General features: G+C 34.1%; 1 protein-coding gene across 4 annotated transcripts; it reads left to right on the top strand.

Moving 5' to 3' along the window:
- The first annotated feature begins 33675 nt into the window (after positions 1-33675).
- LOC142345356 (tripartite motif-containing protein 2-like) lies at positions 33676-71503 on the top strand. Of its 4 annotated transcripts, none has more exons than XM_075397384.1 (2): positions 33676-33905; positions 70138-71503. In XM_075397384.1, exon 2 carries the CDS (start codon positions 70148-70150, stop codon positions 71306-71308), a length of 1161 nt encoding a protein of 386 aa, XP_075253499.1. In that variant the 5' UTR covers positions 33676-33905; positions 70138-70147; the 3' UTR covers positions 71309-71503. The 4 variants fall into 4 exon arrangements, with proteins under 4 accessions (XP_075253499.1, XP_075253498.1, XP_075253497.1 ...); XM_075397383.1 differs by lacking the exon at positions 33676-33905 and adding an exon at positions 46193-46537; XM_075397382.1 differs by lacking the exon at positions 33676-33905 and adding an exon at positions 46193-46571.
- Positions 71504-72089: the final 586 nt, after the last annotated feature.

The raw sequence follows: 72089 nt of genomic DNA, 5'->3' as shown, positions 1-72089 counted from the left end.
GCCAAACTAATAAGTCAGCACGCAAAGGCTTCAACGAAGCACCCTGAGAACCATGGGAACAATTAGAATTTATACCCCTACATACACTTCCTATTGATCATAAAGGTCCACTACGACCACTTAGTAAAGGAAATAGATTTTGTCTTGTAATAGTAGATGCTTTTTCTAGATCTATGCAAGTATATCCTAGCAAGAATGCGGAAGGTCTTGAAACAGTAAATCAACTAGAGAAATTTATAATTACATTCGGTATACCGCAACAAATAGGACATGATAACGGCAACGCTTTTATTAGTAATGATTTCGTTCACTATACGAACGAAATGGGAATTACACTATGCGCCCGAACCGCATATTCACCATGGACTAATAGCAAAGTAGAAGTACAAAATAAACATTTGCCTAATTACCTAAGACATTTTATTAGTCAAAATGGATCTAATTGCTCCGAGTACTCTAGTAAATTTGCTTTTGCTCACAATACTGCAGTAAACTACAGTACAGGATATACCCCTTATGAAATACTATTCGGAACAAAACCGCAAATACCCTTTTCATTAAAGTTAGGACTACTACGAGATAATCAAAAGAAATGCACATCAGAGTATTGTAGTAATCTACCACCACACTCGCATAGTGAAGAAACTTGTAATAACAAAAAGATAGAGAAATTATTACAAAACAGATTCTCTAACGAAATGTTGAAGCGAAAGAATACATTTAAAACTATATATTCGAATACCTACACTAAATGTAGACAAACTACAAATAAAGCGCACAAGTATAGAAATAGATTTAAACTCGGAAAGCCTATACCTGAAGGTAGAAAAGTACTATTAGAAAATCACTCTAAAGGACTATTTAAGTCCAAAAAGTTACAAGAGCTACGCTCAGGACCTTGTACAGTGCAACGAATGTTAACTAATACTACATATGAAATGCAGCATGATAAAACAAATGAAAAGAAAACCGTGCATACAAATCATATAGTACCTTATTTCCCGAAAGAAGAGAAAAGACAAGAGTTAGTTGAGAACTATGTAGTTCCAGACGACACTGATGATTATTATACTCATTATAATAAGCATAATATTGCTAAATCTAGCGCTCATAGCGGCGCAAAACCTTGTTATTTCACAGTGGCCTTTAGTAGAAACTCAACCTACTATTAATCCTAATACTACACTAACGCCAAATTATAATGTTGAGGCTACCCCAACAAAGGATTCAGGCTTAGAATCGCTTCAAACACGAGTAGATAATACTACACGTATACAAGGCACAAGCTCTTCTAATTTTCTACCCCCACGTTTCAACCCCCTACCCTATACAAAATATGTATTCATCTAATAGCCCACAGCAAGAAAATTTTTCTACCCCACCTGATAATGCCAATAAATTTAAAGCTACACGTAAATTATTCCCCAGAGCAACGCATAATAGCCTTACATCATCACCTTTTAATCCTCTACTTACAGCATCACCTAATGTCTAATTTACCCGACGCAAATGAAGTATTAAGCAGACCTCAGCGAAATAGAAGAGCACCTGCATTTTTTGGTGAACCTATTTCTTCTGACTTGCTACATAAACTCAAAAAGAAATAGACAAAAAATCTTTTAAATATCTTATATTAAAAAGCGTCACCGCGCACAAAAACCATAAAAATAATAATTCAACATATACAAAAACAGAAAAAGTGTAAACCAATAGTACATGTGCACAAAAAAGCCAATAGTGGAAGCGCGCAAAATAACAGAAGAATACACTAAGTTGTCAATTTTTTTCGCCTCTTTATTCCTTCAATCCTTTCGGATATCCCGCTACTTTTGAGGCTCTATCAAACTCCTCACAGTTGCATTGACCAGGGTATTCTCAAAAATCAAGCACTCCTGATAGTTGAGGTCCCTCAACAATTTGTAACACCGTTGCAGTGTTGGTCCAGTCTTGGAACACCACCATGCCTGAGAAAGGACCCAATCTCTTTGCTCTCATATATCAAGTTGTTCCTCCTGCTCTTAATTCAAGGAGACCCCCATCTTCGGAAATCGTTTGAAGAACAAATTATTGCTTCCTCAACATTCAATTCACATTTTCTGTAAACCCTATCCCCACCCTTTTTCTCTCCCTTATCATCCCGTGACAACCCTAATAAAACAGTTTTATTTAGTGTAAACTTACATCTTTTCCTAAGAAGAATTCGATCATTTCAATGGTCCATTTCGAAACACATCTTGTTTCCCTCATTGACCATGGATTGAACCTGTTCCTAACTCGACATATTCCCGAGACCTCCTCGTCCCAAAGAGCGAATTGAAAATAGGAGTAAGCGATTGACATAAACAACATAAGTAACGGCATCCAACCCAAATACACCCTTCTTTAAGAAGGCCTGATATATATAACGACGAACTGTCCTGTCTCCCAATGACAGGAGTAAGCTCAATACCATCCACTGATAATTTATATTGAGCAGTATATATTTCCTACTGTAATTCTTTATCAGGAGGCTCGTAATTCAGAGGATAGCAACTCATAATTAGGGAAACAGAGTCAACTAAATGAAGATATAAAGAAGGAACTATAGAAATGAACAGAAATGAAAATTGAAGATAGTAAAGTGAGAAAGTTGAAGGAATCAAATAAAGGCTAAAAGGATTTGAGTTTAAGATAAGAATAAGGAAGGACCAACTGAATTAAAGTAACGTTAAAGTCAAAAAGCAAATAGCCCACTCAACACAAATCTTACACAAAGTACGCAATTAATCACCATTGCAAGCTGTTACACACACATAACTTCTACTCTTGAAATGTTTTCGCATGCTTTTTATTACAAACTAACGCTGAAAACACATGTTACCCAAAGCAACGCTAAATAGAAATAAGTCCTCCATGAGAAAAAACCTTATCTTAAGTTAAATACCTTGAGCACAGAGAAATTGTTACAAAACAGATTATCTAACGAAATGTTAAAGCGAAAGAATACATTTAAAACTATATATTCGGATACCTACACTAAATGTAGACCAACTACAAATAAAGCACACAAGTATAGAAATAGATTTAAACTCAGAAAGCCTATACCTGAAGGTAGAAAAGTAATATTAGAAAATCACTCTAAAGGACTATTAAAGTCCAAAAAGCTACAAGAGCTACGCTCAGGACCTTGTACAGTGCAGCGAATGTTAACTAATACTACATATGAAATGCAGCATGGTAAAACAAATGAAAAGAAAACCGTGCATACAAATCATATAGTACCTTATTTCCCGAAAGAAGAGAAAAGACAAGAGTTAGTTGAGAACTATGTAGTTCCAGACAACACTGATGATTATTATACTCATTATAATAAGCATAATATTGCTAAATCTAACGCTCTTAGCGGCGCAAAACATTGTTTTTTCACAGTGGCGTTTAGAAACACAACCTACTATTAATCCTAATACTACACTAACGCCAAATTATAATGTTGAGGCTACTCCAACAAAAGATTCAGGCTTAGAATCGCTACAAACACGAGTAGATAATACTACACGTATACAAGGCACAAGCTCTTCGAATTTTGTACCCCCGCACATTTCAACCCCCTACCCTATACAAAATATGTATTCATCTAATAGCCCACAGCAAGAAAATTTTTCTACCCCACCTAATATTGCCAGTAAATTTAAAGCTACACGTAAATTATTCCCTAGAGCAATGCATAATAGCCTTACATCATCACCTTTTAATCCTTTACTGACAGCATCACCTAATATATCTAATTTACCCGACGCAAATAAAGTATTAAGCAGAACTCAGCGAAATAGTAGAGTACCTACATTTTTTGGTGAACCTCTGGCTTCTGACTTGCTACATAAACTCAAAAAGAAATAGAGACAAAAAATCTTTTAAATATTTTTTTTTATTAAAAAGCGTAACCACTCACAAAAACCATAAAAATAATAATTTAACATATACAAAAACAGAAAAAGCGCAAACCAATAGTACAAGCGCACAAAATAACAGAAGAATACACTAAGCTTTCAATTTTTTTCGCCTCTTTATTCCTTCAATCCTTTCGGATATCCCTCTACTTGTGAGGCTCTATCAAACTCCTCACAGTTGCATTGACCAGGGTATTCTCAAAAATCAAGCACTCCTGATAGTTGAGGTCCCTCAACAATTTGAAACACCGTTGCAGTGTTGGTCCAGTCTTGGAACACCACCATGCCTGAGAGATGGCCCAATCTCTTTGCTCTAATATATCAAGTTTTTCCTCCTGCTCTTCATTCAAGGAGACCCCATCTTCAGGAATCGTTTGAAGAACTAAAATTATTGCCCTCAACATTAAATTTACATTTTCTTTCTGTAAACCCTATCCCCACCCTTTTTCTCTCCCTTATTATCCCGTGACAACCCTCATAAAACAAGACAGTTTTATTTAGTGTAAACTTACATCTTTTCCTAAGAAGAATTCGATCAGTTCAATGGTCCATTTCGGAACACATCTCGTTTTCCTTATTGACCATGAATTGAACCTGTTCCTAACTCGACATATTCCCGAGACCTCGTCCCAATGAGCCATTTGAAAATAGGAGTAAGCGGTTGACATAAAAAACAGGTAACTAACGGCATCAAACTCAAATACACCCTTCTTTAAGAAGGACTGATATATATATATATATATATATATATATATAAAACGACGAATTGTCCTCTGTCTCCCAGTGACAGGAGTAAGCTCAATAACATCCACTGATAATTTATATTGAGCAGTATCTATTTCTTCCTGTAATTCTTCGTAAGGAGACTCATAATTCAGAGGATAGCAACTCATGATTAGAGAAACAGAGTAAACTAAATGAAGATATGAAGAGGGAACTATAGAAATGAACAGAAATGAAAATTGAAGATAGTAAAGTGAGAAAGTTGAAGGAATTAAATAAAGGCTAAAAGGATTTGAGTTTAAGATAAGAATAAGCAAGGACCAACTGAATTAAAGTAGCGTTAAGGTCGAAAAGCAAATAGCCCACTCAACACAAATCTTACACAAAGTACGCGATTAATCACCATTGCAAGCTGTTACACACACATAACTTTACACTTTCAATATTTTCGCATGCCTTTTATTACAAACTAACGCTGAAAACACATGTTGCCCAAAGCAAAGCTAAATAGAAATAAGTCCTCCATAAGAAAATACCCTATCTAAAGTTAAATACCTTAAGCACAGAGAAAGTTACAAAACAGATTATCTAACGAAATGTTCAAGCGAAAGAATTCATTGAAAACTTTATATTCGAATACCTACACTAAAGACAAACTACACAAGTATAAGGCACACAAGTATAGAAATAAATTTAAACTCAGAAAACCTATACCTGAAGGTAGAAAAGTACTATTAGAAAATCACTCTAAAGGACTATTAAAGTCCAAAAAGCTACAAGAGCTACGCTCAGGACCTTGTACAGTGCAGCGAATGTTAACTAATACTACATATGAAATGCAGCATGGTAAAACAAATGAAAAGAAAACCGTGCATACAAATCATATAGTACCTTATTTCCCGAAAGAAGAGAAAAGACAAGAGTTAGTTGAGAACTATGTAGTTCCAGACAACACTGATGATTATTATACTCATTATAATAAGCATAATATTGCTAAATCTAGCGCTCATAGCGGCGCAAAACATTGTTATTTCACAGTGACCTTTAGTAGAAACTCAACCTACTATTAATCCTAATACTACACTAACGCCAAATTATAATGTTGAGGCTACCCCAACAAAGGATTCAGGCTTAGAATCGCTACAAACACGAGTAGATAATACTACACGTATACAAGGCACAAGCTCTTCTAATTTTCTACCCCCACGTTTCAACCCCCTACCCTATACAAAATATGTATTCATCTAATAGCCCACAGCAAGAAAATTTTTCTACCCCACCTAATATTGCCAGTAAATTTAAAGCTACACGTAAATTATTCCCTAGAGCAATGCATAATAGCCTTTCATCATCACCTTTTAATCCTATATTGACAGCATCACCTAATATAGATAATTTACCCGACGCAAATGAATTATTAAGCAGACCTCAGCGAAATTGAAGAGCACCTATATTTTTTGGTGAACCTATGGCTTCTGACATGCTACATAAACTCAAAAAGAAAGACAAAAAATCTTTCAAATATCTTTTATATAAAAAAGCGTCACCAGGCACAAAAACCATAAAAATAATAATTTAACATAAACAAAAACAGAAAAAGCGCAAACCAATAGTACAAGCGCACAAAATAACAGAAGAATACACTAAGCTTTCAATTTTTTTCCGCCTCTTTATTCCTTCAATCCTTTCGGATATCCCGCTACTTGTGAGGCTCTATCAAACTCCTCACAGTTGCATTGACCAGGGTATTCTCAAAAATCAGGCACTCCTGATAGTTGAGGTCCCTCAACAATTTGTAACACCTTTGTAGTGTTGGCCCGGTCTTGGAACACCACCATGCCTGAGAGAGGGCTCAATCTCTTTGCTCTAATATATCAAGTTGTTCCTCCTGCTCTTCATTCAAGGAGACCCCCATCTTCGGAAATCGTTTGAAGAACTAAGATTATTGCTTCCTCAACATTCAATTCACATTCTTTCTGTACACCCTATCCCCACCCTTTTTCTCTCCCTTATCATCCCGTGACAACCCTAATAAAACAAGACAGTTTTATTTAGTATAAACTTACATCTTTTCCTAAGAAGAATTCGATCAGTTCAATGGTCCATTTCGAAACACATCTTGTTTCCCTCATTGAGCATGGATTGAGCCTGTTCCTAACTCGACATATTCCCGAGACCTCCTCGTCCCAAAGAGCGAGTTGAAAATAGGAGTAAGCGATTGACATAAACAACATAACTAACGGCATCCAACCCTATTACAACATTCTTTAAAGAGGCCTGATATATATATATATATATATATATATATATATATATATATATATATATATATATTGACGAACTGTCCTCTGTCTCCCAGTGACAGGAGTAAGCTCAATACCATCCACTGATAATTTATATTGAGCAGCATCTATTTCCTCCTGTAGTTCTTTGTCAGGAGACGCATAATTCAGAGGATAGCAACTCATGATTAGAGAAACAGAGTCAACTAAATGAAGATATAGAAGGAGATATAGAAATGAACAGAAAAGAAAATTGAAGATAGTAAAGTGAGAAAGTTGGAGGAGTTATATAAAGTCTAATAGGATCTGAGTTTAAGATAAGAATAAGCAAGGACCAACTGAATTAAATTAACGTTAAAGTCGAAAAGCAAATAGCCCACTCAACACAAATCTTACACAAAGTACGCGATTAATCACCATCGCAAGCTGTTACACACACAACGTTACACTTTCAATATTTTCGCATACCTTTTATTACAAGCTAACGCTGAAAACACATGTTACCCAAAGCAAAGCTAAATAGAAATAAGTCCTCCATGAGAAAATACCTTATCTTAAGTTAAATACCTTAAGCACAGCGAAATTGTTACAAAACAGATTATCTAACGAAATGTTAAAGCGAAAGAATTCATTTGAAACCTTATATTCGAATACCTACACTAAAGGCAAACTACAAATAAAGCACACAAGTATAGAAATAGATTTAAACTCAGAAAGCCTATACCTGCAGGTAGAAAAGTACTATTAGAAAATCACTCTAAAGGACTATTAAAATCCAAAAAGCTACAAGAGCTACGCTCAGGACCTTATACAGAGCAACGAATGTTAACAAATACTACATATGAAATACTGCATGATGAAACAAATGAAAAGAAAACCGTGCATAGAAATCGTATAGTATCTTATTACTTGAAAGAAGAGAAAAGACAATAGTTAGTTGAGAACTATGTAGTTCCAGACAACACTGATGATTATAATACTCATTATAATAAGCATAATATTGCTAACTTTAACGCTCATAGCGGCGCAAAACATATTGTTATTTCACAGTGGAATTTAGTAGAAACACAACCTACTATTAATCCTAATACTACACTAACGCCAAATTATAATGTTGAGGCTACCCCAACAAAAGATTCGTGCTTAGAATCGCTATAAACACGAGTAGATAATACTACACGTATACAAGGCACAAGCTCTTCTAATTTTCTACCCCCACGTTTCAACCCCCTACCCTATACAAAATATGTATTCATCTAATAGCCCACAGCAAGAAAATTTTTCTACCCCACCTGATAATGCCAGTAAATTTAAAGCTACACGTAAATTATTCCCTAGAGCAACGCATAATAGCCTTACGTCATCACCTTTTAATCCTATACTTACAGCATCACCTAATATATCTAATTTACCCGACGCAAATGAATTATTAAGCAGACCTCAGCGAAATTGAAGAGCACCTACATTTTTTGGTGAACCTATGGCTTCTGACATGCTACATAAACTCAAAAAGAAAGAGACAAAAAATCTTTCAAATATCTTTTATATAAAAAAGCGTCACCACGCACAAAAACCATAAATAATAATTTAACATAAACAAAAACAGAAAAAGCGCAAACCAATAGTACAAGCGCACAAAATAACAGAAGAATACACTAAGCTTTCAATTTTTTTCCGCCTCTTTATTCCTTCAATCTTTCGGATATCTCGCTACTTGTGAGGCTCTATCAAACTCCTCACAGTTGCATTGACCAGGGTATTCTCAAAAATCAGGCACTCCTGATAGTTGAGGTCCCTCAACAATTTGTAACACCGTTGTAGTGTTGGCCCGGTCTTGGAACACCACCATGTCTGAGAGAGGGCTCAATCTCTTTGCTCTAATATATCAAGTTGTTCCTCCTGCTCTTCATTCAAGGAGACCCCCATCTTCGGAAATTGTTTGAAGAACTAAAATTATTGCTTCCTCAACATTCAATTCACGTTCTTTCTGTACACCCTATCCCCACCCTTTTTCTCTCCCTTATCATCCCGTGGCAACCCTAATAAAACAAGACAGTTTTGTTTAGTATAAACTTACATCTTTTCCTAAGAAGAATTCGATCAGTTCAATGGTCCATTTCGGAACACATCTCGTTTTCCTCATTGACCATGGATTGCACCTGTTCCTAACTCGACATATTCCCTGATATATATAACGCCTGAAATATATAACGACGAACTGTCCTCTGTCTCCCAGTGACAGGAGTAAGCTCAATACCATCCGCTGATAATTTATATTGAGCAGTATCTATTTCCTCCTGTAATTCTTTGTCAGGAGACGCATAATTCAGAGGATAGCAACTCATGATTAGAGAAACAGAGTCAACTAAATGAAGATATGAAGAAAGAAATATAGAAATGAACAGAAAAGAAAATTGAAGATAGTAAAGTGAGAAAGTTGAAGGAATTAAATAAAGTCTAAAAGGATCTGAGTTTAAGATAAGAATTAGCAAGGACCAACTGAATTAAAGTAACGTTAAAGTCAAAAAGCAAATAGCCCACTCAACACAAATCTTACACAAAGTTCGCGATTAATCACCATTGCAAGCTGTTACACACACATAACTTCTACACTTTCAATATTTTCGCATGCCTTTTATTACAAACTAACGCTGAAAACACATGTTACCCAAAGCAAAGCTAAATAGAAATAAGTCCTCCTTGAGAAAATACCTTATCTAAAGTTCAACACCTTAAGCACAGAAATTTTTCCCTTGCAAACTATTTAACCACACTGAATCGCGATTAGTCGGGAAATGCACATTTAAGCAATATATGTAGTCAACAGATAAGAGCTAACCTTACTAATTTAAGGACCCAAGGAATGTTTAAAATAAACATTAGAGCACTTATGAACAAATAACTAACCGCAACATTACAACTTCTAAACACAAGAGTTATTTCAACTAAGAACAAACAAAAATCAACTACTAGAACAAGTAAATCGATTTAGTATTATGGCTAAACCCTTTTCTATCACCAGTCAGTTGAACATGCATTTCAATCCTACACTAACTTCAATTGATGAAATGAGAGAAATCATAGAAATTATACGAAAAATTTAGTTACATTTTGATCTCCCTTTTATAAACGCGTCCAGAGACAAAACTCAAAAATTCAGCCATATATAGACAAGAACAATGTTTAAGATGGTGAAAACAGAATTTATTGGAAATCAATATTCTATTATAATCCCTTCAATACCTCTGAGTTGAGAATGCAAATTAGATAAGATTATGTCTAACAAAAATTATCACTTCTAAGTATGACTTTTTCTCTACAACTTACCACAAGCACACAAAATTTCGACCCATTATAGACAAAACACAATGTTTAAAACGGCGGAAACAGAATTTTGATATTGCCAATCAATAATTTTTTTGTAGTCCTACACATCAGAGAATTGAAAATGCAAATTAGATTCCGTTGGTTCAAGACCGAAATACAAGACCGAAAAAGGCAGCGCTATACACAACATCATCATGTAACCAAGAGCCTCACCAAGAGAATTTTGGTGCGGCTTTTTCGAATCTTTTACTTCGCAGTTTTCATCGAAAAATTTTCGATTTTAAGCTGATAAATAAGATTTTTATGTTTGCTCCCAAACTTTAGTTAACTTTGTTCAGAAAAATTTGGTTATTTTTGTCAAACTAGTTACAAATTGTCTCAATTCCATCAGAAATAATTCTGTTCTCTTTTTGCTACCCATAAATTTGGAGATATACAACGAAAAACACATTATCTCCGCCCATGTTCAAATATATTTTCTGATATTATGATATAAACAGAGAACTTAACGTAATATTTTTGTCATATCACGAGTTTACCACCATGATACTTGGCACCAGTTAAGGCTAGTCATCAGCCAATCTGATTTGAGCACACAAATTCTGGTAACTTAACCCTGAGAACCACTTTAAGAGCCTTACTCAATTTCAAAGTCACTTTTCTCAGTTACCTTCTGAAATCAGTTGCCTCTTTCGCTCTCAATCTCAGCTCTATCCTTATCATCTCTCTCTCCCTCTCTTTTGCTGTCCCAAATTCTATTTTTCACATTTTGCCCCTTTCAACTAATAACTTAGAAAACTTATAAAAGTTCTCCAAATTGTGACTACAGGCAAATACTTGTCACAAACACCACACATTCACAACATATTTACCAGGTATCTCATTCCACTACTAATTCTAAACCTTCACTGCTCAGTCATTAACTATAGAAAGAGTTTATAACTCTTTAGATTGAACATAGTACAAAACTGACTTTTCAGAAATTCTAATTTATTAAATCCCAACAAACACTACTTACACTAAACAACTTCATCACCAGTTAACAAACAAATCCTAATTTATGACTGAAATCTCATTCGACCAAAACGGTTTTTTTCTCTTTCTATCAATCCTGACACACTTGTGAAAGTTTTTTTTAAGGCAAATCAAAAGCTTAGTGAAATTCAATAGTAACCTAAACACCTTAACCAGTTGTCACATTTCTAACGAAGCAGGAACTGTAGTTTTCTTTGCTGATAATTCTAACGAAGACCCTATTGCTGTCTTCTGGGGAAAGTATAACCCTCAACAACTTAACAATTTATTAATTCAATTTCTTTCTTCAAGTTTAGTTGAATTAGATATTTCGAATGTCCCTTGTTTGGTTTTAGAACCACCAACAGATCAATGATTATTCCGCTAAACGATTATTGGATTATGGCTTCAAAAACAACTTTCTCAACTGCTTGCAGTCCTTATAACATCCCGCATAAAATCCTGAATTATAATAACAAGCCACAATTGATTGATCGTATATTTCATAAAAAGAAAACATTGTCATTTTCCTTGTTAAAGACCAGTTTGTAAACTTAGAATTGTTTGTTAGACACCCAATAAACCAGAACAGATTGAACGCTTTTATTTCCATTTGAGCAATAGAAACGAAATAAACCTTGATCTCATTGGAGCTCCCTTTACTGTAGACGCTTAATCTATGTTACCACATTCTCTTGAAAGACAAGTTCTTACTGCTCTTGCATACGACCCGCTATATTCATTCTACAGAAAGTATTGAAATTCGGAAATAAAATTTTAACTAACACTTGACAAGTGCTTTGTTTCTAATCAACAGAAAAAAGTTGCTTTCTTTGTAACAGACAATAACGCAAAGTTTGTCATATTTTGGGTACCCTATAATCCCACTCACTTTAACGAGCTAAAATATCAGATTACTTTTACTGCTAATATTAACTTGAATTTGTTAGACGAACTTTATACTGTCTTCATTTATTAAATGGAAGATGGGGAAATCAAAAGTCACCAGCAATAGGCGTAGTAATAAAAATAAGTTACAAAATGTTTCTTTTCATATTACTTTGTTTAACCATGTTCTCACCTGTTACAACTGATATTGAATCTGAAATTGCTCAACATATTGCAAGATTAGAAATAATCTTTGAATATGACGATTCTCACCCACACTCCATAGAATGTGTCATAAATAGAAATAATTGTTTACCTGAGAAAATTCCGTACCTTAAATTATTAGAGCCTCTTGAAAAGCTATCAATTTTGGAAATATGGTCAAAAATCAACCATCATTAACCGCTATTACTGAATATAGACCAGTTCTTTAAAGAAAAGCTTACTGATAAGAAACCTCTCCCCTCAAAACATGAATTTTTTATAACCTACATAGGAAACCAAATTTGTTGCGCTCAGTTTCTTAAACTTATTGCAATAATACCCCTTGCTTTTTTCTGTGTTATCACTACTTGCTATGCAAAATATTTGATCTTTATTATATTTCTTGCATTATTACTCTTAATGTCCCTCACTGACGCCAGACCAATTGAAAGATGAGTATCTATGAAACTACAGCTCCAAAACTTCATGTTAACTACTTTGACTGCTCAAAAACGATCTCAAACCAGATGTATTCTCTCAACAAAGTAGCACCCTGCGAAATTCGCCCTGATAAAATTAGCACTAATCAAGCACGAGTCACTCTTTACCAGAGAAACTATAAAGTTAAGTTAGAAGCAACTATGTGTAAAGCAACCCAACAACAATTACGTTGGTTTTGCGATTCTTTTGACTCAAGCGGCATAGATGTCAGACGAAATACTATTTCTACTTCAGTTAAGCTCGATGCTCCGAAATGCAAACTTGCAAAGGAAAGAAAAAAGATAAAGCTTTACCCTCCTTCCAGTTCAGTAGAATTCGATTTTGACAAATCCTTGTTCTCAAACTTTAACTCAGGCAATGTAGGAACTGGCAACAATGAATGTAACTCCCGAGGTTGGGTTACAGACTACACTTATGAAACATATATGCAAAATGTTAGCCTGAATGTAAACCATAGAGATGGCACAGTTAATAACTGGCAAAATATACCTCTACATTGTCCTTTATCTGCCGGGGGCTGCGTTTCTACATCGACTGATCCATTTGCATACACTTGGGATGAACCCAATAATTGTCTTTTCACTTTGATTCGCACTTTTGACGCTCAAATGATTATAGCTAATGATAAATACTATATATATAGGATCCTAAACTTAGCTCAGCTCAGTCAAATTTTGATTTACAAAGCTTTGTTCCAAGTCTTTATAATAAACCACAGTTTTTATGTAGTCATCTACAAATAGTATACCCTACGCCATATGATTCTCTATATATTAGTCTTCCTGACGGTTTCGATATGAACACTGGAGAAACCATTCACAAATTTGTCACGCTTAAAAATAAATATTATTCCAGTGACAACAAAACAGTTAATACAAAGCATTTTCAAATTTATGAAAATATTGATTTCGAAGCCCGTCTTGGAGCAAAAATTGACTAATTGAACTTTAATAATCTTCGGCAACTTCAAACTTCTACTCTAGAGCTATTAAGAAATGACTGTGATTTAGAACGCTCAAATATTCTCAACACTTTAATTTTTTCCCATGAAAATCCTTGTTTATCTGGATATAACTTAACAAGAAACAGATCTATGTTTATCAAAACAATCGGCAATGTTGCCTGGCTATATAATTGTCCTGAATTTCATTCACACTTACAAATTTTTAGTAAGTGCTATAACCGAATACCAATTCTTTATGAAGGTGAAATACATTTCGTTGATCCGATTTCTAGACAAAACTTCACTGAAGCCGAAAAACAATTGTGTTCTGATAAACATTCAAACCTATTTCAACAAGATGATGATGACAATTCATGGGTTGAACTATCCCCACAAATAACAAAAGTAAGATGGCCTGCACTCTTTAAACCACACGTAATCATTCAACAAATTGCGAATGTAATTACTGCAAGCATTCAGGCTTCTATCTACACATATAAAGAAATGATGGCTTTCTAGAATTCAATGAATTTCAACTCCAAGATGAAAGGAGTTCTCAAGCATTTTACTAAGTCATTATTATGTAGGAGAGAATCTTTTTCAAATTTTTCAGGAACAAATTATTATAACTCTCGAACAATTTATCTGGATTCATTCATTTCACCCGACTTCTTCAATAATCAATTTGTTGAAACCTTTGGTAAAATACAATATAAAATACGATGCGGAATATTCTTTGCCGCTTTCTTATTCATTAAGCTACTCATCGACATAGTCTTATGGTTTGTTCGAGCTATGCAAATTAACAAAATTACAGATGCATCTATTCACTTTGGTAAGGCACTCTTTGCTGCCACATTTGATTTAATGTCAGTTCCAATTCTGACTTCTATCTATCAAGCAACTAATTCAGAGAATAATAACACTGATGAAAATAGAGAACGGACAATGCAGGTTCCAGAATCTGAAAATACAACTAGAGTTACTCAAAGCCACCTTATGATAATAATGGAATGCGAACTCTAACCCATGAGAATGAAATGGTTATCCAAACCTTAATGATGAGAATAATAGAGACGAAAACAGAAACGATCACAACGTTCCCTCGTCTCCAGTATAGGATTAATTCCTCTATCGCTCTAATATCATCAAACTATATGATGATCATATAATACAGAGTGACTTCACATTTACTACTGATTTATTTTGAAAGAATACAAAAAAATAAGAAAACGGTACTTGCAAAATAACTTTAAAAAATATACTCTTATAATAGAATAAGAGTAGAGAATACTTGATATTTCAAGAACTTTCTTCAATCCCTAACGAATTGATACCAGTCTTCCAGAATGAACCTTCAAGTGGTTGGCCCGTTTACAATACACAATCAACTTCTAAACCCCAATCTGGAGTTAAACAACTTGACCGACTAGTACAACCCACAACTCACGTTACCCCATCTACAAATTTTCTCTCAGCTATCAAGATTTCAGCAGTACAATCTCAAACAACTAGTGCAAATTCATCAACAACGGTTACATCATCTAAACGGAGAACTTAAAACCGCCGAGACAATTGCAAAGAAACAACCACGTAAACACCGCTCGAAATAAATATACCCAAGACAAACAGTACGGTACCCAACGTCTTAGCAAGCACTACAACTACTCAATCATTACGACCAAACTTTCTTAATCTTCTTCAGTACACAACTACCCCCTGCAAGACCGCCTAAAAAACAACATCAAGTTGAAATACAAGCTAAAACCCCAGGTTTCAGTGGACACCCAAACTACGACTCTAATTTAATCTACCAGTTGCAAACCAACATCAATAGATTTAATCTCATTGGTTATCTGTGGCACAAGAAATCATATTTACAAACTAATCACGCTCTCCAAGGACAAACCATACAAGTCCCGTTTGACAATATTACAGCAAATCTCACTCCTCAGCTCGATACCTTTACTCATAAGGTACAGCAAAACTTTCTGACAGAAAGGCAACGCTCTCAACAGCTCAAACAACGGATTACTGTGCTCCAACTGGAGATCGCAAATCTGAAGCATCAACTCCACATCCTCCGCTCATCACGTTGAGCACTCACGGAATGGAATAGATAAATTTGTGGTTGTTGATGTTCGGTACTTCCTTCATTACTTCTTCTTTCTCCGGCGCTCAGGAAATTTATTCGTTTAACACATTTGTTTTCACGACTAATTATTAGAGTCATTTGGATTATTTCTTGGTTCCATTACTTACATCAAGTAAAGTACAAAAATAAATCCGCATTTCTATTTACATTGACATAATACAATTATTGTTTCACCGGTTACTCTTATCGCAATTTATATTGAACAAGGAGTTAGTTTTTGTCTTTAAGTTATGGATTTTTGTTTGTTCTCCCTTCTCTAATAAAGATAATATAGCTATTCTTTTATCTTCAACAGTTTCCCCTGCTTATAACTTATAGTTAACACGAAATTGTTCCATCGAATTCCATGATCTCTTTAATGTGTTACAATCTTTCAGTAGACGTTAGGTATTTCAAAACATATTGTGATCTTGCTGACTTTATTCAATCATAAGTTATTAAAACTTAAAAAACTTTCCTAGTTGGAAATAAATTCTAGACCCCATTGTCAGTTCATTGGACATTTGAGTTACAAGACATTATCTTATTTTTGCTAGATAACAATTCCAATGAAATTGTAGTTTGTTTTCATCAAACTCCTGAATACGATTTATTTGAAATTCTAACGCTTATTCATTCATACAGAAGAAATTCTTAACATCAATAATCTAAACTTTCGACCGCTCACTTATTTCAATATTTTAGTTTTTCAACATTTTGGTGATGACCAAATTACGGATCTAGAACTCTTTACATACAACGCTACAACAGATTTTGTTGATCGCCATCCGCCATTTATAGTTTTAGTACTATTTGAACCTTCCCGTCAATTCCTTTTAAGGATTAATTTGTCTTCATTCTCACCATTGCTATTGACACAAAAGTTGAATTACTACATTATTCAAAATGAATACATATTTTGAAGGAGTTGTTGATATCGAATGGTTTAGAGATTATTGCCAATTTTCTGAACATGTTGAATCTGCATGGATAATTTCATCTAAACAGTTTATTTTCGACAATAAAATTTACAAAATCTCTGACTTATATTACTCCGAATTTAAGACGAAGTTATTCTATTCCTTAAGAACCTAGAACATTCCTTAAGAGATAGATTTTAACTTAGAATATTTTGTGACAAGTCCTTAACTAAGAACTCTTGAAGTCAAAAAATATTAACTTAGCACAAATTTGGAAATCAGGTAAGTTCAGCTTAAATTCTCTAAGCTATAAATTAACATCTCTTAAATTCTATCTAAGTTATAAGTTAACTTAGAATATTTCAACCTGTGCTAACTAGTGCCTCTTCAACCTTAATAACTTTAACTATTCTATCCCTTAATGCGCGGTTTATATTTGATGCTGTTTAACATAACTTATTAATTCATATTTGCATTTAACTTTCTTTAATACTCAACTATATACCTTAATTCATATTTGCATTTAACTTTCTTTAATACTCAACTATATACCAAGAGTAGAACTAAGGGTTGAACTCTCAAGTTATACATGGGGTCCAGCGATTAACCCCGTCGTTTAAGTATCTAATGTACGGACCAGCAGTATATCTCACGACATATTTTTTGCTGAAAAGCTTTCACATGGAACAAAAGATGTGTTGCACTTGGTCGTCACCCGATGGTAAACAATATACATTTTGTTTGAAGATTCATAAGGCAGTGAAAGAGATAAACAACTCAAAAGCCATTGTTTAAAACAAATTTTTGTTGTCTTTTGATGTTTTAAAGATCTTTGGAGTGAAAATATTCTTCCGCTTTAAGACAAAAACGTTAACATTTGACATATTTTGTATTTTTGAAAAGTTCCCTTATTTGCGTCAAAGTCAACTTATTAACAAGGCCATGTAGAACCTCGTTCCCGTTTATAATCACGAAGTTTTTGGCGTCAATTAAATTGGAAGGCAGATTGTGTGCTGTAATTACTTTGAGGTGGTACTTTGCGAAATATCAAAAAAACTCCGACTGTTGGTTTCCCTATGAATATTTTGTGAGAAAACATTGAAGGAAAATGAAAGTAATTTCATAAGATTAGTGAGTAATTTGAAGTTAAAAAAGAATGATTTGGATGGCTGGAGATATTCCTGGTCATTTGTCGGAAAATTGTATTTGAATTCAAAATCTTGCCAGATTCTTGCAAGATTTCACATTCAAAACGTTTTTATGAAAAGGTCAATTAGAATCAGTTCTGCTGATCAAAATTCTGGTAACAGTCAATTCATTTGTTTTTCAGATAGTTCTAGCCTCCAAAAATTCTCAAAAATTTGCAGAATTTAAAAACTTGATAGGTCCAACTTGCAACAAGATTTTGAATCTGGGCTAAAAATTTTTTGTACTGATTTAGGTTGTGTAACTTGTTGAATAAACAATAATTTGCATCAAAGGTGTTTTCTAAAACCCTGGTTTGTACCCTGATTTATATTTTTGCTTGGATTAATATCTTGCAAGAATCTTGCATGTTTTGCATCATCACCTCTCACACCCCACCTGAATCAAGCTACAATAAAATGGAGCCCCATTAGAGAGGAATACATCCTACGTTGCACGGTTCTGTTCTTCGATGAGAGGGCAAAATGAAAAAGTAATTGTTGTACCAGTTTTGGATGTATAGTGCTACATAAGATATAGTTTATCCAGTTATGGCTGATATAGTTAATGAATAGGGGGTTGATTTGTGAACATGCATTAGCTCTGTTGTTGTTGTACTAAGACTGATTTTAAGTACTCATTTTTTAATCCTTAAATGACATGACATTTTCTTTAATCATATTAGATGTTTGTGCATGAAAAGGTAACTTAGATTGTGGCCTTAATTTGTATTTGTTCATGTTGTTGTTGTATTTCATTGTTTGCTAATTACAATTGCTTAATTTTGTTCAACACCTTGTAAATGTATACCTATTATGTTAGTGACAATTCAATTATAGCCATAGGCATGAAAACTTAATTTGGGCTAATATGCCCGCTTTTGTAACCCAATTGAGTGGGGGTGGTGCTTTGTTGTTGGGATAGGGGACAAAGCTTTGTATACAGGAGCTATTCCCCCTCTCAAGTCACTGCCAATTTGTCTGCTTAAATTCCCAAGTGGTCAAATTCCACTCGCTTGTTAGCTTTACAGGGTCAATTAGCCGCTATTTTACACTTTAGCCGAAAATGGTTAAAGCTTTTTTCGACTGCAGTTTACGTAGGCATATAATGTGATTTTGAGCTAACCACCACATGTGGCGCTCTGAAAGTGGTATAGGACTTGTTTTAATGCGAATACTTTTGTAAAGTATTAAGTATTTTTCATCCTTTCTTCTTATTGCTTTGTTTTTTTTTAAGAATAGGCGCTCAGAATATTTTCGTATTTGAAAAATTCTGAAAATTTTAGGGTTTTAATCTAGAATTCAATTTCTTCAATTGCATATTTTAGTTGAATGCTGATATGACATTTTTCAATCTGCTTTTTAAATTTTGTGGCCGTTGTTTTACCGTTTTAGGCTAACTGCTGCATTCTTTGCTTCAGTGCACTTTTGAAATTGTGCATTTAATTGTAACCAGTGAGATAAGTGATAAGGTCTGCTTGTTGATACGATCTTTTCTGACACTTAATGACAAAAGGCTCAGTTAACATGTAGATAAGATAGCAGAAAATCCATCCAAAAGCTTTTAAACATTTTGTTCAAACTGAAATTACTCGGTGACTTGAATTGCTCAATTAATCAATACTTTGTTGAGGAGATATGTTGAAAAGAGAATGAAAGTTGTGCTATCGTGAAAAGTGCATTCAAGACAAAGTTCTGCTATTTCTAAACTTTATCTAACTATCTGTCTTGTAGTTATCTAGGCCTTTTAAAATACTATAAAAGTTTTTGTCAATACCGTCTGTGGAATCCTCCTCTTGACTAGAAAAGATAGCCCCAGCCTTTGTATTGTTTTCCCAGGTGTAAATAATTGTGTAGATATTTGTATTAATTGAATATATGTATGTATTGTTGCCATTCATTGTAGCCATAAATTAAGATTATTTTGAATGATAAAATTGCATTCTTTGAAGTGTAAATGGGTCTATTATAGCTTTAAAATCTTGGTAGATTTTGAATAAAATATTGGAAATTATTTCTTGTTGTGAGTTGATAAAGCAGATTAATTCTTCTGTCTTTGTTAGTAATCTCAGGTGTGTCTAAATACCACAACAAACTTTGACCCACGCCCCTCTCCGCAATCCCACTTTTGCGTATCCTTGATTCTGGAGGTATATGGTAAACGCTGTGCATAGTGAAAATTATGATCACGAATTTCATGAGTAAAGTTAAATTTACTTTTCTGCTGACATTTTACAAATATATGATGTTCTTTCTCTATGATACCTTGGTTAGAAAAAAAATATGTAAGTCAGCGTGTCCAGATAAACCAGGATCGACTGATTTATTAATTAAATTGATCATATTAGTAGTAGTTTCCCAACCGGGTGTATAATTTATGTGTTTTAATTTCAATGACTGTCGCACGAGATGAGGCTTCGCTGCACGTCAATTTGTTAATGGTATTTCTTGTTTTTCTCCGAATGCGAGGGACTGAAAGCCTCATAACAGTGAGCATGATTTAGCAATTTATGGTTACCACAAAACTGTGAATAATGACCTGGTCTTTTCTTGAGTGGTTAATAACTATTGGTTAATTTGTTAATAGACCTCACCAATTATTGAAGTGCATTTGTGGACAATATACACGCAAGGTATTCACCCCCTTGTCAAGACAACCCCCATGCCCGGGATTAGCCGCCCTATGCCCTATACAGGTATCCAACTGTGTGTTTATTTAACATGTTTAACTGACAGCTTCAATAGTTTTTAGACAGCGCCATTCTGCATACTTCACGATTATTCTTGTTATGGCATCGCTGTTTTTTCGCGTAATTGTTAAATGTAAATTAAAAGTTTTTTTGTAGTTATTTTAACGCTATTGCTATTATTACAATAGCATTCTTGAAACTCTCGCTATTAAAACACCCGATGAGTTAAATACTGATCAACTGAGAGCAACAATGCTCTGCGCAGTTTTGATTCTTGTTCCGTAGAATTCATTTGTCTGTACGCAGTTTGTTTGGTGACGTTTTCAAGCTGTTTGACAAACTTTTGTAATTGTTTATAATCTGTAATCAGTCGTCACTATTGCTGAGAGGTGTATTGAGAGATTAATCAGATTGTTAGAGTGACAGTTTCAAGAATGATGAATGACTTGTAACAGACATATGAGCATAAACCGCAAAATTGTCTTAGAGGTATTTTATTTGAAAGCTTTCTTTGAAAATATCCAAAGTTTGAACTAATTAAGATATTATCTTTAAGGGTTCATCGCGACAGAAAAATAGGAACAAACTAAAAGACGGAAAATAATTGAGTCTAAGCGTAGCGCAGAATATTCGCACAGCCGTTTTTGATGACAAGACATAGAGCCGTAAGAATGACTGGAATGTGGGTGTCACACAAGTGTTTCCTTTCTTTTAAACATGACCCGTAGAAAAAATGTCCTATTGATTTTTTGAGTTAGCTTTGAAACAAGGATTGGTGAAACAATAACTTTAGAACAAGTTTCCAGAATTACAAAATTGCGCTGCCTCTATGCAATTTTGAATTAGCTAATATTGCAGAATCGGTAATATCATTTAACATCAGACAAAAATGCTTTTTTTTCATGTGCTACTTACCATGTTTTGGAGTATGATGGTTGGTTAAAAATAAAGTGCTTAGTTGTTAGTTTTTCACTAGATGGTTATATTGTTAGAATTAATTGCTCACAAACAAAGTTTGCAGAATTTAGATTAGTCCTACGTTTTTTTTCGTACTACCGATTTTTAGCCCGGAAGCTTTAAGTTGCTGAGCAGTTATCCTATAGCCTTACGGCTTTCTACTCTCCAACAATGCTATTTGCCGAGTTTGACCCCACTTCTCTCTTAAACCCCTCGTCCATCGCAAGCTCCAGCTCATTCTGCCCGTAAAAACGCACAGTCAACCCCTTGAAATGCCCCTAAGCACTATGCTGACACCCCCTCCTCCCACCGCTCTGATGTACACCTCTCAATTAAGCTGGCTTCCCTAAGACGCAGCTGGCTACTGACGAAGGAAACCGCTTGCCATCGTTTTGCCCGATGCTAGCTGGTTATGTTTTGGAGAATGTTTTGTAGGATGTTTTTGAAACTAGCTCCAGCAAAACTAATCAAAAAATTTACCCAAATTGTGCATTCGGACACGAAAGCGTTCGACAAAGAAAGGTAAATAAGGCAAAGAAAGGTAATTAAGATAACGAAGTTATGACAGGACAGCTGAATTCTAAATTTTGTCAAATCTAGAGTTCGGCCAAGATGTTTTTTCAAGGTCCGAACTCTAAAACAGTATCTTTTACACAAAAGGCATATGGACGGAAACCATTTTGAACATATTAGAAACAATTGTCAAAAAAGCTTAAGTTGTTAGACGAGAACGAAAGTCAGTTACTTTAACAAAAAAAACTGGTTTGATTCCTCTCTAGAAAGAAAGAAAAAATCAGTTAAGTACCAAAACTGTAGTAAAGTGATTGAGTTTAACTGTGCGTTGAGTTTAGCAATTAAATGTTGCCAATGAAAATAAGCAGTTAAGCAATTTTTTTACTGCATTATTTTTGCTCATGATTATGAAAAAATCTTTGATTGTTAAACCAGTTATTACTAAAAAATAGAAAGTCTGTTGAGGACAGAATTACAGACAAATTTGCGTAATCTTCTGAAGTTTTCTACTCTTTTTCCGAAAACATAAGGTCTGGCTGTGGAGGAGGTGCCAGTTTGAACACGTCTCAAGGAATAAAGTTTCAACTTCGTGTTTTGATCTCAAAAAGAGTGATTAATACGACAAAAACAGCAACAGCAGGTGCAAAAATGGATGCGAATCTGGAAAATGACTGAATTTTTTTGGATGATTCGCATTTTTCTCTTTATTGCTAATTTTCTATTTGCTACCAAAAAAGAAAAAATAAATTAAATAGGTTCTCAAGCGCAGAACATGCCGTTTATGTGTCTCTTTAATTTAACTGTGCTAGGTATTAAAGACTAGTTGATGTAGAATAGTGAGCAGGAAAAATCCAGACCAAGGGAAGCGTGTTGAAAAGTAAGTTTGGGAAAATGGCGGGGGGGGGGGTGTCAAAGAAGTAGAGCAATTTTTCTGCCAACGTTAGTATAAAATTTCTGTAAGAACAAAGTGCTGTTGTTGTTCCGTGAAGAACTATACGGAATAGTTTTTCTGAACAGCTGTTTTTAAAGTCAATGGAGAAAACAATTGTTTGACAAAAATTTTAACCTATGTGGACTATCTCAATTGAATTTTAGAACTGTTCTTAATTTGACTGGCAAACAGAAAGGTGTCAGAGATTACTAGGCTTTGTTGAATGATTTGGGACAGGACGTTGTCCTAGAATATCTTAAATAAGCTCAAATTTTTTCTCGTAAATCCTTATATCTTTGTTTCATTATCTGCTTTGAAATGTAATTTTTGATATAGTTCGATTTTCAGTAGGAACAAGTAAAAATTTAAAACGTAGCACTCTGTCCATGTAGCGTCTGAAATTGACGAGAATAGCCGGAAACGACAAAATATTTGACAAAATGTCTAATCTGTTCATTTTGATAATGAAACTGTGTATTGATTTTTGTTCATTGAGAAACTTTGAGTAGTACTGCAAAAAGAAAGCAAGAATTGAAAGTAAGAATTGAAAGTAAGAATTGAAAGTAAGAATTGAAAGTAAGAATTGATGTTTTCAAGTCAGTTGTACTCTCATCTTTCTTTCAGTGGAGTATTCCTTCAAACTTTTACAGTGGAAAACATTAACCGCATAAACAGGCAAATTAACTGGAGAATAAAAGTTTGTTATTTTCGTCAAAAATTTGACCACTCCATTGATTTTCTCATTAAGGATCGTATCCTGCCGGCCGAATTGTTTATCTCAAAAGTTAGCCTAATGAAGCTACAAACAGATATGAGACAATGGGAAACATCCAAAAATTTTAAAATGTTTACTAGTCGCCATAACGCTAGACAGAACAAGAGAAAAAAATCAAATTATAAAAAAGAAAACGAAATGGAGTAACAAATCTTTAATCTTGAAAAGTGTTAAAAATGGAACAAATTGCCCTCTTCAATAAGAACTTTTTGCAGTAAAACTTGCTTTAAAAATGTTTTAACCGAGTTTTTGCTCGATCAACACATGAAAGTACCCGTTAATAGACAAATAGGAGCCTTCAAATCCTATTTATACCTATGAAATTGAACAGCCGCAATTTGAAGATTATTATATTAATAACATTGCTGATTAATTTTATTTAACATATTAGAGCATGTATATATCTAACCTTAGGGTTATAGTCTGAGTAACTTACATGTTTAAAAAAATGTAATTTTTGATATACTTAGATTTTCACTAGGAACAAGTAAAAATTTAAAACGTAGCACTCTGTCCATGTAGCGTCTGAAACTGACGAGAATAGCCGGAAACGACAAAATATTTGACAAAATGTCTAATCTGTTCATTTTGATAATGAAACTATGTGTATTGAATTTTGTTCATTGAGAAACTTTGAGTAGTACTGCAACTTGTTGGAATAATTTTCTGCGAAAGGAACTTTTTGTGATTTTTTTTGGCGCTGTCCGTATTTAAGAAGAAATCATAAACTTAGCCCATTTTTGCTAAGACTCCAATCAAAAGTTGAATCTTGATTTTTTTTACTTCAGATAATATGACGAGTAATGTAGAGGTAATTTTCCTTGAATGATGAGAGAACTTTTGCATTGGGGAATTGTAAAAACTATAAGTTAAAAGGTCGTTGGCATATCATGACCTGATTGAATGAAAGACCTTTTTTGATATAATAAATGTTGCATAATCAATTTTAGTTGAAATCAAGCTTAGATTGCCATGATGATGGGTAAAAGAACGGTTTTCGAAAGAGAAAATTATGGTTTCGTTGTAATGGGTTGTAAAAATTTTTTTGGCGAGCCCTATTAGTAAATCAGTTCCGTTTTACTCCTTTTTGGTTGGAAAATTCGAAACTGGTTACGTTTTCTGAGTTTGTCGGAGTTTTAACATCAGTTGTTATTTGCCGTACTGACTCCTCTTTCGTTGGATTGTTTCGGACTTGCAAGTTGCTCTTTTGGTAATCCTTCTGATAGCGGTAATCCTTCACCACCCCTCCCCCCCCCCCCATTGTACCCCCTAGCTTTATCCGTGCCCACTGAGGCTGCTAGCTTCTCAACTAGACCCAAAGCCAACCCGTATCCTTGCTTTCTGTGAGCAATCAGTCCAATAGTAGTCGGATTAAGTAGAAAAGTCTTCTTAAGAACAGCTTTAGACTTGTTCAAATTGAAATTAACTTCATTTCGACAAGATCTGAAGTGCCAGCCATTTTGCTTTCGCCCAAATTTGCATTTTAAGGACAGGCTTGACCGAAAACGAGCGGGATCAAAACTGACGCAATACAATGCAGTTGTGTTGTGATTCTAGGAAGAGTTGTTGTTTGATTGGGTGCACCTTAAAACTTTGAGTCACCTATACTTCTTTCTTTTCTATGAACTCAATTCACGTTTCGCTCTTATTACAGATCATGAGCAATGACAGCAAATGCGCCTCAATCTACAAACTTGACTGGCATATCATTGAAAAGATCTGCCAGTATTTGATTGATGACGGAGTGAAGCTTATAGGCTGCTTCAACTGTGGTGTCAAATCTGTTCTGAACTTACGCGCCACTTGCCGATTGATGAACGAACGAATCAAATATTCGCGAATTAGATTATACCTCAATTTTGAACATTTAAAAGCATCCGAGTATGAAAATTCGCTAAACCTTCTTAAACTAATGGACGCTGAATTCAGCTGGATCGTACGTGGTCTGGAATTTGAAGTGACGTCTGCAACGGATCTCTCGGATACGATTCGAAATCTTCCGAGAAATTATTACAACTTGTTTAAATATCGGACAATTTCATCTGTCGTTGCAACTATGGTGTACGTAGAGCTTTGGGATAAATTTTGTGAACTCATTAAAGACCTTATGCCGTATATGCGTATGAAAGTGACGGTGTGTCCGGTTTTCGAAGAGATCACCAATTTTGATTGGTCAAAGTTTCCCCTAAAGAATCAGAAAGTGGTAACTCGTTTAGAAGTTGCGGACAACTTGGAATTTGATGACCAAGATTTGAAAACAATCGTGGATGAACTGCCAAACGTCGAGACGTTGTTCTTAGAAATGGAAGTTCCTCTTCCCAATTGCGTGAGGTACTGGAAAAACCTGAGAACACTTAGTTTGGACACAATTTCTGTCAGTGAGTTCAGGTCAACAAAAACTCCAGCTTTTCCGAACGTCTATGATCTTCTAATTAATGATCAACAATCGAACGACGTGTCGAAGCTTCCTGACTTTATTTTGAAGGAGTTTCCTAATTTAAGGTGCTTAACATTGCTTTATTCAGGCCGAGCCTTGAGTCATGTTCCAGTTGATATTAAATACGATGTGGCGCCTTCGTGTAGGGGATTGCGGATACAGTACAAATCATTGCCAGCGTTTATGCATTGCAAGCAACTTACAGAACTTATGATTTACTTCAAAACAAACATCAAAAATGATCCATGGTCATTGGATCCATTTACCGAGGATCAAATAAAGGCATTCCAGTTTCAATCAAAAATATTTGCGTTTCGGTGCTACGAACCGATTGATTTGAATCATTACTTAAACATTACGGCGCTGAGGTTACTGCAACACCAAGTTGAGTTAGAAGTATTGACCCTTGACTTTTGGCGCCATAACAAGGAATTCAACAAATTGAGGTCATTGAGGAACAGGAAAAAAGATCTTCCCAGCGATTTTTGGAACGGCGTTAAGCGATGGGTCCAGAGGAACAAAACATTTCTAATGTCTCATCCGACTTTGAAAATGTTCAGGTTCAAAAATAAGTTTATCATGTTGAAGGATTCTGTAACTCAAGAAGTGATAAGTACAATTGATGATTTGGATATGCATTGTTTGTGGACAATCAGAACTGAAGATAAAGAGGCAGATGATTTTGATGGGTGTGGGTGTGCGGTACCACTGACATATGATAGCTTTACCCTGCGGTGACAAAATAACAGTGAAACAATTGAGGGCTAGAAGCATTTATACCTCAAGCTGATGAGATTTCTGGAATTAGGTTTACTATCAAGTTATAGGCTGCGTTCCCTCCATTGAGATTATGAAGCGTTTTCCCTTTTTCTTGTTTTGCTAACTCTAAATGTGATGCTTGATGCTTTTGATTATTTCTTTTGCTGAAAGATTGTTGAATAAACAAACCCTGGGCCTCTTAATAAAAATTTATCACCAGTTTGAGTTTTTGGTTAGGCTTCTTAATTTTTTTTTGAGTTAATTTAATAGGTAACAGATACAGTTGATGATTTATATTTTCTTTCAATGAAACATTCTCATCAGCTTGACGAGCGGAAATTGCTACAAATTTCTTATCTATTGTACATATTAGATACACTGATGTCTCGTGCAAATGATAATTTAAACTTAAAAAATTGGACTATCTTTTTAACAGCAGCCAAAGTGAAAGAACACGCCCACTGAGAATCAGCTTTTGTTCCTTCAGTTATTTAAATTTTTGCGTGTATTTATTTTTCATTCTTTATGGAGTGAATTTTTCTACTTCGTTTTGAATAAAGATCTTGGTCCGACATGACTGATCTTACTCTCAAAATAATTGTTGCTTACATTAATGAGAAGACTTGACGTCAATTGAGAATATCTTTACTAATTGAAGGGCGAGGGGATATTAGGTTAAAGCTCGATTAGGTGATGCTAATTTTGTGCTTCTACTTTTTTCATCCCGATTAATTTAACCCCGCATATTTTAACCCCATATCATTTGATACCTCTATCATTTGACCCCTATATCATTTCAACCTTTTCATCCCACCAATTTGCAGTCGACATTAGAGGCATGTTTTGTCATAATTAACTGGATAACTTAATAACATGTTCGGTTGTGATAGTTTCATATCAAGTCACATGGGCCGCTGAGACATGGCCAGATACTGACTTGCTAATTTAATAGTCATAATTATATAAAAGATTAAAATAGGAGTGAAATGATAGAGGGGACACCAATTTTTGTATCCGTTAGAGGAAAGTTTTCAACTTACGTTTTGTGGAAATTAGGCCAAAGACAGTTAAACCACTTATAGACGTTGCTTCAAAATCCACTTGACTCTGAATTTCCCCCGAAACATTGTCTCTACATAATAATAGCCTACAAAAACATAGTCAAACGTTTTATTAATAATGAGCTGCAATTTTTTGTCATGTGAAACAATGCAATACGCAGATGACACAGTCCTATTAAGCTCTCATGATAAAGTTCTCAAATGCAAAGACGAGCTTGATGATCATAGAAAAATGTACACAATTTTCATCACCTCAAATTTAATCCGGATAAAACAGAGTTTATTGTTTTCGGCAGCTCTAATCAAGACCAAACGACATTAAAAGTTGGAGACAAATTAATAAGTTCGAAAGCAGAAATCAAATATCTCGGTGTTTATATTGACAAAAACCTCAAATATCAAAAACAAGTAAAAATTCTTTTGTCAAAAATGGCCCAGGGCATTAAATGCATATATGCACTCAGGAACGTAATTCCTACTGTATACAAAAAATTATTTTGATATCTTTTTTTCTCAGTCATGTTCAATATTCTTCTGTATTACTTGCAACTATCAATCAAAATCTCATAGCAACTCCAGAAAAGCAGTTGAATTCGGCCTTCAAAGCTTGTTTTCACACACAAAAGTTTGACTCATCCTCAGATCTTAAAATGAATCTTGGTATACTACCTATTTCGCTGCTTTTTGATTACAGGGTTGCCACTTACTGTCATAGCATCTTAAATAAAACCTGCCTTCTCAAGCTCAGCTTTGAAATTATCAACAGCAAGTTTTTATATACACGAGCGAATTCAACAATTTTTTACCCTGACAATTTCAAAATGCAGTTTGCATGAAAAAAGTATTATGAAGAGAGGTATTCTGCAGCACAATTTTCAAGAAATTATTTGTCAATGTCATACAGTCTTGCAAAGAAGAAATATAAGCAATTTTTTCTTAATGAATGACCCGAAGAAAACCCAACATGGTTCAGTTAGTTGGACACATTTTAATTTCAATTAAATTTCTTTCTGTTTTGTATTTAGTTTATGTTACTGTCGTCCCTCCCCGCCAATACAAGTCATTTCTCTATTCTGTCGATATTTTAGTTTTTATAAATTATTAGTTCATCCTGTTTATAATTATAAGTTACTACACTACCTATCTCTGTAAATTTTACTATGACTGAAACTTTTACAGATATTAGAAGAAATATAGTGTTCCTTTTTTTTCAATTTGGGTATATCCACCAATTGTAACAGCATCTTTTTCTCAAGTTTTCGGCATTATATCAATTATCTAGATCAAAACAAAGTTTGTTGTCATGTTTTCCACTCTTTCCCTTGTAACTTTAGCCGAAATCATTACTTAAGATATTTCCAAGCGTTGTAGAAATTTTATAATTTGAAAAATAGTGAGTTTTACCAGTGCCTTGTAGGATCATTTTTAATTATTAGGGGCTGTTGAGTACCTTATAGCGTGAAGTGGATTTTGAAGTACCTTCTATAATTTGTGTCATTGACTTTTACCTAATGGCTGCCAGAATTGGCTTCGCCTAAGCGGGCTTTCGCCTAATGTCCTACGCAGTTGAAGACTGTTATCAGAAACAGAACGTAAATTAGACAATTTTCACGTAGCAAGCTTTCTTTCGGTTTAAGGTGTTCGTTCCATTGTGCTTTGGGAATAAAGGCTACGAAGCAATTGCAGCGCTTTTCTGGCAATCTTTGTGCAATATCCGAGCCAACTAAGATCTGTTGGTTAATCTGTTCTGGCGTGATAATAGAGAAGTACAAACTAAATCCCTTAGGAAAGTACCAGACGAGAGTTGTTAGTGCGGTTGTTATTACTTTTCTCTACAAGGCTGGCGCTATTGAAAAGAAAGGGCTGAGGGAATTTCTCGAACCTTTCCCGTAGCTGGGACAGCTGCAATTTGTCTTTTAGTGCCTGGTGTCTTTTCTGAATCTTTCACAAACGGTCACATTTTGTCAGATTTCGACAGATAAGAAAAAAAATCGTTTGAGACGAGGACGCCTGTGTTTGTTTGGGTAACTATTCATGAGATTTTGAAAAAAAAATTCCAAAGTGTGAAAATAAACTTTTAAAAACTGTACAATTTTAACTTATATACATTTAGGTGATATAGAAGTTACTTGATCTCTACGCAACATTAGCGCCACGTCAACTGCAAGTCTTGTATTATTTATGCATTGAATATCTTTCGCAACCTTGATAAGAATTAAAGTTCAAATATAGAAATTGTTTGTTGGAAATGTTTATTTAAATGAACTTTTGTGAAACCATTGAACTTCTTTATTCTAATAGCCGCTTCGCTTCATCTTCTCGGTTGGTTTCTTTTACCTTCCGAATGTTTCACAAATATCATTAATTTCATTCTGGCGCCTTTTTTGAAATGTGTTCAGCTTTATTATAATTATTTAAAGCAAATATGAGTGAACCTTGGAAATTGATTGTTATCCTATAGAAGAAAATCGGGGAGAAAAAATGACTAGCTTGAGGGCGTAAAATTGGTTTTTGGTAGCTCTTAAGGGGGATTGGAAAAGATTTCGTGAATTGTTTATTGCGTGCGTTTTTTATTGCTCTTTGCATTCCTTTCTTATTTCTAATAGTATCCCTTCCCCACTGCTGATTAAATGTAACAAATATCTTCCATTATAACATAGATGACTGAATGTGACTCTTTCAATGAGTAGCTATTTTTTGTTATGAGTTTGACGCAAATAGCGAAGAATATTTTGTTCTACCTACTGATAGTTATTTAGTTATTTTGCTGCTTTGTCTGAGTATCAAGAACATCTGGTTGCTCTGCAATGAGGCATAGATTAACTTGTTAATTGGTTCAATCTGACTGTCAATTCATTTTATTTTGGAGGACATTTTTTTGATAAGGTAGTAAGTGTATGATTGAACTACAAAAAGGTAAGATAGTATATGATTGAAGTGCCAATATGTAGAAATCTTTAAAGTTTTTTTGTTAAAAACAAAAATTGAATCAATTTGGACATCAGTTGATTAGTCTGTTTGAAACTTTTAATATTAAATAGTGGTTTTTCAATCATTTTCGTCAACATTTTTCTTCAGAAACAAAATGGCTATTTTAGCAAATTCTGCAGCTTTTTCAAATGTTTTGTGTTATTTGCCACGTGACTGACAGGTTACAGATGCTCTCTAATAGAGCGTATGTTCTCTTATCTAGCTAATGGTTATAATGATGTGGTGTATTGTCGAAAGGTCTGTATTTGCATAAATTGTTTTGTATTCGTTCTAATTAAAAATTCTTGGATCTGATGAAAAAGCTGTTTGTGTGGGTCCTAGTGCAAAAAATGGGTGCCAATATATGGAAATTTTTATTGTTTTTTGCTCACTAGATCCCATCATCGTTAGTTCGTCTTATTCAGTTTATATACTCACACACTTAACGTGTACCCTGTAAGGACGTTGTCTTGTAAGTCTCCATGAGTTTAGATGTTAGACCGCAATTGTGTTCATAAATAGAAGATCTTTATCATATCTTTTCTATTTTTTGTGAATTGTAATAGATCCTTTCCTATATTGAATATCTCTGATAATCGTTCATTGGTAGTTGTTCTTTCTCTAGAAAGAAAAGCAGTCAAATCTGATGTTTTTCCAATTGATTGTGTTTTAAATTGTGTGCTGCTAAATTTTCGTTGTTATCAAAGAGATCTCGGTTTCTATTTGCCTTCATTTGTTTCTTTTCCAACATTTTGCATCCCGGACCTTAGTGTCATTGAAAATCAGTACTGAATCATAGTAAATTCATTGTTTTTATAACTATGGTATTTAAATTTAACTCACTAAATGCTATTTTCATGCTCAACATTGGTGTCTCCCAAAAATTCAATTTTTTTTCGAAATTTTCAGTTTTCTAATTTTTCAATAAACATAATGAAGCAGAAAATTCGAATGTTCATAGTAATTTCAGAGAAAAAAATGGGCACTGAATTTGAACTGAACATAATGCACATTCGATATCGCTGCGGCCACCTTGAATCAGTATTAAATCTTCAATTTACTATTGGATTCTAATGATACAGTACTGATTTACTCTGACACTAAGGTCCGGGATGGTATCATTTTGAATTCTTAAGGATAATTTCATTGACTCATTCTGTTCCGTATGCAAATACATAACTCATTAAATTAAGACAAATAATACGAAAGCAATTGCAAATAATGGAGTTGTGAAGTAAGGCAGCATCTGTGAAACGACTACAATTGATGCAGTGGAAAAGAGAGTTCTGTTTCTATAAATTGATTTAACAAAGTTTTACCAGAAAGCTAGAAATATCTCTTCCTTTGCTGATATGCTAGAGAATAGATGTTAGGACAGAATGCCAATATACCCATTGTGCCCAAATATGCTAATCCAAGGGAATCAAATTCCTCTTTACAAGGTATGTTGGTTTTGGGTTTTAAGGCACATTTGGTACTTTGCCATTGGACAAAATGTCTTGTAACATAGAGAATTATATTGCATTGCATTTATTTAAATTGCATTGCATTTATTTATTTTGCATTGCATTTATAAAGTTAATTTTGAAAAGCTTTTGTTTGACTTGAGTAAATCAATAGTTTTAAAAAAGTTTACATTAACCAATGTATGTACAAGCTTCCAGAGTAAGTTGATTACATTTGAAGAATAGTTCTGAGCTCAAAAGAAAGTTTTGAATACAGAGACAAAGTTGAAGAATGCAAATCCTATTGGCTTCATTGATACTCAGCCTTTCGTGTATCGTGGAGGCTTGCTATTGTCTTAATATGAAGCATCGTTTTGGTGGTGATACGAAAGGTATGTGGTGAAAAATTGTGTGAAATGTCTGTCGCTCGTTGTTGCAGTTGAACGATGTGTTCCTGCTCTCAGTAAGGAGCGTAAATCATGATCTTCGAACTCTTGTGCATGTGTAAGTAGTATACATGTTTATTTGTATTCAAATTTTTCTCGGTTTTTGCAACAATATAGTTTGGGCTATGCAGTAATACACCTTTTTTGTCTAATTAAAAACTGGGTCTTTTTGCTGACTGTTCATTTCTGATTTTGGGCGAGACAAGGAGCTTTGTGTCACCAGTCAAAATGCGTTATATTTTTGACTAACCGAAGTTGGCTTGGCTTTTTGCCTCTAAGTTAGAAATTGATTTCTTATAGACAGTTTAAATAGAAATTCGGCTATAATGTACGGGCATGAAATTGTGAAATAACGAGAAAACAGAAATTTGCCTATATATTGGTTTATTATCGAATGCATTAGTGCGGCTGGCCTAATTTTTGCCAAAATTATCAACAGGAATGTTTTGAAAGTACTCAAAGGGATTAACATCTCTGTTGAAAGCTGATGAAGACTGAGTTAATTGATTGCAAATGACGTAATTGTCATGGTTGGATTTTTTCACTTGAGTACTTTTCGTGTCACACACACACCACGTGGATTTTTTCTCTTGAGTACTTTTCGTGTCCCTGCATGAAGTTTTTGTTCATATTTTGTTGAAGTTTTTGTCAGTTTTTGTGTAAGTTTATTGCCCTGTGTGAGGCGTGAATAAAACTGTTTTCAGTTGCTAGTTTGATTCTGCGGTCCTTGGCTAAGTTGCGAAAATCACCAATTTCCCTTCGATTTTCACAGCTTGAGTTCCGTGACTGGCACAACTTGACATTCGATGCGGGATGTCAATGAGAAAACAGTATTGTGTTGGTATGAGATCGATATATTAACATTACAAATTAAGGTAATAAACATAAACAATAACTAAAACAATAGTTTTGGCGAGGCATGATTTTGATGAAGTCGGATTATAACACCAATATAATTCCTTCCCCGCAATAATTTAGCACACCGTTATATTTCCGGTACTGGGGGGGGGTGTAATTGGGAAGTCTCAATAACAGAAAGTAATAATGGTAAGTAAGTCAGATATGACTAATTGCAATATGAAATCAAATAGTAAACAGTCATAGATATCACATCAAATAGATTAGATCGCGTTATCAAAGTCATCAAAATCTGCAAGTACTCACTATTTTTTTTCCTAGCAAGACGGTACAAAATTGAAACGACTACTTTAATGCAGCAGGGAAGATGGGTCATTCTAATTTGATGTATCTGTGAATGTATTATTCTGAATTGATTGGTTCTCTCCAAGAGATTGTTGGTAGCATTGGCGAAGCAGTCTTTGTTAGTTTAGTATCAATTTTGTTTTTTATTTTTCCTAACACCATTGAAATGGGAGTCAGGATCCTAATACCAGCCCGACTTTTTACTAAGCTCATTTCGGACGACCGATATATTTTGCGGAGAGTTAACAAAAGTGGTATGATTAAGAATCGCCTGAAAAATGAATCAATCGTCGAAGAGATTTTGTCACATTTTGGGAAGAGAATGTCACCGCGACCGAAGATTGAGCCTAACATTTTTGATCGTTTCACGCTTCACATTTTGTAGAGCATAGAGATATTTTTTAATAAAATTTATTTCTTTGTTGCCTATACGCGTCTTTAATTTTTTTATCTCGTTATAATAGCTGCGATGGTAATATCTAAGCTGAGATATTTTTTAATTTCTCTTGATTTTTACAACAATTTTGATTTTATGGGACGCTGTCTTCTGTTTTGTGAATGTGTTCACACCTTTTCGATAATTTTAAGCGTTCGAAACGGAAAAAACAGGTAACACCGAGAGGGCCTTAAGTTGAGTTAGAAACGCAAAGCTGGCTGTAGTTGCCTCTCAGGTGCGTAGTGTGCTGAAGTTTGTCTGAAACGACTAAATCCAAGGTAAAACAAATCAGTTTTTGAGCGCAAAATTGTGTTTTTTGAACTATGGCCGTTTTCTTGAGGTTTTCATTAAATGGGTTGAGTTGACGTTGGGCACAGTTCATAATTGTATTGGACAAACAGGAATTTTTTCTGTTTTTTGAAGTGTATGTAATGTTGATACCAACTTACACGATAGCAAATCTGGCAATTCTAAATAGTGTTTTGGAAACGTGTTGTCATATTTATAGTTTTTTTTTGTATTTTAATGGCCAATTTAACATTTTAAGAGCATGGATGTATGTTTGTGGTTAGATTCTAGCGTTACAATGTTGGCATTGGAACTAGATTCTAGCAGCAGAATGTTGGTATTGAGACATTAATTTTTAAGGACTTGTTCAACTCTTTGTGCTCTCTTTCAATTTGATATGAAGTGTAAAATTTTGACTGTTTTTTTTTAATTTTGCATGCTATGTCTACTATATCTAGAGCCCTGTTTCTGCTAGCCTGTATGTTAGTTGTTCTTTTGTTTTTTGCACGATTGTATTGCTTTTGAAAACGAGGTTAATATAAGTGAGATAATTTATCAATGATTTTTTTGCAATTTTTTTTTGTAGTTCAGAAATTTCTCGGATTTCAAGTTTTTTGACAGTTTTTTGTTTTACTTGCCTCTGCTTCTCTACTTACAATAAAGCAAGACTTTTCTGACTTCGTAAATTCTCAGTCCTCACATTTGGGCAACTTTTACAGTTACCGTTTGTATTCAAAACCCTAATACAGGAAAGGTGTAAGTTTTAAGCGCCATTGTTAAATTTTTGAATTTTTTCTTTGTTCTTTAGGCTCGGATTATTGAAGTGATTTGCTGTTCATATAGTCAACTCATGATGTTCAATTGTTTTTCAGGACGTTTTGTGGTATAATTTTAAAGTCAAATAGAGTTTGATTGTATTAGGTTGCTGATTTTTTAAGGTTTTTTGTCAACTTTTTTTGTCTACTTTGTTCCCTTCAATGAGAGTTCTTATTTCTTAAAGTGGTGATAGTAGCGATTGGGTAGTAAAAAGAAGCACGAATGGGATTAGGGTAAAAGTGTGTATTTGTGAAGTCTGCTTTTAAAGTGTAATGAAAAATTAGTTTTTAAGGTTTTTTAGTTTATTTTTTTTCACGTCCGTCAATTTGACTTCCAATCTTGCTCTGGTTTCGCAAATGCTATTAAAAGCAAAACATGGTTGCTAATGGAGCTTACTTGAAATGATAATTGCTCTATGGGCGGCTGTTGGTTTTATTAGGACTTCGAAGGATTTTCTCTTCAAAATGACGCATTTTTTTCGCCAGTATTTGATGTTCGTTTTGTAGTTTTATTGCTTAGTCTCCGTAATGGCAAATTACATTGGTTTTTGAAAAGCTTAATGAAACCTGTTAAATATTCGCAGATGTAAGTTAACGATTTTATGGGCTTGTTTTCATAATATTTGTGTTTCACTTTAATTTTTCAATTTCGCCTTCAATTCTTCCTTGTCATCACGGAATATAGTCACATTAATGACAGGCCTTATTTCAAATCAAATCAAAAGTTAAGCTGTTTAACATATTCGGTTGATCATTAGTCGTTTTTTTTCGACTGTGGCAATTTCAGCAAAAGATTAGGGTCTATAGTTTTGCCATTATTTGTTGTCTTTTCACATTATCTGAAAAACAGTGGATTTCGTTGGCCTTCTATAGCAGCAAAATTCGGCGCATTTAATGCTGTTTCTAGCTAATAGTTTTCATGCTTACACCTTATTTGTTTCCGAACAGCTTTGGTAAATTTTCTATTCCTTCATTTGCTGGTCTTTTTTCACTCTGTCCCTTAGTGTTATTAAGGAAGGAATTTGTAAGTTTGAATAGTTTGATGCGCTGAAATTTTGCGGTATATAATCACGCGTTTTCGAAGTAAGAAAAAATGGAAGCTATAACGAGATAGACTGGATTTTTTTTACTGTTTTCTATTGTAATTCAAGACTCTTAAGTTCGTCGTCAAAGTTATTGTTTTAGCCTCTTGGCGTCATGCTTTCTTCACATCAGTTTTTGCTCAATCTGTCATGTCATTTTTGTGGCTGAATTGTAGGCGTGAGCTCTTTTTCATTCTTTTGGTGATAGTTTTTTATTCTCATGAATATAACCTTATGTCTCATTTGTTCTTCCCTCAATGATCAATTGACTTTTCATCTCATTAATCGATTTTTGCTCACTTTAAGTGCCGTTTAGGTCAACTGACTATATCTTTACCTAATTGAAAGTTATTTAAGAATTGATTTACAGTACATAAGTGTGAATGAATTAGACATCAAAAGGTTGTGTAAAAACTTTCTTTTTCAAATTTCTTAGTCTTTTCATTTGTATTTTGTGACTAAACAGGTCTTTGAAGCTGATGTTCCATTTTATTTCATTCCTTTTGTGAAAATGGTTTTATGATGTAATTTGCAGCAAAGAACAGTTGGTGTTCGATTGCAAAAATTTTTAATAATCAATTCTTTTCAGATTAGATGAAAAATTATATATTTTTTTACACTTTTTGGATGCAATTTTCTTACTGAACCGATAGAACACAGTGGCAGTGTTGCTTCGTTGTGTGGTGCCTCATTGCAAACTAATTGAGAGCCTCTGTCTTTTAAAAAACAGGGCACCACATCACTTCTGGAAACAAGCAGAACGTTAAATTATTATAGCGCAACTTGCAATTTTTTTATATTTATTTATTGTTTATCTTTTTATGCACATTGCCCATTTTTATTGTTTTTTTTGCACTCCCTATTAGTCTCCTCAGAAAAAATTGGCATTGTATTTCCCCAACTGCATTCGCCATTCACAGAAAGTCTTGCTATGGATGTGTCCGACATTTATCTACGCGCAGTTTTTACAATAAAATTTTATTTCGTTTTAAAAGACCGCCTTGGAACATTTAATTATCGCCAGAATATATAGATGGAAAAGGGAAGTTTTCAACATGAAGTCTTGCTGCACTTTTTTTGTATAGCTGAAGTTTTTGCGTTGTACAATTGCACTGAGGAGCAAATGTTCAATCTTCTGTGTCTCGCAACTTCAAAAGAATAGTTGGCATTTATTCGCCAGTATTTAATGTTTTTTGCAGTCTTATTGCTTATTGTCAGTAATGGTAGGTTACAATGGTTTTGAGAAGCTTACAATGGTTTTGAGAAACCTGTTAACAATTTGCAGTTGTAAGTTAATGTTTTATTGGTCTTGTTTTCATAAAATTTGTTTCACCGTCAATATTTGTGTTTCTCCTTGATTTTTCAGTTTTGCCCTCAATTTTTCTTTTTGTTATCACGGCGTAAAGTCTCTTTAATGACGGGTCATATTGGGTTTCTTATCAAAAGTGAAGCTATATAACATATTCGGTTGATTATTTGTTGTTTTGTTATATAATCTGAAAAGCAGTGGATTTCATCGGCCTTCTATAGCAACAAAAATTGACGCATTTAATGCTGTGTTTAGCGAATGGTTTTCATGCTTAAACCTTATTTGTTTCCGAACATCTTTGGTAAATTATCTATTCCTAGATTTGCTGGGCTTTTTTCACTCTTTCCCTTAGTGCTATTAAGGTAGGTATTTGTAAGGTTAAATAGTTTGAGAGCTGAATTGTTGCAGTTTGTGATGACGCGTTTTCCACGTAAAAAAAAATGGAACCCATAACGAGAAAGACTGGATTTTTCACTTCTTTCTATTGTAATTCAGGACTTCTGCTATATTATTCAAATTCGTGGTCAAGGCTATTGTTTGGCCGTATGACATCATGCTTGCTTCACATCAGTTTTTGTTCATTCGTTTCTTTCTTTTTTGTGGCTGAATTGCAGGCTTGAAGTCTTTTTCATACTTATGGCGATAGTTTTTTGTTCATTCGCATGAATATAACCTTATCTTATTTGTTTTACCTCACTAATCAAGTTACTTTTCATCTCATTGATCGATTTTTGCTCTCTTTAAGTGCAGTTTAGGTCAACTGACTATATCTTTGCGTAATTGAAGGTTGTTTAAGAATTGATTTACACTACATAAATTTGACTCAATTTGACATCAAAAAGTTGTATAAAGCTTTTTTCAAATTTCTAAGTCTTTCTTTTCATTTGTATTTTGTGACCAAACAGTTCTCTGAAGCTTGTGCCGCTTTTTTAGCAATCTTTTTTTTAGCTATATTCGATTTTGTCATTCATTTTGTGAAAAGGCTTTCATGGTGTAATTTGCAGCAAGGAACAATTCGTGTTTGATTGCAAACTACTACTAATAGTCAATTCTTTTCGGATCAGATAGAAAACTCTATATTTCTTACACTTTTTGGATGCAATTTTCTTACTAAACCGATAGAACACAGTGGCAGTGTTGCTTCGTCGTGTGGTGCCTCATTGAGACCCTTTGTTCTTTTTAAAGAACAAAAGGTCTCAACTATTTGAGACCCTTTGTTCTTTAAAAAAACAGGGCTTCACAATCATTCTGGAAACAAGCAGAACGTAGATTAGTTATAAACTCTTTATTTATTTATTTTTATACATTTTATGCACATTGACGATTTGACGATTTTCTTTGTTATTTGTCCTCCCTCTCATTTTATCAGAAAAATTTGGCATTGTTTTTCCATGCTAATTCGTCATTTATTCGCAGAAAGGCTTGCTATCGATGTCTCCGACATATATATACGCGCCGTTTTTACAATAAAATATTATTTTGTTTTAAGAGACCGTTTTGGAACTTTGAATTCTCGCCAGAATACGGAAAAGGAAGGTTTTGAACATGAAGTCGAAGTCGCTGCACCTTTTTTGTATAGCTAAATTTTTTGCGATGTACAATTGCATTGAGGAGCAAATGTTCAATCTTCTGTGTTCCGCAGCCTCAAAAGAAGAGTTTGCATTACAGTTACGAAACATGCTCGAAAGCTATTCTAATTTTTTTGAAGCTGTGAAGATGTGTTGTTTCTTGTTGAAGCAAGTCTGTTGTATCCTATTTGCAACTTTTTTGGAAGTTCATTTTTCGTAAGTATCCTGGTCCGCCATAGAAGAAAGTTTTTTTACTTCTTTTTTGATTGTATTAAAAACATTTTTGTTGATTTGATAGTTATAGACCATTGTAAATGAAGACTTGTATGTGAAGCTAAATGCTGCTGTCTAGCTCTTGCAGTGGAGCTGTTATTGCTTCCAAAGATAAACGTATGTCTTTGTTTTTTTGTTGTTGAAATTGAGTAAGTTATCATTGGCTACATTTTCTATAAAGCGATTCAAAGTTAATTGAAATGCAGCTGGATAAAACTAGAATTGGCCGCGGAATATTTAATCATTATAATGAATAGTTTCTTTTCATTCTTTACTTGTCTGTCGAGTGTTCTGGGGGTAACTGAATTAAAATAATCTTTCCAGAACAATTATTGCTACGTTGGGATATTGCATTTTGCTATCAATTTTGTAATAAATTTTTGTTGTACTTTTATTCAACTCCCGTTGCGATAGCAGTTGCATAAGGTACAGTTGAAATAACTTGTTGGAGTATGATGAACACTACGAAAATTTGGAACAGTTGTCTGATTTTCTTTGGAATAGACGACGTTTTTCCGTCACTCTTTCCCGCCACTGTTTCCAGATGAATAGTTGTAAGAAAAAAATTGCCTGAAAAGCTGTGATTTGGTGTACGTTATGCAGCTTTTGTAGTCCAAACAAGAGTTGATTAAAAATTTGTCCACGCATTTGTTATGCCCTTTCAAGGTAACTCAAAAACTCGACTTCATTTTGGTGTTTTGTAACTTCTAGGTGGAAGCAACAACCGCGTGATATTTAAATTTTTTGTTTTGTTTGGCGTTCATTTTCCTTTGTATGAATAGTTGTTCTTGTTATCAAGAGAAAAAGTATCAAGGTGTGCTGGAATTATTTGTTTAACACTCGCTAATTTAATGCCAATTGAGGACCTGGGGACAGAGAGCCCCGCCCCCACTACCTCCACCGTTTCCCTTCACCAAAATATTCTCGAGAAGACGAGTTTCTGTAAATTATAATTTCTAAGGGTTGTAAATTTTACAGTTCTCACAGTCTATTGCTTCATTTTTAAAAGATAAGTTAATGATAATTTTTTGACACTATTAAATTTTTGAATATTTAATGCACCTTGAACCTGAGATAAGCTTTAATTAGCTCATGTCTTTAAGTTCCGTTTTTTTTATCCGACTCCTCTTGAGGGGGGAGGAACTACTAAATCTAACTGTAATGGTTTTCTGATTCTTCAATTTGAGCATTCTTTATTGAAAAATTTATTTATTCTGTAAGATTATTATCTGCCGTTTGCTTTCGCGATCTTTTTGAGATCAGAATCATGATTTATTTGAGGGCAATTGATAGTCATGTCGGTTTTTTAACCTAGCAATATTCTGACCATCCTAATTATTTCGAGCTTTTTAACGTTATCAAACGTTTTCAATTGTATAAAGTTTTGCTTCACTTTGTTTCTCTTGGTGAGTGGTTTAAATTTCAACGCTTCTAAGATCAGACCTGGGGAGGTAATGAGGTAGGGGTTTAATAGTTAATGGCTTCAGCTACAGTTTTGTTTGCTTTCTGAAGTTTTGACGCTTCGAGTTGCTTCCGGAATTCTTCCGGCTATGTTTTTTTGTTCAGACAATTTTGACCGATCGATATATTCATCGTAGAGAGTTGTGACTGGTATCATTAAAAAGCCCATCCAGCGTAGATTATGGAATTAAAAAGATTTTTTGAATTTCGTTCTCTAGAGCGATTTATCGAGGTTTCAATTTTGTGAATATTGAGATTGGTTTGTGTTATTTTTGTTCACATTTTCCGGAAGTTTTATCAAAAATTTAGTCGATTTTGTTAAAATATTTTAAAATTGATAACAGTAGTGTTGTTGATTTGGTTTTCAAAGACAAAAAAGTATTGTTGACTATTTTGATTTTTTTGGCTTATTATTTTAAAATTCAGCCTTTTTCATCCAAAATTGTCTGAAATAAGCTTCTTTAGTCCACTTTAATTAAATTTGCCGGAAGTACACACTCAAAAACAATTCAACCAATTTTTGTACACTACAAAGCGTACTATCTCTGCATTCATTTCCATTAAGAGTAGTCTGGAATTAAATCTCTTTCTAACCCTTGCCGTTTTTGCTAACTTCACTCAATGATTATCAAAATCACAGCATTTATTTTTGATCTTTCAACTAACGAATTATCTAATCTAAATCTTTCGAAAAAATTGAGTGTTCCTATTGGACAAACAGCAATAGCAAGGCTGTTGATGATTCAATCTTTGACTGTTTTAAACCAAAGACAAAATTCAGATTGTATTCAGTTGGTCTTTTTTTTTAAAATCGATCTTTTTATGTTAATTAAGGAACAGAACAACTCAAATCAAAGCTCACTGTTGATAGGTCCAATTGGCTTCGAGGGGGGAGGAACTAGATTTTCAACTGGGTTTTTTTAAAAAAGCCCATCCAGCGTAGATTATGGAATTAAAAAGATTTTTTGAATTTCGTTCTCTAGAGCGATTTATCGAGGTTTCAATTTTGTGAATATTAAGATTGATTTTTGTCATTTTTATTCCAATTTTCCGGAAGTTTTATCGAAAATTTAGTCAATTTCGTTAAAATTTGTTAAAATTGATAACAGTAGTGTTGTTGATTTGGTTTTCAAAGACAAAAAGTATTGTTGACTATTTTGATTTGTTTTTTGGCTAAAATCTCGGCTAAATATTTTAAAATTCAGCCTTTTCCATCAAAAATTGCCCGAAATAAGCTTCTTTGGTCCACTGTGATTAAATTTGCCGGAAGTACACACCCCAAAAACAACAAACACAATCTTTCTAAACCACAAAGGGAGCTAGTTTCACCTCCACTTCATTGAGAGTAATCTAAAATCAAAATTTGGCTAACGTTTTTTGCTAACTTTATGAAATCAAAAACGCAGCATCTATTCTTGATCCTGCAACTAACAAATTATCTACGTCTAAAGCATTCGAACAGCAATAGCGGGGCCCAGTCGTGGTTTTGGTCCAGTCGTGGATTGTTACAATAGACAAAATAATCCGGATTGTAATCAGTCGGTCTTTTTTTAAAAAATCTTCGAGCTTTTCAAAATTCAGCCTTTTTCATCAAAATTAAGGTTTGCACGAAATAAGCTTCTTTGGTCCACTTTGATTAATTTTGCCGCAAGTACTCACCCAAAAACCAATAACACAATCTTTGTAAACTTCAAGGTGGCTAGTCCTACTTCCACTTCCATTGAGAGTGCTCTGGAATTAATGTATGGCCGGTTTTTGCTAGTTCTCTCGATGATTATCAAAAAACGCAGCCTTTATTTGTTTTTTTTTTAAAAAACAAATTGTCTATATCTGTAAAATTTGAAACAATTAAGTGTTCTTGGTGGGTGAACAGCAATAACAAGGCTGTTTTTGTCCAATTTTGGACTTTTACAATCCAAAAATAATTCGGATTGTAATCAGTCGGTCTTCTTTTTTAAAAAAAAATCGGTCTTTTTTAAAAAAAAAATCGACCTTTTAATTGGCTTCCTAAGATTATTCAAATTACTGTATCTAGTTTTTATTCGAAAGATTGTGTTCGCTCTTACTTTTAAAATTAATTGTTTTTTGAATAAACAAGGGCTTTTGGAATTTTGCCCTTATTTTTCTCTCAATTTGATCAACTTGTTTCTTAGTGTCAGCAAAGAAAGAATGCTTCTTCTTTCTACTGAATTAAAATTTAATCTTATTGCGATTTAACGCGTTTAGTTTTGATTTTCTGGCCTTGATAGTACCAGATTTAACATTTGTTTTTACTTTTTAGGCATTTGCCCCTTTTTTACTTCTCGTTTTTTTTCAAATTAGGACATTATTAACAATTCACATGACACATTACTCGCGTTCAAAATAAGGCACAATTGAAGTCTTTAAGGGTACAGATTATGATAAACGGCCTCGACACCACTTACTCGAAGAATTTAATTGAGTTTATTTACTTTTATCTTTAACTATCGCTTTGTCTTTCAGTCGTATGAAATTTCCTGGAGAATGACAGGTCACACTGGCTTTTTATGGAGTATTAGATGAGCCTCTTTTCTGATTTGAGTGGATCGCTGATGGCTTTTATAACTTTGTTTAAAAAAACACTTTAACGTTTTTATTTTGTGTTTGTGTGTGTTTTTGTTACCTAGTCTCGTTAATTAAAGATCACATATGACCTTTTTGGCGTCGAGAGAAGGCGCGAGTGTAAAAGATCTAAAGTTTTTGAAGACTTTGTTAGGAATTTACTGGCTTCGACACGGGTTTTTTGCAAAAAAATTTAACTAATTTTTGCTTTTGTCTATATTTGACGTTATTTTAGACGTAAGACACATTCTGGAAAATATGTTCTCAAGCATTTCCGTTGGACGAATAAACGTACCTATTCAATAATTTCAGAATTTCATTTTGTAGCTAATGGCTCTCATGACCTTGAAAATAATTGTTTTCGAAAAATAAAAAAAGTATTTCTTAATTTTACCCATTTTTCACTTTTTGTCAATTTTTTGCCTAGTCTCATTAATGAGAGCTAGCACATCACATTATTAGCATTCGAAGAAGGCACTTGAACATATTTTACAGAAAATGCTTTTACGGCTTCGACAGCGTTTTCTCACAAATTTCATTTGAGTTTCTGTTTTTTGTCTTTATTCGTTGGTTTTTTTGTAACTGCTGGAAAAATTGAATAAAGACAGCTCCTAGTACCCTCCTATATAGGCATTGGTTATAATAAAACGTTTGGATAATTTCAGTTGATATCTAATTGTTTTCCCTACTTTGAAATTAATTGTTTAAAATTAATAAGAGGATTTATTAACTTTGCTGTTTTTTTACTGGTCCCATATCCTTTCTTGTCAAGTACATTTTTTGCTCAGTTTGCTTTATCTGACGCTATCTTGACCTTGTTATCAAGTTTTTTTTGAATAAATAATGAACATAAATTTTTGGACGTAGTTAATGTTTGTCGTTGTTTGATTTTGTTGTTCATCTTGCCTCGCTTTCTTAATAATGGCAGATCTCATCAATCTAATGCGACATTTTTTACTTCACTGCATTTGGGTTGGAAGCGAAATTTTTGTTCATACACAAATTATTTGAAAAATACTTGAATTTTCGGGGTTTTCTATCTGTTCTCATGTGGATGAGCGGGGTCGGAACTTAATGTGCGAACGCATATCACCGAGCCTCCTTGTTTGTTTTCTAGGAAAACACATCAATACGAAAATGGATAAGTCTTAATGTTGAATAATGGCTTGATAGTTTGGCTAATTTCTCATAGGCAGCAAATAACACTTTCAGAAGTTTATTTAGTTTTACACGATTGTTCGTTTTTTTAGTTATCTGTTAAAATCCCTTAAGGTTTGGCATGGCTTCGAATATTGAAACTTGTGGATGTTGTTTGTTGATCGTAAATACTTGTTTCTGAAAAGAAACTAAATTGTGGGCTTTTAGTCTGAGACTATCCGAGAAATTTCTACCCTAGTTTGAAAAGTGCGGGCAACCATGTAACCTGATTTGTGTGTAGCAAGCGGTAGAGTTAACCTTCGGAAGCTCCTACTGGTCCCAGTACGTTTTTCGGTACAGTTTCACCTGGGCAAACTTCAGTGTTTCAGTCTGGGATTCAGACTTTGATTTCTAATCGATCTGCACTGAACAAAACGTTGCCTAATATAACAGCTTTACCAAAATGCGACGAGCACGGCCGTGACGCAACATTTTAGTGCGAAGATTGCAAATATAGTTCGCGCAAAGCGTGCGTTGATGAAGATCACGCTGATCATAATCAAATTGATGAAGCACATTATAAGGAAACTTCTTGGATCTGCCTTGAACAGAATTCCAACAGTTGATAAAAACGCCGCAGTCGTAAGTTATAACATCAAGGTTTTACAAAGTGAAGTCAATGTTAACAGAAGGCAACTCGATCAAGTCGAAAGTGATCGCAAGTATTTTAATTTCCTTCAAAAATCGCCAAATACAGTTGCAGGTTTGTTTTTCCTACGGAGTTTCGCTGATGGATCAGGTAGCGCCAGTAGCTGCCTAAATCCTTCGCAGCTTTCAATGGTACTTCGGTTCTTAGGCAGAGATGAGTTTTTGAGTGTTGAAACGGGGCAGAATATCACCTGGCTAATAATAAACAAACTAAACTGTGGTGGATGTAAAGTAAGTTGAACACCTGTATTGTATAATGGTTGGAGCCTGAACGTCAAGATACTTACATCTTCAGATTCATGCGATGAGTCCAATTTATCCTGCGACGCATCTCTTGTCTGTATCGCCATTTGTGAGAAGAAACAAACTGAATGGTCACAGATGTTTCGTTCCAGGTTATCGTTTCTTCACCCAGAGGTCTCTAAAAGCGTTAACATTTTCGAGCATCATGTGTTTACGCATTCTGCTTATGGCGATTTCAGAGCTTTTTCTGGGAAATATACGAGTTTTCGGTCAATTAATAGCGACGATATCCGACAGTTTCTTGTCGACAACAACCTACTTGTTCAAATTCGAATATACGAGCCATAAATTTAAAACCGAAAACTATCTGTCCAACATATTGTTGGCTCGTCCTCAAGGAAGTGAGTAAATTCAATGGTGTTAGAGAAACCCTCGGTTTGTATTTTTCTTTCACCTTTGTTTCTCCCATACCAATCGACGAAAAAAAAAATGTTTTCCACAATTAAATTGCGGCTTCTCCGGGAAATTTTCTGTATAAAGTTATATTGCGCTGTTTTAGTATGCGTATTCAGCTTCTGTGGGAGCTTAATAAATGAGATGCTGAACTTGGTTAAATATTCTCGTTTTGGAGAAATTAAATAGTCATCTTAATTAACCTTGATGGTAGGTAGCTTATTTTTTGTGGTAGAAAATAGATAAACATCTATTTGCTATTTGATAACTATTTGATTTTCTGTCAACGAAATGGAAAGTTAACATCTGGGTAGAACTTCTTTAGTAGATCTCAATATTCCAGTTAGTTAGAACGAACTGGGCTTAAGTTAAAACGAACCAGCATTAACTACTTTTAATATCTCTGGCTGCAATCACTTTCCCTAACCAATTATTACCAGGTTTGCGTGGAAGCCTCTCAGCAAAAACATTGAAGTTTTTTAGTCATTTTTTAGTCATTTTTTAGTAGTGCATCGGTATAGACTAAAGCTTTAAATGGACATATCGGTAATCGTTGATGCGGCTTCGATGCACCTCAGCGCTCTCTCGCTTACTTCCGAGATAGGATCAAGCTCTGGATTCTTTGAGTTACAAAAATGAATTCTGAAACTTGAAATAAAATGCCTTCATCAGTTTTACAGAATTTGTTCTCATCGGACAAGCAAAATAGTGGCCACTTTTTCTTTCAGCCCTGCAATCCTAACGTACTTTCTGTAAACCAAGGACAAGAAGGCTCGCTTGTTGCGTAGCACAGAATCTTCCCACATTCGCCTTTGGAAGCATAAGATATATCAATATATCTGAAATGTTATCGCCGAAACATTTGTTTTAACACCTGAAATTTTTTTTTAAAATTAAAAGCTGCTACGAAAAAAGTCTATAATTAAGCTGGAGCTTGAAACAGATAAAAAAATATTTGAGTTATTCAGAGGAACCAAAAGCGCGAATAACCTTCAATTTCAAAAAATTAGATTTTGATTCATCAGTGTTTTCTATAAATCGTTGTTGAATGGATTCCGGACTTGCTATTCAAAGATAACTGTTTTTAAAACGCTCTCAGGAAGAGCTTCATGGAAAAACCCTGGGCAAATTTAGCTGTATAAGACACAAAAAAATTTAATTCATATATGTTTTTGTTTTTTCTAGACAAACGAAATCGAACCCAAAATCGCCAACAAAAAGAGGATTCAAATCACTTGTATTCTTTGAATCAAGCCTCAATTCGACTCATTCGTTGCTATGATATTTCGTCTCCTAAAAGCACAATACCGGAAGCTGAAACAATTGTATTTATATTAACTACTATAATTAAGTCGATTAGTTAGTTGGCTTACATTATCAACGAGGCAAAATTGTCTTCAGTTTTCTCAAGTTGTTTTTAGTATTGTCTCTTAAATTGTTTTTTAACTAAGCAAAGGGAAAAAATTGCATCCAGAAGTCGAAAGAGTTTATGCAAATAGTATAAGTGAGTGCATATCATTTGCACCCCAGAAGCACGTGCAGGTTTTTTAGAAATTATTTACTATGTAGTGGCGCAGTCTATGTGAATGGGGATGAAAAACGTACTGGGGGTACAAGCGGAAAAAATCCGGCAATTACATAAAAAGCATTAAAAGTAAATAAAATGAACCAATCTGCGCGCGAAATTGAAAAACAGCAAAAAGTGTTAAGTTCCCGCAATTCTGACAAAAGGTTGATTTCACATCTGTTTTTCTGTTTTGGGTAAAGCAAGTGAAGCTACACAATTGAGAAATCTTAAATTCTGAAAAAAAATACTGTTTCGAACATCTTAGATTAGAAAAATTTCAAAACGAGTTGGGACAAAGCTTAAAATTAGCACCCTAATAGCACACGCCATGAAGCATTTAAAAATAATCTTTAGAAAAAATGGCGACCTCAAATGGGTACAGCAAACAGCAAATTCGGTTTGGTTTTTCAAAACAGTTGGCCTCCCACACAATGAAAAAAAGTAATTTCTGCAATCTTCCAAAACAACTAAATTTTAAAAATATAGAACATACAAAAGCACTCATGAGACTTAATTGTGGCAATGTTGCAGAGACTAATTTAAGATTCCATTAATAACACATTCAACTACCTTCTTCGCCGCCTGAGAGAGACTTTTCTATGTTACAAAACTGAATTAAAAAATAAGGTTTTTTAGCTTATATACCGCTGAAGTACTTGAATACAAGCTGCTCCTTGAGGCAGCTTAACAAAACAGGAGTCGTTCTATTGTGTACTTTTGTTTTTATTACTCTATGACAAACTTTTATATACATAATACAGACGGTGAACCTAAAAAAATCTCAATTCTTTGTTTGTAAGCGATATGAGCTACGTACAGGAAGCATCAACAAGAGGTCCATTTTCTGCACCCAAGTACAATATAAATTATATGAAATGGTTAATCAGTAAAAGCTGTCTCAGTACATGAAGCTGCCACTAACTACTGATATTGGTCGCTGTTTTAATTTTTGGCACAATTATCAAACAAAGAATTTCAAAAGTTGTCTAATATGTGACCAAAATTTAAAAAATTTTTCAAAAAGGTTCTTGTTGTTTCTTATTCGAATCATTACAGCGCAAAATTAACGCAATGACCAATCAGTCAATGGTGCATTCGAAAAGGGTGCACGATACTACTAAAGCACAACTTTCCATAGTTGTTTTAAGTTTTGATTTGAAATTAAAATCATAATTGCTGTGTTGTATCCAACACGTGAACATCCCTCCTCCGCCCAACCAACATACCGCAATTCAACGTTTGCGATACACCGTATGAAAAGCAACGATTTGCAACGGTTGCTTTGACAGGTATTCAATTCTTTTACAGGTGTGATCATCATTCAATAATTGTTTGGTTCTCACCAGACTCAATCATAATGGGTCTGTTAATATAGAAAGCTTTTTTTTCTGCCAATTTTTGTTGATTTTCCTGAAAAATAAATAAATTGCAGCTAAATCAGCAAGTTTTATCCAAATTTTTACCCAGAGATACCACATAAAGGCGCTTAAATTTTCGTTTTCTCAGATCTGTCAGGTGCCAGTTATCTACTAAACTTTGTAAGAAACGGATTTTTCAAAAATGTAGAATGTTCCGCATGGTCATTCAGCCATCTAATTCATTGCTCAGCATAATTTCGCTGGGCACATACTATTTTAAAGACAAAAACTCTACTGAAGAAAAAAGAAGACCTGGTTTGCAAATTAAACCATTTCTAAAAAAAATGTTAGAAAAGTAGACTAGACTTTTGTTCCAGAGAAAAAATTGTGTTCCAATTTTTAGAAATTGAGATCAACTGCTTTATTATTTGTTGAAGGAGACAAACTGCTCAATACTATCCATACATAATTCTGCTCAATTTTTGTATACAGAATATCAGCTCTGTCTGGAGTGCTCTCTTCGCTCTTAATGCTTTTTTCGTAGTTTCTGTTATAGTTTTGTATCTAATTTTGAGGCTGTTATGAGATTGATATAAACAGTCGTTTGATGAAGAATTGGTTGTTTCGTTTATACAATGCATTTTATTACGTTATTTTAAAAATACTTTACGTAATTCATGTGCGAGAGAATAATTGCAGCAGTTCAGTGAACATCTCATTACCATTGTCGTTATAACAGTGATAAAGCACAGCAATATAATAAATAGGTGAGATCTCATTTTAACTTGTATTGATATCTTATATTTAAATATGCAAAGTTTTTGTTACCTGGATGGGATACCGCTAGAGCTCTTTTAAACGCCGCTTTTGTCCTCCGAAAAGAACAATTTTTTACTATCTTTAGAAACATACAGGTAGTGGGTTTGTATATTTGTGTTTTAAGAAAATAGATATACTTTTTTATTGCGTGGAATGAGTAGTTTATTAACAAACTAGTTTTTAAAAAATTAAACTAAAGCAACGTGGATCTTCTAATGACGTGCCTCCTGAGTGCTCTGGAGTGTTTTGGTTGTTCCGATATCTTCAGTGTTGTTCCTTGTGGCGTCCTATATTGCGGCACTCTGAGAAGTGGGTTTCTGTTTGTTCATTATCTTCAAGTCTTATAGGTCTAAATTTGTTTTAAAAAGTTTTCTTTTTTTCACCGAAGGACTGTAATAGTTGTTTTTACAGTTTGCACAAGCATAACGCAATATTTTCTTTAGAGTTTCAGGTTCACTGTGTTTGAAAATCGTTAAACTCTTCAGAAAACCGAAAATTGATTCTTTGTGATTTTAAGGGCCGAAAAAGTTTGTTCTACCACTGTAAAGAGCGGATCTAACTACTTTTGAGAGAGAGAGAGAGAAAGAGAGAGAGAGAGAGAGAGAGAGAGAGAGAGAGGGAGGAGAGAGAAGAGAGAGAGAGAGAGAGAGAGAGAGAGCGAGTGAGAGCGAGAGAGAGAGAGAGAGAGAGAGAGAGAGAGAGAGAGCGAGAGGGAGAGAGAGTTTATTGCTCTGAGTATAAATGAACATCAAAACTATAATATTTCATAACATCAGAAAGCTTCAAGTTATCATTGGGCTACACAGAAAATTGGGCTAAACACTCAGAGAGGGCAATTAACGGATCCAACAGGATCACTGGACATTGCCCTGTCAAGAGATGTAAAAATGCAAAAACATAAAACAAAAAATTGCAAAGAATCATAAGTTAAAAGCCAAAATTCTGAACAAAGTTAAAGGAATTTTCATTTTTTTGAGGAAATTTTTAACCGTTTAGAAACCCCGGCAACAGCACGTTAAAGCGTTGTGTGATGGTTTTTTTCGATTATTAAAAAAAATTCAAAATGTGAACATGGGAAATTGTTAGGAGAAAACAGTTTTTGTTAACTGAATATTTGATAAAATGAAGTTATCCCTAATTCTGTCCACCAAATTGACATACGAGAAACCAGAGAGCTGATCAAAATTCGGTGGTAGGACATTGCTTTCCATTAAAAGATAAAATGAACCTCTGTATCTCAGTGATCTCTGTTCATGTTTTCGTTTACATCTTGGTGTTTTTAACAACCATTTTATTGACCTTCTTGTCAAATGGGTTGATTGCGATTCACAGGAAAACAAATCCTTGAGATGTGTCAGTATGCATTTTATTCACTGATTTAATCACAAATTTTAATAATTCGTATACATGCAATTCGTGAGCACTTAAGATTTTATATTTCTCAAAAAGATGGGCGAAATCTTCTGTAGTTCAGGAACAACATTTGTCTATGAATTTGATTTTGCAATAAAACTAGGGGTTTAAGGGTGCTGTAATTAACAAATCCATATACCAAAATGCCGTACTGAATTATTGGTTTATTTTTTCAGGAATAGTACTGCAATAAAGCACTTTTTGAAATATAATGCCTTTACTTTGACACAATTCCGCATTGAATAGACAATTTCTTTTTTACCTCGTCAATGTGCTTTGTAAACTTAAGTTTTTATCTATATGTACTCCAAGATATTTGCAGCTTTCTGATTCAGGTAAACTAACAGAATTTAATTTTAAATCACAAAGCCTATTGGAATTAGAGGCACTGTTACCTATTTTAATACTCTTTTGACAACTTTTCTTAGCGTTTAGTGACAGCCTATTCGCATTGAGCTATTTCTCTGTATTGACTAAGTCTTTTTGTATTGAAAGAAAATCAATATTTCCAGCTATGAGGTTTGTATCGTCTGCAAAGGGAACATTTTTGCAGAATTGGCATACGTCTGGAATGTCATTTATTTAATTCAAGAAAAACAGTGGGCCAAGAATGGAGCCTTGTGGAACTCCACATTTTAGTTTCTTCCAATAGGAGTTACAATTATTGTCCGAAACACATTGCTGTCTTTGTGATAAAAAAATCTTTAATCCAATTAAGGCAAACGCCTCTTATGCCATATAATTCAAGTTTTGTTAACAGGATTTCGTGGTCAATCGTATCAAAGGCTTTTTTTTAGTCAACAAACAGGTGAAAACTTCCAAATTGCTGTTTTCACAAATAATTTTGGTCAACTTTGCAATGTCATCAATTGTGCTATGTTTTTTTCGAAAACCGAACTGATTAGGATTAAATAAATCGAATGTTTCGAAGTATGTATAAATTCGATTATAAATGATACGTTCAAATATCTTATTCCATACAATGAGCAGTGAAATTGGTCTGTAGTTGTTTACGTCGTCTTTTGCTCCCGCCTTATGCAGTGACACAAATTTTGCTCGTTTTAATACACTTGGGAATTTGCAGTATTTAGAAGAGGTGTTTATAAGATAAACAAGATGCTTGACGGTAAGGGATTTTGTTTCCTTAATCAAAATAGTACTGATATCATCAATTCCTGAAGATGATTTCTCTTTTAGGTCGTTAATGACTTGAATGATTTCGTCGCAATTAGTTTGATAAAGCCAAACACTCTGTGAGCTATTAACCTGGGGTCTGACAAAGGCCTCTTTTGGAATTTCATCTTTGAGATTTGGCCTTACAAAAAATTGTTTGGCTCATTTGCAATTGCTAAGTGATCTTCAACTCTTTTACCATTTTTCGAGACTGAAATAGCAAAATTTCTCATTTTTACCTGTTTTGCTTCCAGATGAAAACGGCAATCCCCGAATTTCTTGATCCAATAGTTTTTTGTTATTATTATCTTCCACCAAAATTTTGTCCCTAATGGACCGGTTTTAAGATAACTGAATAAAACCAATTTGTAGGAAATCTGGTTGTAAAATGTAGGGAGATCCGTAGCCATCCAAAATTTTTTCCGTTTTAAATCCATGTAAAGTAATAGCAGATTGAGGTTATGCTCAGGTACCTAAACAGTTATGTCAAACAAAGAAAATCGTGTTACTAACAATTTTCGTACATGCTATAGCACAGCTCTGTCTTCTTTTTATTCGGATACTAAACTTAATGAGACCTAATGAGATGATAATTTTTAAATTCATTTGAACTCAAACACTAGAGCAGTTAGGACAGTCAAAATTTGAATCAGTCCTAGAAATTTGAATTCAGCATAGAATCAGGCCACGGAGCTGAATATTTTTTAGCGTTTAGCCAAGGAAGGTAAATATTTTTAATGTGAAAACTAGATATGTTTCAACAAGTCAGGAATTTTCAGAATGTGAAAGTTTGATTTGATGATAAAAAGATATTTCCAATGTTTTAAGATTACATAAGCTACCAGGTTATCCGAAGAATTTGAATTTTTTTGTAGCAGTAGGTTGAGTCAAATGGCCTTTTGATTAATGTCTTGGATAGGACAGTTTTGGTCTACGTGGATACCTCAATCTTAACTAGCAGGATGATTATCGACATTAGAATTATCCATAACAAAGCTATCCATAACTGTTTTACTAAAGTTCTATGCAAGCTTGTTTCCATGAAAATATTTCATTAGATTGGTACGGTATTTTTGAATGTCTGTAGTATGACAATTTGCGGCAGTGAGATTTGTATCTTCAGCGAGGTAATGGCCTTATATAGATCCTTCAAGTATGAAAAGGTAAATTAATTAATGCACCTTCCCAACACTGGGTGAATATTGGCTGGTCTGGGGCCCTCCCAGCACTACGTCTTCATAAAGCATTTCGCGCTGTTGTTCCGACCCTTCTTGAGGGGGGGGGGAGAGAACTATATACTTAAGTGGTTTTTTTGTTCAGACAATTTTCGCCTATCGATTTTTTCATCGGAGAGTTCCTAATGGACGAACAGCATTAGCAAGGCTAGCTTTGGACCAATCTTGGGAATGTTACAATCCAAAAAGTATTCGGATTGCAACACTTAATACATTTGGGAATTTGCAGTATTTAGAAGACGTGTTTATAAGATAAACAAGATGCTTGCCGGTAAGGGATTTTGTTTCCTTAATCAAAATAGTACTGATATCAATTCCTGAAGATGATTTCTCTTTTAGGTCGTTATTGACTTGAATGATTTCGTCGCAATTAGTTTGATAAAGCCAAACACTCTGTGAGTTATTAACCTGGGGTCTGACAAAGGCCTCTTTTGGATTTTCATCTTTGAGATTTGGCCTTACAAAAAATTGTTTGGCTCATTTGCAATTGCTAAGTGATCTTCAACTCTTTTACCATTTTTCGAGACTGAAATAGCAAAAGTTCTCATTTTTACCTGTTTTGCTTCCAGATGAAAACGGCAATCCCCGAATTTCTTGATCCAATAATTTTTTGTTATTATTATCTTCCACCAAAATTTTGTCCCTAATGGACCGGTTTTAAGATAACTGAATAAAACCAATTTGTAGGAAATCTGGTTGTAAAATGTAGGGAGATCCGTAGCCATCCAAAATTTTTTCCGTTTTAAATCCATGTAAAGTAATAGCAGATTGAGGTTATGCTCAGGTACCTAAACAGTTATGTCAAACAAAGAAAATCGTGTTACTAACAATTTTCGTACATGCTATAGCACAGCTCTGTCTTCTTTTTATTCGGATACTAAACTTAATGAGACTTAATGAGATGATAATTTTTAAATTCATTTGAACTCAAACACTAGAGCAGTTAGGACAGTCAAAATTTGAATCAGTCCTAGAAATTTGAATTCAGCATAGAATCAGGCCACGGAGCTGAATATTTTTTAGCGTTTAGCCAAGGAAGGTAAATATTTTTAATGTGAAAACTAGGTATGTTTCAACAAGTCAGGATTTTTCAGAATGTGAAAGTTTGATTTGATGATAAAAAGATATTTCCAATGTTTTAAGATTACATAAGCTACCAGGTTATCCGAAGAATTTGAATTTTTTTGTAGCAGTAGGTTGAGTCAAATGGCCTTTTGATTAATGTCTTGGATAGGACAGTTTTGGTCTACGTGGATACCTCAATCTTAACTAGCAGGATGATGATCGACATTAGAATTATCCATAACAAAGCTATCCTTAACTGTTTTACTAAAGTTCTATGCAAGCTTGTTTCCATGAAAATATTTCATTAGATTGGTACGGTATTTTTGAATGTCTGTAGTATGACAATTTGCGGCAGTGAGATTTGTATCTTCAGCGAGGTAGTGGCCTTATATAGATCCTTCAAGTATGAAAAGGTAAATTAAGTAATGCACCTTCCCAACACTGGGTGAATATTGGCTGGTCTGGGGCCCTCCCAGCACTACGTCTTCATAAAGCATTTCGTACTGTTGTTCCGACCCTTCTTGAGGGGGGGGGGGGAGAGAACTATATACTTAAGTGGTTTTTTTGTTCAGACAATTTTTGCCTATCGATTTTTTCATCGGAGAGTTCCTAATGGACGAACAGCATTAGCAAGGCTAGCTTTGGACCAATCTTGGGAATGTTACAATCCAAAAAGATTTCGGATTGCAACACTTAATACATTTGGGAATTTGCAGTATTTAGAAGACGTGTTTATAAGATAAACAAGATGCTTGCCGGTAAGGGATTTTGTTTCCTTAATCAAAATAGTACTGATATCATCAATTCCTGAAGATGATTTCTCTTTTAGGTCGTTAATGACTTTAATGATTTCGTCGCAATTAGTTTGATAAAGCCAAACACTCTGTGAGCTATTAACCTGGGGTCTGACAAAGGCCTCTTTTGGAATTTCATCTTTAAGATTTGGCCTTACAAAAAATTGTTTGGCTCATTTGCAATTGCTAAGTGATCTTCAACTCTTTTACCATTTTTCGAGACTGAAATAGCAAAAGTTTTCATTTTTACCTGTTTTGCTTCCAGATGAAAACGGCAATCCCCGAATTTCTTGATCCAATAATTTTTTGTTATTATTATCTTCCACCAAAATTTTGTCCCTAATGGAACGGTTTTAAGATAACTGAATAAAACCAATTTGTAGGAAATCTGGTGGTAAAATGTAGGGAGATCCGTAGCCATTCAAAATTTTTTCCGTTTTAAATCCATGTAAAGTAATAGCAGATTGAGGTTATGCTCAGGTACCTAAACAGTTATGTCAAACAAAGAAAATCGTGTTACTAACAATTTTCGTATATGCTATAGCACAGCTCTGTCTTCTTTTTATTCGGATACTAAACTTAATGAGACTTAATGAGATGATAATTTTTAAATTCATTTGAACTCAAACACTAGAGCAGTTAGGACAGTCAAAATTTGAATGATTCCTAGAAATTTGAATTCAGCATAGAATCAGGCCACGAAGCTGAATATTTTTTAGCGTTTAGCCAAGGAAGGTAAATATTTTTAATGTGAAAACTAGATATGTTTCAACAAGTCAGGATTTTTCAGAATGTGAAAGTTTGATTTGATGATAAAAAGATATTTCCAATGTTTTAAGATTACATAAGCTACCAGGTTATCCGAAGAATTTGATTTTTTTGTAGCAGTAGGTTGAGTCAAATGGCCTTTTGATTAATGTCTTGGATAGGACAGTTTTGGTCTACGGTATTTTTGAATGTCTGTAGTATGACAATTTGCGGCAGTGAGATTTGTATCTTCAGCGAGGTAATGGCCTTATATTGATCCTTCAAGTATGAAAAGGTAAATTAAGTAATGCACCTCCCCAACACTGGGTGAATATTGGCTGGTCTGGGGCCCTCCCAGCACTATGTCTTCATAAAGCATTTCGTACTGTTGTTCCGACCCTTCTTGAGGGGGGGGGGGGGAGAGAACTATATACTTAAGTGGTTTTTTTTGTTCAGACATTTTTCGCCTATCAATTTTTTCATCGGAGAGTTCCTAATGGACGAACAGCATTAGCAAGGCTAGCTTTGGACCAATCTTGGGAATGTTACAATCCAAAAAGTATTCGGATTGCAATCAATGGGTCTTTTTTTAAAAAAAAATGATCTTTTCTGTATTAATTAAGAACAGAACAATTAAAATCGAAGTACATTAGTGATAGGTCCAATTGGCTTCCCCAGCTGCTCGTTCCTATTAATGCATCTAAATTTTTACTTGAAAGTTTTGACTTTTTAAAATGTTTGATTTTTAAATTAATGGCTTAATGAACTTTGTCTCTAATGTTTTCTTAGTTTGGTCAACTTGTAGCTTAGTATCAGCAAAGAAAGAATGCTTCTTCTTTCTACTGATTTGAATTTTTATTTCAATCGCTGTTTTTCACCTTAAGTTATGGTTTTTTGGTTTTGATACTACTAAATTTCGCTTTTTTTTTAGATATTTGTACTTTTTTTACGTTTTCTAGTTTTATTACATTATCGCATTATTGACAGTTCACATATCACATTTTTGGTGTTCATAAAAGGCACAATTGAATCTATTAAAATCGTGAAAGATATAGATTATGGTTTTAACGGCTTCGACATTACTTTCTTGAAGAATTTAATTTATTTTTTAAATTTTGTCTTTAACTGTCATTTCTACTTTGCCGGTTTAGTTGAATGAAATTTACAGGTTATATTTGTTTTGATAAGCCGATATTCTGATATTAGTAGATAGCTGATGGCTTTCATGACTGAAAAAATAAATTGTTTTCCAAAATAAAAAAAACTCTTCACGTTGCAATTTTGTTCTTTTTATTGTCTATTTATTACCTAGTCTCGTTAATTAGAGGTCAAATACGACATCATTGTTGTCATGGGAATGTGTCAAAAGGGATTGGTGTCACAAATTCTAATGTTTTTAAAGAGTTCCTAATGTTTTTTTTTTAGTTCCGTATGAGTGTACTGGCTTCGACACGGGTTTTTTTCGCAAAAATAAATTAATTTTTGGTTTTTGTCATATTTGAGGTGCATTTTGTAGACCTAAGACCTTTTCTGGATAATTGCAGATCTCTATGGCTTCTGCTGGACGAATAAATGAACCTGTTTGATTATTTCATTCTGTAATTAATGACTTTCCTGACTTTGAAATTAATTTTTTTTCGAAAAAAGGAAATAAAAAAACTCTTCACTTGGCAATTTTGTTTTTTATTGTCTCTTTATTACCTAGTCTCGTTAATAAGAGGTCAAATACGACATCATTGTTGTCATGGGAATGTGCCAAAAGGGATTGGTGTCACAAATTCTAATGTTTTTAAAGAGTTCGGTATGAGTGTACTGTCTTCGACACGGGTTTTTTTCGCAAAAGTAAATTAATTTTTGGTTTTTGTCATATTTGAGGTTTATTTTGTAGACGTAAGACCTTTTCTTGATAATTGCAGGTCTCTATGGCTTCTGCTGGACGAATAAATGAACCTGTTTGATTATTTCATTCTGTAATTAATGACTTTCCTGACTTTGAAAGTAATTTTTTTTCGAAAAAAGGAAACGTTACTTGTTTTTGCCCTTTTTTTGTCTACTTGTTACCTAGTCTCATTATTGACAAATCACATACAGCTTTATTTGTATTCACAATCAAACGTCTTTTGAGGGCCAAAATATGGGTTTACGGCTTCGATAGCGTTGTCGGGCGAATTTTAATTGAATTTTTTTTATTGTTGTCTTTTTGTTTTTTTAACCGCATGAAAAATTGAATAAGGACAGGTCTTAATATCCTTCTATGGAAGCATTGGTAATCTTAAACCTATGGGATATTAATTGCTCTCAAATAAGCAATTATTGTAAACGTGTGTGTCTTTTGCAAAATTTTTGCTAGACCTTTTTTGACGTTCATTTTATAGACGTAAGACCTTTTCTGGATAATTGCAGGTCTCTATGGCTTCTGCTGGACGAATAAATGAACCTGTTTGATTATTTCATTCTGTAATTAATAACTTTCCTGACTTTGAAAGTAATTTTTTTTTCGAAAAAAGGAAACGTTACTTGTTTTTGCCCTTTTTTGTCTACTTGTTACCTAGTCTCATTATTGACAAATCACATACAGCTTTATTTGTATTCACAATCAAACGTCTTTTGAGGGCCAAAATATGGCTTTACGGCTTCGATCGCGTTTTCGGGCGAATTTTAATTGAATTTTTTTTATTGTTGTCTTTTTGTTTTTTTAACCGCATGAAAAATTGAATAAGGACAGGTCTTAATGTCCTTCTATGGAAGCATTGGTAATCTTAAACCTATGGGATATTAATTGCTCTCAAATAAGCAATTATTGTAAACGTGTGTGTCTTTTGCAAAATTTTTGCTAGACCGTTTTTGACGTTCATTTTGTAGACGTAAGACCTTTTCTGGATAATTGCAGGTCTCTAGGGCATCCGTTGGACGAATAAATGAACCTAATTGATTATTTCATTCTGTATTTAATTGCTTTCCTGACTTTGAAAGTAATTTTTTTCGAACAAAAGAATTGTTACTTATTTTTGCCCCTTTTTGTCTACTTGTTACCTAGTCTCATTATTGACAAATCACATACAGCTTTAAATTGTGTTCACAATCAAACGTCTTTTGAGGGCCAAGATATGGCTTTACGGCTTCGACAGCGTTTTTGGGCGAATTTTAATTGAATTTTTTTTGTCCTTTTGTTTTTTTAACCGCATAAAAATTGAATAAGGACTGGTTTGATGTCCATCTATGGAAGCATTGGTAATCGTAAACCTGTGGGATATTAAGTTCTCTCAAATAAGTAAGTATTGTAAACGTGTGTGTCTTTTGCAAAATTTTTGCTGGACCGTTACTGACTTTTCGAGTGACTTTTAGCCCTTGACTTTTTGCGTTTTGCTTGACCTAAAATTCTCTCTGTCACAATTTCCAGCAACTCAGGCAGCGGTTGATTAGAGTCCCCACTAGTGGTTTGAGAAAAATTCTTCATACGCTTAGTTGGTTATGTATTTAGTTGATTTCTAATGGTTTTCAGTACGTCGAAATTAATTTTTTTTAAAAAAGTGTGAATTTTATAACTTTACTGTTATTTGGTCTTTTTTGTCTAGTTGTTACCAAGGTTTATTATGCACTGGTCTGGTTTTTTTTGGTGAATTACAAGTTATTTTGATTAGTTTCAATTTCACCTGACGCAATATTGTCTTTGTTATTAGGTTTTGTTTTTTAAAACGGACATAATAATTTTGATGTAATTAATGTTTGTTGTTGTTGTTGTTGTTTGATTTTGTTGTTCATCATAACTCGCTTTCTTAATATTAAGATATCTCATCAGTCTAATGCTTCATCTTTTCGTTCATACACTATTTTTTTTGAAAAAGACTTCAATTTTTGGGTTTGTCTATCTGTTCCTCATTTGGTAGACAATTATGCAAAAAATTGTGGATGAGCGGGATCGGAAGCTTATCTGCGATCGCACATTACCGAGTCTCTTGGTTTAAATCTATCAATAAAATGATAATATAAACAGACATCAGCTGACAAAGTAAAACAAAAGACCGACTGCATTAGAAAACAAGCAATTAATGACGAAAGTAGATGAGTCAAACTAAGAGCCTCCCTTCTTCAACCACAGCTCTCATTGAAGCATCAACAATTTCGCGCCGCCTAAGTGTCCTCAACCCACGAATGCAGAGGATGGAACTCATCAGGAGAGCAAAGCTGATTTTTGTCCTTAGATGTGATATGATATCAGCCTAGCGGTCCAATTTTCGCGCAGAGAGCTTTGATGCCAGTTGTTTCAGCGCTTTTGAGCTGATGGGCCAGCTCCACCAGTGTATGCGAAGACAAGCGGACAAAATGTTGCTTTCTCAACCTCAATTATTCTTTGTTCATATTTGTTCTTGTTAATGGTTTCATGGTACTTGTAGGCTTCGCTACTGCTTCAGGGCAACTTTTTTCCAGCGCTACTGCTTTCAGAGCCTTCGTGCATTTTATGTGCCTACAGTTAGATGAAGCTTTATTTTGCTACCGAGTTCTGTTGTCTATTTTCACATAGAAAAATAGAATTTAAGCTTATGCTCCTGATTCCGTAGTTACCATTTTTTGGTAAAGCTTTAATGATGTATCGCTTTAAAATACATCATTGATGCTATGTTTGCATCGGAAACCAAATCAGTTTGTGGGACATCCATTCACAGCTGTTATCATGTCTCTTATTGTGTATCATAGCGCGAATTAGGGCTTCGTATTACCTGGGTGATTAATTTAGACTGAATTGTTTCCACGTCTTTTGCTGATTTGGTAGCCTTTTTTAAAACCATGTGAAAAGTAATCGCACAAAGAGAAATTCCTAAAATGATTCTTTTTATTGTTCCAACCCTCAAATTTGGGGTTGGAAACTTTATGCTACCCTGGCTTTTATATTTAGCGGAGAGACGCAAGTGTGGTACCATTAGACAACCCCTAATAACTGAATTGATTGTTGAAAAATGTTTTTGAAATGTTGCCTTTTTTGAGGAAAAATTAGGATAAAAACTTTTAGCGTTTCCCGGCCTTATCTCGCTTCGTCTATGGTTTTTCGTTGAAGTAATATTTGCATACGGAATATAAGGAATAAATATCTTTGATAGCGCTAATTAATGATACTTCATGCAGATTCAGATGAATACAATAGATATGCAGGCTAAACTTTGTGCTAGCAATTTTGAGGTAAAAGATTTTTAAGATGGTTTTTACTTTTTTGTTCGAACATCTCTAACAGATAGTGGCTATTTTTTTGTAGTTTTGTCACCGCATCATTTCTTTCGCTTCCTAGAAAACTTTTATCAAATTTTTGTATTTTTGTCAGTTTTTCCGCATTTTGACATTATTTAATATAATAGTGGTTAAGTGATTTTGAATTTTGCCGTTTTTATTGTCTTGCGACTTAGTATTTTAGATGACAGGTCTGTTCAGAGTAATTTTTATAATAAGGCATAATTGCACGACGCGTTGATTTCAATTTAGAGCTCTCATTTTTGTTGAAATTGATTGAACTTTTACTTTTTGCGTGTGTGCTGTCCCTTTTTGTCTTTTCTTTTATTCTCAGCCGTTACAGGTCTCATTAGCGCTATGTGCTTTCAATGCTTAAATCAACCAATATGGCTGGGGTTTTTTATTTTGCTTTAATGTCTTTACGGCACTAATTTCCGGAGAACTAAATGAAATTAGCGTTAGTGTTTAATTGCTCTCAAATGAGAAGCAATTATTGTAAATTTTTATACAATTTTTCTACTCGACCGTTTTGTGCTTTTCTTCTAGAATAATCTATTCTAGAATAATCTTTGACTTCTCAAGTGACTTTTTCACGCATTTCTTGATTTTTGAGTGATTTCAATTGATTGAGGTGACAGAATCAGACTCAGGAGGTTGGTGTTCGATTCCTACCGTCTGCTGATTTTTCGCACTCATAAAGAAAAATTGATCTAGGCTACAGCACCTGAATTAAAGTGCGCCGCCTGTCATTCGAGAGCAATTTTTCCGACCGTAGTCGGTTTTCGTTTTTTTTTTTACTTAACTACCAGTTTTGTTTTAATGGTTCCGTTAAATCTATTTCCAAACTGTGTTCAACTTCAATCTATATACCATTACTTTTCGAGATCGTACTTAAATCTGCTTTGTTAACTATGAGACAGTTCGTACTTGAAATTTTTTTCAGCTTGCATATTTTTGAACTTCTTTCAACATTTTGAGTAAAATATTTAATTTTTTTTGTCTATGCTGTTTTCATGCTTTCCTAAATTTTCTTAATTACCTAATAAGAGCAGTTGCACAGCAAAACAATTTTAAATGATTCGAGTCAATGAGAAAAATAACAATTCCAGTTTTCGATGCTCGTTACGTATTTTTGTTTTTTAGTTAGTCCTACAACTTAACCGGTCTAATTCAAATTGTTATTCATACTAGTTACGCTATCCTCTCATTTGGAATCAGATTCAAACTGAAATACCAAATCGATAAATACGATTAAAAAACATAAATAATTGCGGTGAGTTGCTGGTAGTCTCCAGGGCTTGTTATGTATTGATCGCCAGACTGGAAAACTTAATACAAATGATCTTCGTTTTTCTTGAAAATTATATAAATTATTGTCGCTTCTTTATTTTGAAATTGCTCATGGAATTGATCTTTTCCAGACTGTGGTTGTTTCTCTGAATTAAAAACTTAGAGTGTTTTTAAACTACGAAACATAAAAAAATTTTTCTTCTGTTCACAAAAATTAAAATTCTCTCTTTTTTTAAATTATTCCGAAGAGTGGTGAGACCCAAACGTAAATTTTAATAGTAACCAATGTTCTTGAATACTAGTGAGTAAAAGTTGTTAGGGAACGCCTTAAGGTACCATTATGTGTTCTACAAAAGTAGAGGCAAAGTCATAATCGGTCCGCAACTTCGTCTGGATTCCTTGATACCATCCATAGACCATGAATGTCACAATGGTCCCTGGTTCATTCTAAGATTTGGTAGTTATAGACTAGTTTACATTGTATTGTTGTTCGTAGTTGAAAGAGTGAGGTTGATCTAAGTGGCTCAAATCAGACGTTGGACAAAATGAATCGCGTGTTTTTTCTCATGGCCCTTGAAACTTGAAAAATTTTTGCAAATATAGATAAGCTTTTTTCTATGTTTGGAGAACAATACTCTTCTAAATCGTATTGCACTCTTTTTGTAATTTTTTCATTAGTACTGTTTACTTTATCGAAGTTTGAGACGCATTTTTTGTGTTCTAACCGTTCCAACATTTTAATAATGGGGTAATATATATGCAAGGCTGGCTTAATTCTTTTTCAGTCAATTTTTTACTTTTCACTTGCGCATCCTAGAGAAAAAAGCAATCGTTTTGTAGGCCTCAGCATCTTGTTTTGATTCAAATAAAAAATGAACACGAAATTAAAAATGGGGAGCCCTTCCGAATTTCGAAAAAATCTAGAAGGAAAAGAACATCGCTCGGGAGGGGGGATGACAAAGCGCGTTGAGATTTGAGCAATATAAACGGACAACTCTTTTAGAAAAGTTGTTAATTTCATGAGAGTTTTGATCGAGACGATTACTTCTTTGCGATTTCAAACCTGAAAATGAACAATTTTAGCCATTTGACCTCCAAAAATTTCGAAAACATTCAATTATGTTGTTTTCTCAAAAGTTTGTTTAGAAGTTTTTTTTTCAGTCTCGTCGTTGTCTACTGGTTAAAAACTACTGTATCGCCAAATGTTTCTCTGCATCGAACATAGATAAAAAAAATGCAGAAATGTATTCTTTTCTAAATTCTAGTAGTTTTTACAAAAAATTCTTCTAATTTCGTCAGATTTAGCCGTTTTTTGTTTTCAAAACCGAGGTGGCGTTAAAAACGGAAATCTTCGAGTGAACATCAAATTAACCTCCTCTAGTATAATGTCTTAAAGACCATTTTGAGAGTTAGTGTTTATTGATCGCCAGACTGGAAAACATAATACAAATGATCTTAATGTTTTTCTTGAAAGTTGGAAAATTTTTTCTGCTTCTCTTAATTTTGCAATTGCTCATCGATTTTTTCCATACTGTGGTTGTTCCTGTGAGTTAAAAACTTAAAATTAAAGTTCTCTTTTTAAAATTATTCCGAAGAGTGGTCAGGCCCAAACGTAAATTTTAATAGTAACCAATATTCTTGAATACTAGTGAATAAAAGTTGTTAGGGACAGCCTTAAAGTACCATTATGTGTTCTACAAAAGTAGAGGCAAAGTCATAATTGGTCCGCAACTTCGTCCGGTTTCCATGATACCATAGACCATGAATGTTGCAATGGTCCCTGGTTCATTCTAAGATTTGTTAATTATAGGCTAATTTACATTGAATCGTTGTTTTGTAGTTGAAAGAGTGAGGTTGATCTAAGTGGCTATCATGCCGAACGTTGGAAAAATTGAATCGCATGTTTCTTATTCGTTGCCCTTGAAACTTGAATTTTTTTGCCAATATAGATAAGCATTTTTCTATGTTTGCAGAGCAATACTCTTTTAATTTTCCTACACCTTCTTTGTGCAATTTTTTGTTGGTTCTCTTTAGTTTATCAAATTTTTAGATGCATTTTTGGTCGTTTAGTTGTTCCAACGTTTGAAAAATGGGAAAATATGTATGCGAGGCCGGCTTGTTTCTGTCAAATTTTTAGTTTTTGCTTACGCATCGTAGAAAGGAAAAAAAAAACAATCCTCGAGATCTGGTGTTGTTTTGAAAAATGTTACAGAAATTTAAAAATGGGTAACACTTCAGAATTTCAAAAAGGAAAAGATCATGGCTTGGGGGGAGGTGACAGAGTGCGTTGAAGTTTTAAAAAAATTACGGACGTTAAAAAATTAGTTAATTTAAACGGAGCTTTGCTCGTCACGAGTAGTTCTTTAAACATTCCAGCCTTAAAATTGACAATTTGAACTGTTTGTCCGCGAGAAATTTTGAAAAGTCCTTTATCTAGGGTTTCCCTCAAATTACGGCCATAATTTTTTTTCTTTCTGTCTCTCCGTTGTCTACTGATTAAAAATTACTCTATCACCAAATGTTTTTCTGCACCAAAGTTGTTTTTGAACAAAAAGAGGATTTCAGGCAATTTAGATCTTTTGAAACAGCGAAAAAACCAACGTAGATAAAAAACGAAAATAAAGAAATGTGTTTTTTTCTAAATTCTAGTAGTTTTTACAAATAATTCTTCTAAATTTATCAGAATTCGCCACTTTTGTGTTTTCAAAACCGAGGTGACGTTAAAAACGGAAATCTTGGAATGAACATCGAATAAACCTCCTCTAGTATAATGTCATAAATACGATTTTGAGTGTTAGAGTTTTTTGATCGCCAGACTGGAAAACTTAATACAAATGATCGTAATGTTTTTCTTGAAAATTAGGAATTTTTTTCGTGTCACCGAAATTTTGAAATTGCTCATGGAATTGATCTTTTCCAGACTGTGGTCGTTTCTGTGAATTAAAAACTTAGAGTGTTTTTGAAGGATGAAAAATAAAAAAATTTCTATTCACAAAAACTAAAATTCTCTCTTTTTAAAATTATTCCTAAGAGTGATCAGGCCCAAAGGTAAATTTTGTTAGTAACCAATATTCTTCAATACTAGTGAATAAAAGTGGTTAGGGACCGCCTTAAGGTACCATTAAGTGTTCTACAAAAGTAGAGGCAAAGTCATAATCGGTCCGCAACTTCGTCTCGATTCCATGATACCATAGACCATGAATGTCGCAATGGTCACTGGTTCTTTCTAAGATTTGTTAATTATAGGCTAATATAAATGAAATGTTGTTGGTAGTTGAAAGAGTGAGGTTGATCTAAGTGGCTATTATGCCAAACGTTGGACAAATTGAATCGCGTGTTTCTTATTCGTTGCCCTTGAAACCTGAAAATTTTTCGCCAATATAGATGAGAGTTTTTCTATGTTTGCACAGCAATACTCTCTTCTTAATTTTCTTACACCTCCTTTGTGCGATTTTTGTTGGTTCTGTTTATTTTATCGAATTTTTAGACGCATTTTTTGTCTTTTAATTGGTCCAACATTTGAAAAAGGGGAAATTATGTGTGCGAGGCTGACTTGTTTCTGTGTTAAATTTTTAGTTTTTGCCTACGCATCGTAGAAAGGAAAAAAGAGAAAAAGTCCTCGAGATCTAGTTTTGTTTTGAATATTGTTACAGAAAATTAAAAATGGGGAACACTTCAGAATTTCGAAAAGGAAAAGATCTTTGCTTGGGGGGGGGTGACAGAGCGAGTCGAAGTTTAAAAAGAAATTAACGGACACTAAAAAATTAGTTATTTTGAACGGAGCTTTGATCGTCACGAGTAGTTCTTTAAACATTCGAGCCTTAAAATTGACAATTTGAACTGTTTGACCGCGAGAAATTTTGAAAAGTCCTTTATCTAGGGTTTCCCTCAAATTACGGCCATAAATTTTTTTTCTTTCTGTCTCTCCGTTGTCTACTGATTAAAAATTACTCTATCACCAAATGTTTTTCTGCACCAAAGTTGTTTTTGAACAAAAAGAGGATTTCAGGCAATTTAGATTTTTCAAAACAGCGAAACCAACTTAGATAAAAAACGAAAATGCAAAAGTATGTGTTCTTTTCTAAATTCTAGTATTTCTTACAAACAATTTTTTAAATTTCGTCAGAATTAGCCATTTTTGTGTTTTCAAAACCGAGGTGACGTTCAGAACGGAAATCTTCGAATAAACATCAAATCAACCTCCTAGTATAATGTCATAAAGACGATTTTGAAGAGTTTATTGATCGCCAGACTGGAAAACATAATACAAATGATCTTAATGTTTTTCTTGAAAATTGGAAAAATGATTTTCGCTTTTCTTTGTTTTGCAATTGCTCATGGCATTGATCTTTTCCAGACTGTGGTTTTTTCTTTGAATTAAAAACTTAGAGTGTTTTTGAAAGATGAAAGATAAAAAATTTTTTCTTCTGTTCACAAAAATTAAAATTCTTTTTTTTTAAATTATTCCGAAGAGTGATCAGGCCCAAACGTAAATTTTAATAGTAACAACTATTCTTCAATGCTATTGAATAAAAGTTCAGGGACCGCCTTAATTTACCATTATATGTTCTACAAAAGTAGAGGCAGAGTGCAAAAACGGGTAGAAATCTTAAAAATTAGAAAAATTACTTAATAGTTGCTACAAAAAGCGGTTTTAAGTTTGTTCAGCTCCGAAATTGTTTTTAAAATCTAGTTTTTAACACATCTGCGAGACCTTGAAAAAAAGAAATAGCCCAGTATGCTCATCAAACGTCAAAAATGAGAGAAACTTTCGAAGCAAAGAAAAGAAAGTTTTTTTTGAAAAAGTTTAAATAAATTTTTGCGTTAAATTGAAATCACCGATACAATTGCGTGCAAACTCTGTGAAATCTTAATATGAATGAAGTTTACTTAATAAGTTTGTTAATAACTGAAACTAGACTAAATAATTTTGTGTTCATTCACTTATTTGGTAACACATATTGAAAAAACGAATTGACCTATTATTCTCATTTAAAGTTTACTTCCATTTTTACAAATACCGAGGCAATTTTCGCAAAAATACCACAGCTAGTTTTCCAGATAAAACAATAAGACATAATTGAACAAAGGGAACCACGGATAAAGGTCAGTTCCCGAAAGGATAATTTAAAATTGATTTTTGTGTCGGTTTTTATTTGTGGTGCGTGTGCTTGTGTGAGTTAGTCTTTGTCATGTTTGTTATTTGTGTGTAAGAGAGCGAAAAAAAGTAGAGAGAGGTCGTTACTTTTATTAATAGACACAAACAGGCAGAGTGCGAAAACTGTCAAAAATCATTAAACTAATTGAAAAATTAAATTTTGTGTACAAATTGCGGCTTTAATTTTTACGTAAAATCAAAACTCGGCTTTTTTAAAATCTCGCTGGTAATGCATATGCGAGATTTTAAGAGAAATATTTTTTCATTATGCTCATAAGACATCAAAAATGTCTAAGTTTTTGAAAAAATCAAAAATTCTGATTTCAAAGTTTAATGCTATAATTACAATTACCGATACAATTGCCTGTACCAGTCCACATCTATTTATTTAGAACAAACAAAGATGACCGTATTGATTGCAATGAGTTTACGGTAAAAATCAGTTGACAAAAGATCAATTTTCAAAAATGTTTTTTCAAGTTGGGATTTGTAGTTGTGTGATTTTCTTTGTGTGTGTAATGCGTTTTTGTATGGTTTGTCTATGTTTGTTTCTTTCAAATTGTACTACACTTCTCTTTCTAGATTTTGCTTAGGAGATTTCGCTTCTCCCTGCCGAAAAAAGACGGCATATTTTTTGGTTCAAAGAATACAAGTAGTTCTCTGACAGAAATTAATGGTTGTTTTTGTAACCTTGAGAGCTATATTGGAACATACTGTGCTACACACAGACTCGCACGAGCCATCTTTTTTATAGGCATCCTGATTTTGCACTAATTTCAGAGCATCTGAGAAAGCTTTTTGTCTTGTCGTCTTTGTTGGGGAAGTTGTTGTCCTTTATGTCCCTATCCCAATTGTCAAAATATCTTTTTCAAATCAACTGTTCGACAAACTCAACTCGACAAACTAAACAACTGTCCCGTCATTTGTGCAGATGTATTAAAAACTGAACGGCTTTTTTTGTAAAATGTCCTGTACCTTCTATTTTGAACTAAGTGTCAATGGCAATCATTTTTGTTTAACTAGCTTTCAGTTTCAACAATTATAATAAATAAATTCGTTTGTGTGTGTTGCAATCCATACATCACGTACGTCAATTAGGCTAGAAGCCTGTTTTCAGACGCCGTACAATGTTTGCAAAAGGTTGCTCAATTACAAGATTCTTTTTTCCTTCCTTTCTTTTTTAAGAGAGAAGAAAAGATAAATATCAATTTAAAGAAAAAAATTGTTGTTTTTTTAACAGCGCTTACAAAACAAATTGGTCAAATGCTGTGAGTCTACTATATACATATCTCTGAATTTGTGGACAAATTTGTTCGATTTGCTGTTCTCAACACTTATAATATCTCTCAAAATCTGTGGGTTCAAATTAAAGATTCAGTTGAACAATATACGTATCCGTGTTTTCGTTCCTTTTTTGTTAGCCGTTGTCATTTTATATTTTGTAGTTAGTGATTTGGGTCTATGATCATAAAGGCATCTTTTAATTTTAGAGGTGGATATAAAATAATTAACCAATAAACTGTGATGCTCTCTGCGAACTATTTTGCAAAGTAGTTTAAACAATTCGTATGCATGAAACTCAAATATCGAGAGATTGGAATACTTTTTTCGAAAGGTTCTCACTTCATCAGTTCGTTTCAGCCCAAAATTCTTCGGATGATATAGTTTTGTTGTCTTTTAGTGCAATTTTAATATATTGTCATGTTCAGATTTTCATAAATGGCTACTGGTGGAACAGATGAGAAGCAAGTCCTTGAAGGTTTCCTTTGTTCTGTTTGTTCAACAATCTTAACCGATCCAAGAGCTTTACTTTGTGGCCATTCTTTCTGCGGGCCACCGAAGAACTGTTTAACAAATTTATGCAACGAGGAAGGCAATGTCAAATGCGCAATATGCAACACCCAGCATGACAAAAAAGTCGATGAGCTGAAACCTTTGTTCGGAATCAGAGATGCAATTGACGAATACTCGAAGCTAAGCTCGTCTGATAAACCAGTGACCGCTAAACCTTCCAAATATGATGGTCCAGTTCTGCCGCCCTGTTTAAAGCACCCCAAAATGCTTTGTTATCATTGGTGCACTAATTGCAGAGAAGCTGTTTGTGATGATTGTGTCGATGCAGAACATGAAGACTGTCACTTGAAGTTAATGAAGCACGTTCTGAAACCATTGGTAAGAGAAGCCATTGAGATGCTGCCTTATGTTGAAAATAGGGCTACCGATATCAATTTAAACATTAAAATCCTTGAAATTATTCTGAAGAGATCCCAATCTGTCGTTGAGCAACAGCAGAATGAATTGGAGCAAGTAAAGTTTCTCAGCTTAGCCAATTCTGTGCTTAAAGTTGATCTCGAGGATCTGAAAAAAATTGGAAACGGCGAAATGACTGATATTGATTTTTCTGTCGTTTCGCAATTGCTTCGGGTTTTGAAGAAAGAAAAGCCTAAGCTGTTGCTTATTGACAGAATGCATGACTTCAACTTCTTGGTTGATTTCAAATCGCTATCAGACGGCTCTGCTGTCCACACCAATGAGATGGTCTTTCAGTTCCGTAAGTTCAGACTGTTGTGCTGTTATCCTTATCCTAACATCGAAACGCGTGTGATTTATGAGGATATTGACACTCAGACCTGCGGTAAGATTCATTACCATTTGACAGTTCACAACTGGAGTTCTGACCAGAAATCAAAAAGAATGCACAAACCTGTTGCTTGCCATAAAGGGAGTCCTTTTAATTATATAACGAATGAAAAGATACCCAGAAGACATTCGTCAACTAATTGGGAAGCTTTGATTGGTTGGTCGGAAGTAGAAGAGCATCGTGGAGATTGGTTAAAGAACGGACAGCTATGTTTCCTAGTGCAAGTTTACTTTGATTAGTGGATTGTCTGTCCTATATTTCAACAACTTTGCAAAAAGTGATGATTGTTTAAAGTGTGCATTAGGTCTTAGGTGTTAAAATGATTCTCAGCTTTTATTTTGATAACTTTTTGTAAATTTAGTTTACAAATTTTGTTTTTACCTCATCTGCCACAAACATCTGACAATTGTTCAAATTAAAGTTTTCAAAGTTTTTGCCTTGATCTTGTTTTTCTCATAAACTTCTGAAGCATCAAGTTAGCGTCTCTAAACTTGGTGGTAACTGACGCGAACAATTAACAAAGTTCTCTTCAGTTTGTTCTTTTGGTGAGATCAGATTAGCAGCTATTACTTCTCGGGGCACTTCTGGCCACAGCCCGAGAGAATTATTTTTCTTTCAAAGAATTTGACTATTCGATCTGCCATGCTGTCTTCAGTGATCCCCGTTTGTTAGCATGTGGCCATGCGTTCTGCGGGCCTTCAAAGAATTGAGCGAAGTCTATGCGATGACAATGGCACGATCAAGTGTGCTATTTGTAACGTACAACGTGAAGGAATAATAGACCATTTGACTTTAAAATTTGGAATTTGGGAGTCCATAGAAAACTTAACAAAGCTGAAGTTATTGTTCCGAGCCCTCTTGAGGGGGGGGGGAGGAACTATATACTCAAATGGGGTTTTTGTTCAGACAATTTTGGCCGATCGATATATTCTGGTACCATTAGAAGGCTCGTCCAGCGTAGAGCAGGGAATTAAAAAGAATTTTTTGATTTTCGTTTTTTATAGGGAGTTATTGAGGTAT

This window comes from Convolutriloba macropyga, chromosome 9 (genome assembly GCF_964194025.1).
Source record: "Convolutriloba macropyga chromosome 9, txConMacr16.3, whole genome shotgun sequence".
In the NCBI taxonomy this organism is placed as follows: domain Eukaryota; kingdom Metazoa; phylum Xenacoelomorpha; order Acoela; family Convolutidae; genus Convolutriloba; species Convolutriloba macropyga.
This window is presented reverse-complemented; position numbering and strand designations above follow the sequence as displayed.

Excerpts from the sequence above, each read along its gene's own strand:
- LOC142345356 (XM_075397384.1), top strand. The coding sequence starts at position 70,148 with ATGGCTACTGGTGGAACAGATGAGAAGCAAGTCCTTGAAGGTTTCCTT.